This window comes from Silene latifolia, chromosome 7 (genome assembly GCF_048544455.1).
Source record: "Silene latifolia isolate original U9 population chromosome 7, ASM4854445v1, whole genome shotgun sequence".
NCBI classification, from domain to species: domain Eukaryota; kingdom Viridiplantae; phylum Streptophyta; class Magnoliopsida; order Caryophyllales; family Caryophyllaceae; genus Silene; species Silene latifolia.
The window spans coordinates 57582276-57654364 of NC_133532.1; the positions used below are offsets into that span (position 1 = coordinate 57582276).

The 72089-nt window shown below is 40.9% G+C and overlaps 3 protein-coding genes across 4 annotated transcripts; all 3 read left to right on the forward strand.

Annotated features, from left to right (window-relative positions):
- The first annotated feature begins 14090 nt into the window (after positions 1-14090).
- Positions 14091-17501, forward strand: LOC141592187 (aspartic proteinase Asp1-like). 2 transcript variants are annotated; one of them, XM_074412777.1, is made up of 9 exons: positions 14091-14654; positions 15429-15546; positions 15647-15873; positions 16079-16309; positions 16391-16529; positions 16635-16829; positions 16920-16992; positions 17072-17162; positions 17246-17501. In XM_074412777.1, exons 1-9 carry the CDS (start codon positions 14497-14499, stop codon positions 17283-17285), a joined length of 1272 nt encoding a protein of 423 aa, XP_074268878.1. In that variant the 5' UTR covers positions 14091-14496; the 3' UTR covers positions 17286-17501. The 2 variants fall into 2 exon arrangements, with proteins under 2 accessions (XP_074268878.1, XP_074268879.1); XM_074412778.1 differs by having other exon boundaries at positions 14177-14654; positions 17266-17501.
- A 484-nt stretch (positions 17502-17985) lies between these two features.
- Positions 17986-18558, forward strand: LOC141590119 (uncharacterized). Its single transcript, XM_074410730.1, has one exon. The coding sequence runs from the start codon at positions 17986-17988 to the stop codon at positions 18556-18558; it is 573 nt and encodes a 190-aa protein (XP_074266831.1).
- Positions 18559-23281: 4723 nt separating this feature from the next.
- On the forward strand, positions 23282-28548 carry LOC141592188 (uncharacterized). Its single transcript, XM_074412779.1, has 5 exons — positions 23282-23504; positions 23589-23684; positions 23803-23925; positions 24945-25062; positions 28148-28548. Exons 1-5 carry the CDS (start codon positions 23478-23480, stop codon positions 28321-28323), a joined length of 540 nt encoding a protein of 179 aa, XP_074268880.1. The 5' UTR covers positions 23282-23477; the 3' UTR covers positions 28324-28548.
- The last annotated feature ends 43541 nt before the right edge of the window (positions 28549-72089 follow it).

A 72089-nucleotide genomic window follows, 5' to 3' on the forward strand; every position in this document is an offset into this window, starting at 1 on the left:
TTTAATGAGACTTAAACATGTGATCATCATGATCAACAGTCGTGATCGCATTATTGTCGGAGGACACATATTCCAACAATCTCCCACTTGTCCTCGACAAGTGTGCGTCACCAATTCTCTTGTCCTATTACTATCTCCCACTCAATGCAAGGTGTCTTTCGGTCGTACTTGCAAGTGATCATATCGAGAGTGGTTTCCTCGATCGGAGAATAACCGATTGACCGGATTTATCCACTCGGATACCTTCCGAGCGTGGCCACGCATTTCCAGTTCATTACTCCTCGAGTGGCCCTGAGATATTGTTATGACCCTGACTAGGGGTGGACAATTCCTATCGCACTCATTCCCTTCGACTAGCCACAGCCATCATAACCCAAAATATGCCCATTTGACCCCATTTACGAAGGTCGTAGTAACACAAATCAAAGTTAATCTGAAATCGTGCCATCTTAGGTGAATAGTCTTTAGTCAAAAGAATCGACTCATTTTGAATACTATAGTAGCTCTCGCCACGACCAGGCTATATAAATTTGCCAGAACTCTATAAGCGGTCATTAGGCCCGACAAAATGTTCCTAACAATCTGCCTATGTGATCGACTAGTCATCTCTCATGACTGTATGGCACTTGAACTTGCCATCAATCGCCTCACACTCTAGTCACTTCGAGACGTCACCTCATATAAGTAACTATGGGCAAAAACAATGTTAATCCATGTTCACTTTAACGGGGTTCAATTGTCTCTACAACCCGTTTGGATATAACAATGTTCAAGGTGAGTTAATAATAACTCAAACGACAAGTGTCGACATCACACTCGGGTAGTCAATATCATATTACAACCTTGTGATGTTTATCATAAGTGTAAACACTCATTGATTGCAATAGAAGTTTAACATCCCATGTGTCCATGTGTTCAAACTTCTTACACTTGCTTCTTCCTTTACATTCATGTTCTCTCTCATAACATGAATCTTACCAAGCACACATCAAGGTTCCCAACCTTGGTTTCGGTTCTTTAACTTGAAAGAACTTTCTTATCGATCATCTCATAACGAACGAATTTGCTATGAATAATACAACTTGCACCGATCAAGTATTTCATCCACACACATTGCACTAGGTATATGTTTTGTAGAATCTTGTAACAATTGACAAGATTATTTAGCATAGCACTTCTTATAAGTCCTAGCTTTTACTAGGAAAGATTGTTATTGAATAACCTCTTATTCAACCAAGCATCTTTCCAAAAACTTCTCATTTCTCTTTCTAGGCTTGAAAGAATTGGGATTCTCATAAATCCTCATATTGTTCTCGGATTTTCTATAATATGTGCAACTTCTTGAAACATAATAGAACATTCCGTCAAACACCGAAATCGCTCATCGGATTCTACTCGAGAATTCATGACGTTTTATTATGGCTCACCAAGTCAATCATCATGCTCTTATGCATATGATTCATAATTGGACATGTACATGATTATTCTAATGGCGGAAACATTAGTTACTAATAATCATGAGATCAACCGTTCTCGTGTTCAATGTACTACCATGACTGCTAATGGTAATCCCATTTTTCATTCATATGAATAACCTATGTAAATGTTGATACGATGTGTATCTCTTTAATACTAATCCAACATCTCATGATGTAATTGGATTCATCATTGTCCATTTTCATCCAGAATTGAAAACTCAAAAGCTTCTTTATGAAAGAAGGTATTAGCTCGTCATTCTTTAATGAGTAATGAGTTTTATACATTCAAGGATGATAGCTCCCACTAAATTCCATGTCTTCACATGAGAATTTCCTGACTCCCACTCAATTCCACATATTTCAAAATTGACTTCTCAATCGAAATTTGTCAAGAATATAAATATAAATCGCTTTGCCAAGTTACTAGGATAAAACCATATATGTTCCCATCATATCATTTCAAAATGCCTATTTTGAAGTGGTCTCATCTCAACCTTACGGAAAGAGATTTTAAATCTCTAACTCACTCATGTCATAATGATGTGTAGCAATGTCATTATTCAAATACAAATAATATTTAGAATAGGTCCTTTGGAATACCCTTTCGGAAGGAGGTTTAACCATTTCATAGCGAGGTTAAACAATGACATTTGCGTGGTTAAAACGTTGGCTATTGAAGATATCGGAATATCAATCTTTGCAACTTGATCATAACTAGTATGTTACTATGATTCATTTAGGCTCTTAAGTAAAACTCATGATTGAAACTATTGGTCAATTGATTCATAACCTTAGTCAAAAGCTTGTTAAGACTTTACATTAGTCATTTTTCTTCCAAAACTTCTTTTGGTCTCCTCGTGTAGTAATCTTGAGAATAAACTTTTATGATTACTTCACTTGGTCTCTTAAGTCATTTAGAACTAACTCGAGACTATAGATCTCATCTATTTGGTATACTATGTAAATAGATATACCTTCATTCAAATCATTTTCTCTTGCGTAGATCTTCATTTACACAAGTACACAATTCTTGCCTTGTGGGTTGTGTTGTGTCCTCATTTTTCTCCCACTCTATCTTTAGAATGAATACACTAAACATTCAAAGATAGCATATGAGACACAAATTAATGATGTTGAAGTATAAGGAGAACTACCTCATAGGTTGACTAATAAAGAAAAAGGATTTCATATATGTACTTGGTGATTGACATTCCTTAAAGAGAGTTCATAGACTCAAAATCGCTTTATAAATGATCATACACAAGCATTAAGCATGTGGACATATAATGAAACCCGTCATTACATTTGTCTATTAGATCACTTTAAGTGAATAATCTTATGTTTCAAAACGCAAGCAATTTAAAGATGAAATTTAGAACATTAAAAGGATAAATGATAAAACGGGTGACTTGGGTTGCAAACCAAGTCACCATCATCCAAAATACAAACCATTATCCAAAATACCTTTCCATGTCGAACACGGAAACTTAAAGTTCTAAAAATTCAAAACATAACTTAAAATAAGACAATGAAAAACAAAGCTCCATAAAAGCTATCCTTAGCTTCTCCATGGTTTATCATGCTTGTTTTTCTTTTCCCTTGTCTTTGCTTGGTGGAGGCCCTATTTACAATAAAAAGGGAGATACATTATCACAACTTTGCATCATAATACCATAGTTGAATTAGAAACATAAAAGAAGGTTAGTCATTTACCTCTTTGGAGTGATCTTTCCAGCTTTGATATCACCAAGGTATTTGGAACAATTCCTCTTCCAATGTCCCATGCCATTACAATAATGGCATTTGTCAAGAGGACCCTTCTTGACTTTGGAGGTGCTAGCTTCACAAGACTTAGCTTTGGTGAATGTGGGAGCTTGCTTCTTGCCCTTTCTCCCATTCTTCTTGAACTTCCCCTTACTCTTAGTGCTTATGTTAAGCACATCCTTGGGAGGGTTCACATTTAACCCCATGTCCCTCTCGGCTTGCACAAGTAACTTGTGCAACTCCTCAAGAGACACATCCTTGTCTTGCATATTGAAATTCATCCGGAATTGCACATATGCCTTAACCTTAGACAAGGAGTGTAGAATCCTATCTACGATGAGTTCTTTGGGGATTTCAACCTTTTGAATCTTCAAGGTCTCGACAAGCTCCATGAGTTTGAGCACATGAGGGCTAACCTTTTGGCCCTCTTTGAAGTCGAGATCAAAGAATGCCGCGGCCGCCTCATATTGGACGATCCGCGGAGTTTGTGAAAACATGGTCACAAGTTTGGAGTAAATCTCATTAGCATTGCCCATTTTGAAGGCTCTCCTTTGGAGTTCCGCCTCCATCGCAAATATCAATACATTTTTCATTGCGGCGGACTCCTTTTGGTAAGCCTCATAGGCTTCCCTAGTGGCCGCGGTGGACCTAGTGGAGGGCTCGGGTGGAGAGGCCTCGGTAAGGTAACGAAGCTTGTCGTCACCCTCGGCTAATTTGAGTTGGGCATCCCACTCGGAGAAATTTGACCCATTCTTTTCAAGTTTACATCGATCCATAAAGGATCGGAGCCAAGATGAAGTAGCGAGAGGTGTAGCATTAGGAGTTGGTGTTGCCATTTGTTATGAAAAAGAAGTGGTCTACAAAACAAAATATAAGGAGTAAAACAATTGTCGTTTTAATAATACTCGTGAAAATGTATGATTTAAACAAGTTTTAAGCATTTTTCTAGTGACCTCTACCCAACTAGATAAATGATTCCAAGACCCAAATTCATATCGATTTAGGCACGGTAGGGCCGATTCATCCTTTATCAATATAACTCGGTGGATTAACGTTTAATCGATTCTACTCTTAGAACTCTTGGTCGATAATATTACATTAACATATATCTTTAGCCCAAAACACATTCGACAAGGGCACGGTAGGGCCGATACATCCCTTATCAAAAACTTTTGTTGAGGTCAATCCAAATTTCGAATAAATGTGTCCATGATCCAAATCCATATCAACTTGGGCACGGTAGGGCCGATACATCCCTTATCAACATGAATTCGGTGGATTAACATTCATCACCCACTTCCCCTACGTAACAAGGTTTGTACCCCGGTGGGGCCGAGTGCACTCCCTCGCGAAATAGGTTTTCATGGTTTCTACTATTTGGTAAGGCTATATCTCAATTAATTGTTTTAGCGAGAGGTCATGTCAATTTATTATCTATCACGTTTTAAGTGAACTAAAGCGGTGAACTACGATAATTCTAATTGACACGGTCGATAAACTCGATAAATAAGACAATGCATGTTTAGTTATGGCGATTTAGCGATGCATGTGACATAAAATAAAATGCAAGCATAAAATAAATAAATAAATCCTAGTATGGCCTTTCCTAAAATAGAAAAACTATTAATCTATTACATATTCGGAAACCAACTCCTTTGGTCCCTTGAACTTGGGTTGTGGCACACATCTCGAGGTAACACCGTCTTTATGTATCGCCATTCTTGAAGAAATCCGTCTTTTGGAACTCCGGAATGAATAAAATTACATAATAAATTACATAATTTCCTATTATACATTTGTAACTAAAATAAAATAAATCTATTAAATTACAAAACGGTGATACGAGATCACAATAAAAAATACAACCGAATCGATATTCCCATACATTTCGGAAATACCAATTAAAATCTAAGGCCATACTAAGTAAAATTACATAATTCAAAATTACATAAATTAAAATTATGACAATCATAAAGAAAAATGCAGCATTATAATATGTAAGAACATGCTCAATTTTTTATGCTAAATCGCCTTTTAATTAGCCAATATCGTATATTACTCGGTTTTTACGGATTTGCGTGATTTCAACATTTTATAATCACAAAAATGCATAAACTCATATTTATGCATGAGTTAATTACCCTAACCTCTTAGGACTCAAAATATAGTCTCCACTAGTAATTTGACCATAATTAACTTTTATTTACAAAATTGTTCATAAAAGGACCAAAATTACAAAAATAAGCTATTAAACTTCAAATAAATCACAAAATTTCAAATAAATTCAAAATTTGAAATTTAAATTCATGAACATTCTGGAAAAATTCCATGACACTCATAATGTTCAATATCTTAGGTTAAAAATTTCGAAAATTTTCCGGAAAAACAATGTTGCGGTTTATCGATATTTAATAAAATAATCATAAAAACATGGAAAAATTATTTTCACTAACTTTTCAATTTTAGATCTGAAAAAGTGACTAAAATGCAACATTAGACGTTTTTCCTAAGTCATAGATTATATTTTATTAATTTTCATTAATAATGTCACTATTTATGCCATTTTTCTTCAAAAATTCATAAATCATGCTAAAAGACTTCTTTATAGCCAATTATTTTACACACATCTTGTAAAATTGCATGTGACAACATATAAATTTTCTATGACCAGATTCGAAATTTAACTCTTATTAACCTATTTTTCTCTTAAATCCATATTTAATAATGAAAAATTCATTTTTCGAGCATAACAAGTGCAAAAATTATGAAAAAATACAGGTTATCTCAAAATAATATATGTAACAACATATCCAAAAACCAAGTGAAAATTCGAAGTATAGCTAATTTTCGACCAAAAATGACATTTTAACTCATAAAATCACATTTAAATGTCATTATTATTAAATATGAACAATAAAAATCCGAAAAATTAACCAAAATATCCTAAAACATTTTAGGACCAGAAATATTAACATGCATGTAATTATTTCGTGATATATCATAATAACACAAATTTTACAAGTTTTATTTTGTTATTCATATAACTCGGAAAAACTTTTAACCAATTTGCATGCAAACAACCGTGGCTCTGATACCAATTGAAGGAAAAGTAGATTCATATACATATTTAACATACTCATATATGTCTAATTAATTTGTCATAAAATTAAAATGGATCTTATGCATGCAAACAATAATATAAATAGAGGAGAAATCATGTCCTTACAAAATGGATTTCGGCTATTAGGGCACAAGAGAGATCACCTATCTCTTCTTGTTCTTGAGCTATTCCAATGGAAGAACAAAGATCTAAGTGCAAGATCTCTCCCTATGCTTAATACCCAAGGCTTCTCTTAATTTAATTAATATTACAAAACTAGTATAATATTAATCAATGGTGAAAAATGGAACCAAAAATATTTATAAACTCTTATCTTATTTTCGGTTTTTAGAAAGATGATGAGGAGGATTTTATTCTCTCTAAAACTAGTATTTTGGATGAGTTAGTAGAATGAATTAATCTCTAACACATTTTAGAGTAATAGGTAAATTAAATTGAAAAACCAATGATGGTTTTTCACTTAAAAAACCGGGTAGAAGGGAAGGCTTTTAGGGGAGCCAATGCATGAACACTTTTGTCTTCACAAGGAGTAGTAGGGTTGCATGGCTAAAAAGCAAAACAATCATTATGTTTAGCTACTAATTAAACAATTAATTAGCTTAATCCTCTTCCTATATTTCGGTCCATTTGGTAATATGGAATCCATATTATTTTTGTCAATTGTCTATATGTTACATGTCACATGTCACATATATTTGTTATGTAATTTTTAGCTTATTAAAAATCAACGCATTAATAAAAATACGTCACATACAAAAATCGACTTAGTAATATCACAATTACTAGTACCAAAATATTTTACCAATTATAAATTACAACTGATTGTATTTATAACAATTCATTCAATTTTAATTGTTACATTAAACAATTATTTCATCCGAGTAATGATACAATTCAATCACTCAGACCGTATCATTTTTAATCATATTTTAATATGATACGTAAATTTTACTTCCAAAATCGTCCGTCAATTTTCAAATAATTTAATTAACTCGTAACATTATACGATTAATTAAATAATCAATTAAGAGTGTTGCCCTTTAGGTATGACCTAGGGGGTCAACTGATCACCACCGTCACACGACAGTAATGTCAAACTCTAGTCAGCCAATCATTACCGATATATGTTGACCAGTTGACAGTAACAAAATTACTTCCCAATTGTATTCATTTTAATGAGACTTAAACATGTGATCATCATGATCAACAGTCGTGATCGCATTATTGTCGGAGGACACATATTCCAACAGCAGCATTAGCTTGCCTCGCTGAGGTAATATCGAGTCCACCTCAGGATTTAGGCTTTTGAACCGTTTCCCATTTAACCAAATGAATTATTTTCTTTTCATCGCTTCCACCCCATAAGAACTGACGGGCTTTTCTGTCAATATTATCACAAATTGTCCGTGGGAGCTTAGCCGTCTGCATACTGTAGTTGGCTAAGGTGGTGAGAGTAGATTTAACAAGCGTCTCCCTACCCGCAAGTGAGAGCCGCTTAGTAGCCCAACCTGACAATCTTTTATGGATTTTTTCTTCGAGATGAGCAAATGTATGCCGGGTAACTCTACCATTAATAGTAGGCATGCCGAGATAGGTCCCAAGATCATCTGTTTCTTCAAACCCTAGAGCCTGACCGACTGCCCGTCTAGTTAAATGATCCGTGTTTTTCGAAAAGAACACCCTTGATTTAGCAGCACTAACTTTTTCCCCTGAGGCTATACAAAAATTATCAATGACATGCCTGATAACTAAAGCTTGCTCTTCTGTAGCCTCTGCAAAAATGACCATATCGTCTGCGAAGAATAAATTAGTAATAGACGGACCATTTCGACCCAAAATAATCGGTCTCCAATTCTTATTGCATACTTCGACATCTATAGCCTGTTGCAATTTTTCGAGGCACATTACAAAAAGATAAGAGGAAGGCGGATCCCCTTGCCGAACTCCCCTAGACGGGGTAAACTGCTCAGTTGCTTCTCCATCCCAAAGAACTTGTAATCGAGTAGAAGTAACACATTCCATTATGACATCCACAATAAGAATCGGGAATTGCATATCTTGTAAAGTATCTCTAATAAATGACCACCTTAGACGATCATAAGCTTTTTCTAGGTCAATTTTTATAGCCATGAAGCCAGTACGACCCGTTTTTTTACGCATAGAATGGATCGCTTCTTAGAAAACCACTATATTATCGGTAATTTGTCGGCCAGGTACGAATCCACTTTGGGACTCGGAGATTAAGTGAGGTAAGACCTTTTTAACTCGATTGGCTAAAATCTTACTAATGATTTTATAAGAAACATTACAAAGTCCAATAGGCCTGAATTGAGTAATGGTTTCGGGATTAGTTACCTTGGGAATAAGGACTATATGAGTGTCGTTGAGACCTTCGGGGAAACCTTTGCCCTCAAGAGCATTAAGCACCATACCACATAAGGATTGTGAAATTAAACCCCAATTCTTCTGGTAAAAAAGGGCTTGAAAACCATCCGGACCGGGCGCCTTTAACGAGCCCATATTATGTACCATGCTCTCGATTTCCGCTATTGTATACGGCCTGGACAACCAATCCCAATCCTTGTTATTAAAAGGTTGAAATAAATCCCATGGCAGCCGGTCTTCAACGGGTTCATGTTGCTCCTCCGTAAATAAAGTCTTATAAAATCGAACGATAATGTTTTTAATTTCCACAGGATCATCCGTCCAGTTCCCATCATTGTTCTTTAACGAATTAATCTTGTTTTTCCAACGCCTCACAAGGGTACTTACGTGAAAATAAGAAGTGTTACGATCTCCGTCCTTGATAAATTTGATTCTTGATTTTTGATACCACAATAATTCCTCCTGCTCGAATACCTCGTCTAGTTCACGACGTAGTTTCGCTTCCAATTTAATAAGTGACGGTATCCTACGCAAAGATAACTCTCTTTGGCATCCCCCAATTCGCGCCATAAGTTCCTTCTTCTTCCTAAATATATTGCCGAAAATATTATGATTCCAGTCTTTTAGTTTCGAAGCCAGGGTCGACAATTTGTGCGGGAAAATGCCTTCTTCGGGCCAATTTTCCTCGACAAATTCCGTAAAATTTTCATGCTTCATCCAACAAGCTTGGAAGCGGAAGGGCCTATTGATAGTGGATAAAGGGGCGAAGCCGTTAGGGGAGATAAGAAGTGGACAATGATCCGACTGAAACGTGGGTAGATGCTTAACCAAGGCGTCTTCATTTAAGGTACTCCAACTAGCCTTACAAAGGGCGCGGTCTAATCTTGAACTTTGTCGAGTCTCAGCCGAATTCCCTCGAGCCCAAGTATGAGAAGCCCCAGTAAAAGCAAGCTCGATAAGATCACAATTGTCTATCCAGTTGTTAAAATTTTCACATCGTCGAGCCATATTAGCATTCCCTCCGTGTCTTTCATTTAAGTGACGAGTCTCGTTGAAATCCCCTGCTAGTAACCAAGGTCGATTATTCGTCCTAGCAAAGTTTTCTAATTCACTCCAAAGCTCCCTCCTATTAGTCGGGTCCGGGCTCGCATAAACGACCGAGAAAAACCAAGGGACTTCCCCACTGCGTGCGATTTCTATGGTAATATACTGATGGTGCTCTGTCACAGTTGACACCGAAACAATATCGGTATTCCAATAGATTGTAATTTATCGTAATCTCCTCTAACATTAACACAGTTTGAAACCACAAAAGACACTAATGGAAAATGGTAAACATTGTAAAGCATTTACCAGCACATGTCAATAAAATGAATCAAAATGCAAAGTATTAATTTCAGGGGGATAAGGTATTAACACAAAAAGAGTTTTATTGAACAAAAACAGCAATTCAGTATCTCAATCCAATGATTCGGATATAATGATAGACCTATGAAAGAGAGAAATTATCGATCGCGGGAGAGAAAGTGCACCAGTATTGAAGGGCGGCGGAAAAAAAACAGTAAAAACTAAAAACTTCCTCTCCGGTGGACCCGGAAAACGGGTTAATCGGGGCCTGGGTCGGGTAAATATGTTACATTTAGTAAATATAGTTAACGGAATTTAATTATCTTCTTCCGTTGAGGAAGACGATTCCAAATCTTTTCATTGTGCCTCATATACAATTATTTTAAGTTGACTAGCAACATATTCATTATAGACATCCATGATGTTGAGTCTTTGGTTTCTGAGAATTAACACTCTACCAGCATATAAATCAATTTTTTTTGAGTAATTGAGTACGGTGAGTATGCATATAAAGATTTAATATCAACTTGAAGCTTTGTTATATTCCCTTCGCTTTGATTATAATGTTGTTAAGCTTACAGATACATCATCTAATATTGGAAGTGTTGGTACTTTAGTATAGCCTCTTAAATCTCAATCAGATTAAACATATTGTGCCAAGACTTGGATCATCTTGAAACATGTTATAAATAGTGACACTTGGGATGACTAATTTAAATTGACCCATTAACGTTGGTAAATAAAAAACAATTGAGCCATTTTTTTGTTGGTACTCTATATCTCTATGATTTGGCACATGGTTTTGGTGAGCAATCACTACTACAGATACAGGCTATAACAACGGTTAAAAACCGTTGTTATATAAAAAAGCGGACGTTGTTAAAGCGTCCGTTGTAAAAGGTTTTAACAACGGTTGGTTTTCTTAAGGAACCCGTTGTTAAAACTATTAACAACGGTTTTAAGTATAAAAACCCGTTGTGGAAAGTGTGACTTAATTTTGGTGGGAAAGTTATAACAACGGTTAATTTACAAAGAACCGTCGTTATAACTAAAGACAACGGGTTGTTTCTACATAACCGTTGTTGTTTGTTTTTACAAAATAAAAAAAAATTAAATTAAATATTACTAGATGCATGCATAATTACGGGGCTCGTTATAATTCCGATGCATGCATTATTACCGCCATCCCTCTGTCTTCTTGTGCATATGAATGGACAATATATAGAATGAGAAGGGTTTACATTAGATTTGAAGCCGGGAGATATGATGATTATGGCACAACTTCCTAAACATGCATATATTATATTAATTAAAAAACAACTCAAAGGACACATTACTTAGTATAAATACATACATTATCTCAACCACCATTCCATTATCTCACTATCTTCAAACCCTAACTGCTAAAACAATCTCCAACCCCTAATTAATCTTTCAAACTAACAACTCCAAAGTTCATCAACAAAATGAACGATTACATCCTTAAAACTCTTACTATGACCGAGAACAACAACAGCTTCATCCGCCGGTTGCTCCACATCGAGGACAGTTTTAGGAGCTATCTTGTGGATGCTCAAGCCGCACTCAAGGACGCCAAAAGAAATGGCTTGACAGAGCGGCGGTTGTTTGCGACTATATGAGGATATAGCAACTGCTGAACGAAACCTCCAAATAGCTAAGGAGGAGATGAGGGATATCATAGAAGAGAATAAGACTCTCTATGAAAATATAAGAATTGCATTTTTAGAAATGTAATTCTTTTTTTAATTTATGTATATATATATATATATATATATATATATATATATATATATATATATTAATGAATTATTAATTAAGTTTATCATGCATTCCTCTCTATCATCTTGCTTCTTCTTTGTTTTATTTTATTTAATTTGTTTTACGAGCTAATTAAGCGAATAATAACATAATAATGATCGATAAAAACCCATCATATATACATGCAAATTAAATGAAATAATTAAAAAAAGAAAACAATGACGATGAAAGACGATGAAACCAACAGTGACGGCGAGATTTACCTGATAATTAGAGAAAGTAAGAGACGATGAAACCAACAGTGACGGCGAGAAGATAAAGCGGCGATGAGAAAGAGAGAAAGAGAGAAAGAGACGATGAGAAAGTGTGTTTTTTGTGTTTGTGTTTGTCCGTGTTTGTGTTTGTGTTAGGTTATGTATGTGTTTTGTGGTGAAGCTGATCTGTGTTTGTGTGGTTTATAGTATTGAAAGTATTGACAACGGTTGTTCAACAACAACCGTTGTTAAATAAGTTTTAACAACGGTTGTAAAATAACAACCGTTGTTAAATAAGTTTTAACAACGGGTTTAAAAATACCCGTTGTGATTACTTTTCACTAACTTTGCGCCAATTTTGCGCCAAATTATTAACAACGGTTGTGCAAATTTAACCCGTTGTTAAAACGTATAACAACGGTTATATAACCATACCCGTTGTAATTAAGTTTAGTAAAAATCGCGCCATACATTCTACAACGTCTATTGTGATTTTCGTGCATAAACGTTGTTAAAGGGGCGTTGTAGTTGCCTGGATTTGTAGTAGTGAATGGTTTAAATGTGATAGATCTCGACCATATCAATTTCATTCGGATTTAGACGTTCTATCCAATAAATCGTTTATGAGGAGTATAGATAAACATAAGCTTATTTTGCTGGATCTAGGATAATAAAAACAGTAATGGTTCTTTGATTGATTCTAACTAAATTATTCAAAATTAAAACTAACACATCATAATTTTATTTTATTTTTAAAATAAAGCACAATAGTTAGCTAAAATGGTAAGAGTTTTCTTACTACAACCGTGAGGTTGGGGCCTAGGATTTTATTCTTACACATGACACAACTTCTACAAGCGAATAAAACTCAAGTTCAGTGAATTAAAATTGATCGCAGTAGAACAACTGAAGGTTAAATTGATTACCGATCCTAACCCTATTTGTATGACCCAAGATGACCTGGACCCCTAGGTTGCACCAAAATGGACACGGATACGGACACGACACGGACACGTGACACGGCATCCCATGAAATTTAGGACACGGGACACGGCATTTAAATTTAATAAAATATATATTCTATAGTTATATATGTGTGATTTTATTTTTGAAAAAGTATTGAATATTAAATTTAAATAAGTGAAAATAAAACTTACGTTGATTATAACTCATTCTCATTTCCAAAATCAAAACCAACTTATAATCAATCTATTTCGACATCTCATTACTAGTCTAAATAACATCATTTGTCTCCAATTCAACTTATTTCCCCACCAAATTTAACCATATAACAATTCTCGTCATTTAACTTAAATTCAACTTGATTCCGTTTGGAGGCCAGGTGTGTCCAAATACCATGGACACGACTCAAAATACCATGGACACGTGTCGGACACGTGCCGAAATAAAAGATGAAAGTTAGACACGGCTTTACAAGTGTCCGGCACGTTTTGACGTGTGTCCGACGAGTGTCGTGTCCGACACGGGTGTCCGACACGGGAACGCCGATTAGGAGGAGTGTCCGTGCAACCTAGCTGGACCCTGACTTAAAGAATGATTCGATAAGAAGTTAGTATAAACTATTCAATTAAGATCAAATCAATATTATAATGATTCTAGCATAAACTTATTGTTACTTGAAAATACGGAGTAGAAGATAAAATGCCAAATAACCTGATAAGGAGTTTGGGAAAAACTTGATCATATTTAGAAGATAAAATATCAAATATGACCTTTCCCTAAAAGTGACCCGACTCAACCCGAAGTGACCCGCCAACAAGTCACCCAAAATGACCGACCCAATCCAAAATATATAACAAACCCAAAATATTCCGACTCACCCGATCGATCCATTTACCACCTCTAGTAGTATCTACGGCAATACCCAAGCATATTTTTTTATTTTATTTTTCACCATATTTGGTACTCGTATAAGAATGAAAATAGAGAGCAAGATATTTTAGACGCGGGAGGAGAAAGTACCAAGGTGCTTCTTTTCTCCTCTTTCCAGTTTATCTCTTTGACATTTCGTCGAACACGCTGACCTCACCACTGTTATTAAATTAATTTTCATAGACTAACTCACCTCATTTCTTACTTCTTAGATTCTCTGCATATATAAGCTCCTCCAAATCAACCTCCCAAGTACTACCTGTATATCTGCAACTCTGTAACATACAACCAAATTTCATGTGGGTCCCAGCTTCTTTAAAAAATATGACCCAAAAAACTTGATGATATTTTCCAAGAACTGAGTTCATCCCCCAAAATATACTTGTTTCATTGATCAGATCAATACTCTGTATTCTTCTTCACTTTAAATTCACTCCTTTTCAACCCTCAATTACTCAATTACTAATTCAATAAGATGTCTTCTCATGTTATAAGGGTTGTTATTGCATATATGTTTTGTGCTGTGTTTTTAAAAGGTTGTTATTCCGATTCGCGACGATCTCGGATCTCAGTTAGCAGTAATTTGGAGTCAACTGCTGTTTTTCCTGTTAATGGCAATGTTTATCCATCTGGGTATGCTCTACTTTTGCATGATTCATTCGCTTTTGTAATTTTGCTGGTTTTTCCTGTTAATGCCAATTTGGAGCCACCAGGGTAAATGTAATTGTTATGTTGTTGTTGTTCCTGTTAATCCCAATGTTTACCCATCTGGGTATGTTTAATTTTCCAGTAATTCAGTTGCATTCATTAATTTGATGTCATGTTGGATAAAACTTTTCATTTGAATGTGTTTTACTAGTAATTGGGTAATTGAGTGACTCGGGCTTCTCGAATTCATTGATTATAATTTTAGTTAGTACTCCGTATTAGTTTTGATGTTGTTGATTGCCTAAATTAATTTGATCACAATTCTATGATTAGGTTGTGTGGGTTGTTGGCTAATTCAGAGGAGTAGAGGACAAGCTTATTTTATGTAGTCATTTAGGAATGATACAATGTAGCTTTTCAATTTCTGTACTGATGATATGTTCAGCATGCTGGTTTTCCTGATAATGCTCAGATTTGAGAGGCTTGAAACAACCTACCGGAGGTCTATATTGCGGTTGGGAGATTTTTTGAAATAGAACGTTGCAGAAACATCTGATGTGATTTGTGAACGATTGCTTCATGTAGTTTATTATACAGTAGCACTCAATTAAGTTATGTGAAACATTGATGTTAATAGCATTGATCTTTCTCATTCTTTTACCTTTTGTTTTCCAACACTTGTAGAATTTGAGCTCTATTGAATTGAAAGCATTGTGGAAATGAAATATTTATATTTTGTTTGTTTTCGCATACTTGTAGGTATTTCTACACAACCCTAAAACTAGGCGAACCTGCTAAACCTTATGATTTCGATATAGATACCGGTAGTGACCTCACTTGGGTAAATTGTGATGCTCCTTGTGTAAATTGTCCAAAGGTACTTACTTACTCATTACTTGTATTCATTCCAGTTAATTCGAGAAAACCTATTGCTGTATTTTTAATACCTATTGTATTTTAATTACCTATTATTGCAGAGTCCTCACCAACCATACAAACCCCGAAATAATGCTCTCACTTGTGGGGAATCCTTGTGTGGCTTTTTGCAACGTCCTCTCAATGACCCCTGCCTGAACCCTAGTGACCAGTGTGACTATGAAATAGAGTATGCTGATCATGGTTCATCCTATGGTGTAGTGGTGAAAGATAGGTTTTTCCTCGAGTTCTTAAATGGTTCCACCGGGAGTCCTCCTATAGCATTTGGGTAAGTACTTCTAGCTTTTTTCCTCCTTCATGCTATTATTAATTTTATTTCGGTAACAATTTTAAAGTGAAACAACTATTCTTTGTTTACGATTTAGTAGACCATTTAGGCTATGCCGCTATGTCAATTCCTTAATTGTGCATGTTGTAATGTGTTCATTGATCTAGTTAAATTTAAACATAATGAATTCTTGTTGTTCTCACAGTTGTGGCTATGATCAAGACTTGTCCGCTGCAACTAACCCACCTTTCGTGGATGGGGTTCTTGGGCTTGCAAGTAAAAAATCTAGTATTTTGTCGCAACTTTATGACTTGAAGATGGTGAGAAATGTTTTTGGGCACTGCTTTAGCAGTAAAGGAGGAGGGTACCTTTTCTTTGGAGACAAAATAGTTCCTTCTGAAACTATTTGGGTGCCAATGTCAAAAATCCGCATTGGGTAATCATCCTTTGTTTGTCGTGCAACTTTCGTTTGATCATTCTGCAAATTTTTTATTCTCACAATGAGAATATTTTGTAGGAACTATTACTCCATAGGACCTGCCGAGTTGCTTTTCAATGGGAAAAATGTCTTGAAAACCGGTTTGTCCTTTGTCCTTGATAGTGGGAGTACCTACACTTACCTTAATCGTCAAGTTTACGAAGCTACGATATCTATGGTAGGAAACCGACAATGAGTTTTCTGATTTGTTGTGAATTTAATTTAATTTTTCTGGAACTTCTACTTATTTTTCGTATTTCTCCTCTTTTTTTTTTTCTCGTAGATAAAGAAAAATATTGATGGCAAAAGTTTGAAAATGGCTCCAGAAGATAAAACTCTTCCCTTGTGTTGGAAAGGGAGTAAACCCTATAAATCCATTGCTGATGTACAAAAGTCTTTCCAGCCATTATCATTGCGTTTTTCAAAGGCGAAAAATGCGATGATGGAAATGCCTCCAGAAACTTATCTTATTATAAGTGTAAGTATTAATCTTATCTTTTACAGTTTCTTTGATGTGCAAACACATAAGAAAAAACATAATCTCATATCTGATCTTTGTGTTGGATAGAAAAATGGCAATGTATGCTTGGGAATTCTGGATGGTTCAGAGGCTGAGCTTGGGAACCTCAATGTTCTTGGAGGTTCGGCTTTGTATAACTACAACTTAAATTAGTGAAACTCTTGTTTGTTATTTTTAACCCTGATTCATGTTATTCACAGATGTTTCAATGTTGAACAAGATGGTGATTTATGACAATGAGAAAAATCAGATCGGGTGGACTACAACAAACTGCAATAGCCGTCCAAAGCTGTGATAGTTTCTTTTCTTTTCTCTGAATTTGGGAAAAGCATTCTCATATGAGAATTCTCATTTTTTTTCCTGTTCATTAACAGAGATTTTTCTGTCTGGAAAGGTCACTACAATGAGCTATAGACAAGTGAGCTAGTGACGGAAAAAAAGCGTGGACAAATACGTTGCTGCTGATTTTGCTGGCCAGTTGAAACGATGTTATATTAGTATTGTTTTATTGTTCACTCAATAAGTTTAAGGAGGAACGGTGTAGATTGTAAATAATTATGGCTACAACTATATGTATAAATTATTAATTATTGAATTTAAAGGTGGTTCCTTGTGAGAAGGCCTTTTTCTTTTCGATGTTTCCCAACTGCAAGTGCTTCCCATAATGAACTCAACTGGAAAGGCTTTGTCCCAAAATTCATGCTCTGTATTATATGGGATATATGTACATACAGCAATTTGATTTTTTTTTTTTTAAAAAAAAAAAAAAAAAAAACCAATTAATCTCTCCACCAACAAACCCATTCTCGCCGGCGGCCTTCTCATAAACCATCAGGTCGTCGGCGGGAGCCTCTTGCTTCCCTAGATCGCCTTTTTATCGTCCTATCTATTATTTCCCTTCAGTTTGGAAGTTTTTTGGTGGTTGTTTGATTACGTTTTGCTGGGTTTTTGTCGGCGTTTGCTGTATTTTCCGACTCCGTCTGACTTTTCAGATTCGGTTTATGGTGCGCTACTTTTACTCTTAATTCTCTCTGTAAGTTGTGTTTGATTGATTTGGTTTTCAGTTTGTTTCTTTAGCTATTTGTTTCCTGCTTTTTCGTCCTACTTTTCTACTATGGATTTCCATCATCTTCTAGTCAATCTTGGCTTTCTGTTGCTCTCGGATGATAGTGGTGAGGATGAAGAAGTTCTTAAATTTATTTTCGAATTAAGAGATCCTGCCTTGACCAGTGTTTTTAAGTTGAAGGAAAGGGGTAACTGTATTTTCAAGGAGAGTAACCATCTTCTGGCCTTTTCCTATTACAAACAAGCCATCAAGTTTCTCTGCCTTATTGACATTCCATCAACCTCTGAGCAACAGTCTTGTGCTACTTCCCCTACCATCTCACTCATCCTCAATTTAGCCGCATGTGAAATAAAATTATCCCATTTTGCTGAAGCTTGGTTTTACTGTAATCTTGTCTTGATTTGTGATCATTGCAACGTTAAGGCCCGGTACCGTATGGGATTATCATCTAAAAACCTGAATCTCTTCAACGAGGCTCTTGAAGATTTTGAAGCTGCTTTAAAACTTGACCCGAAAAATAAAGATATTACACGAGAGCTACACTCTATGGTTGACTGCATAGCGCAAAATCTAAGTTGCAAACAGGTTGGTTACCAATTTGACCCACTGGGCTGGACATGAAAGGTAAGAAACCTCTTCTTAACAATGACGATGTTGATAAATCTGTTCTTTGTGAAACGGGTGAAGCATCTTGTAGTTTTGTGCTGGCAGTCAATAATGCAAGTAGTGATCACGGGAGAGCTGATAATAACTCTGATGTGATTATGGATTTTCTTAACACTGATGACGCTTGCTCACCTCTGTCAGTTCAATGTTTTGCCACCCCCTCCTCTACCTTTACATCATCTTTAGATCGTTTGGATGTTAGTAATAAATTAAATTTCGATACCGCCGTGAATGTCAGCTCTACTCCTTGCTCCAATCATAATCAAGGAGCTCATATTCTCAAGTTCAACAAGAAAGGCAGACACCATTCCCATCTAAGAATTGATGCCGACTCATATAAAGACCTCCTTCAAGATAAAGAAATTCATGTACACCAGCAAAAAAATTTAACTACAATGAAAATTCGTGTTCACAGCCTTCCACAAAATAAAACTCTGATGGGAACTCCCCATGAAGAAATTTCAAGGGAAGCAGCAGTTCCCCCTTCTAATCCTTTGTTTGAGATGCGCAATGAGATTTCGAGTTCTGACTCGTCTGAGAATGTTAAGTTGGTTGAGGAGGAAGTTATTCTTCAAGTTGATAAGAAGAAACGTCTATCGTTGGACTCTTCTATTATTAGCAAAAATTCGATGGAACAGTTTCATTTTGCAGCACGTAGGGAGCATTCGAGCAAGATATGTCGCCACAAGAGGGATCACTTCAAGGGTCGAGATCAAATGGTCAGGGCTGATGGTAAGTTGAAGAACAAATCTTTGGTTTCTGTCGAGCATTTAAATGTTGTTTGCAGGTACACTAAGAGGACGTCTACAGATAAGAAGACTAAAAGAAAGGATGCCAATTTGATCCTTTTCGACAACCATTATCATCCACCTTTCAAGAAACGCCGGCTTTGTCTTTGAAATCCAACGATGTCACTACTACAGATACAGGCTATAACAACGGTCAAAAACCGTTGTTATATAAAAAAGCGGACGTTGTTAAAGCGTCCGTTGTAGAAGGTTTTAACAACGGTTGGTTTACTTAACGAAACCGTTGTTAAAACTATTAACAACGGTTTTATGTATAAAAACCCGTTGTGGAAAGTGTGACTCAATTTTGGGGGGAAAGTTATAACAACGGGTTGTAATATACAAAACCGTTGTTATAACTAAAGACAACGGGTTGTTTCGCAATAACCGTTGTTGTTTGTTCTTAAAAAATAAAAAAAATTAAATTAAATATTACTAGATGCATGCATAATTACGGCCTGTTAGAATTCCGATGCATGCATTATTACTGACATCACTGTACATATGAACGGATAATATGGAATGAGAAGGGTTAGTAATAGGATTTGAAGCAGCATTATTGAGAGATATGATGATGATTATTATGGCACAACTTCCTAACATATATATTAATTAAAAAGCAATTAACTCAACCCACACATTGCTTAGTATAAATACATTGCATATCTCAACTAACATTTCCATTATCTCATATATTCATCTCCAAACTCTAACTATTAAAACAAACTCTACTTAATCTTTCAAATCAAACTCAAAAAACTCTAACAAAATGAATGATTTCATCCTAAAGACTCTTACCATGATCGAGAACAACAACAACTTCATCCGCCGGTTCCTCCATATTGAGGAAAGTTTGAGAGCTACCTTGCGGAAGCTCGATCCGCACCAAGCACGCCAAAGAAAATGGCTTGACGGAGCGAAGCGATTGCGATTGCGCTATATGACGATATATAGCAATCACCGAACGGAACCTCCAAATAGCCAAGGAGGAGAGGACGGATACGATAGAGCACAATAAGATCCTCCATGAAAATATAAGAATTGCATTTTTACATATGTAATTTTTTTTTAATTTATGTATTTATAAATATATATATATATATATATATATATATATATATATATATATATATATATTAATTATGTTTATCTTACTTCTTCATCTTGCTTCTTCATTGTTTTAGTAACTAATTATGCGAACAATACTTAAACAAATAACATAATGGTCGATAAAAACACATACATGCAAAAGAAATAAATAGAAAAAGAAAATAATGACGATGAAACTAACGGGACGGCGAGATTTACCCGATAAATACAGAACGTAATAGACGATGAAATCACAGTGACGGCGAGAAGATAAAGCGACGATGAGAAAGAGAGAAATAGAGAAAGAGAGAAAGAGAGTGTGTATGTGTTTTGTGTTTGTTTGTCTGCTGTGTTTGTGTTTATGTTTGTGTATTAAGGGTTGTGTTTTGTGGCTGGAAGACTTACATTTGTGTGGTTTATAGTATGGAAGGTATTGACAACGGTTATTAAACAACAACCGTTGTGAAATATGTTTTAACAACGGTTGTAAAAAACACCCGTTGTTAAATAAGTTTTAACAACGGGTTTCAAAAATAACCGTTGTGATTACTTTTCACTAACTTTGCGCCAATTTTGCGCCAAATTATTAACAACGGTTGTGCATGTGTGACCCGTTGTTAAAACTAATAACAACGGTTTTTATAACCATACCCGTTGTAATTGATTTTAGTAAAATTCGCGCCATACATTCTACAACGTCTATTGTGATTTTCGTGAATAATCGTTGTTAAAGGGGCGTTGTAGTTGCCTGGATTTGTAGTAGTGTGTAGCTAGTTTTTGGTGTGTAATCGTATACTATGTACTCTCTTTTTAAGTTCTATAAAATAGTACACGTTTGTCTAAAAAAAGAAAAGCAATTTGATTACTTGATTACTAATTATTTTTAGGTTCACTTCAGTATTTCTTGTTCATTTGACAAAATGGTATGCAAGCAAAAATGGAAACCCTTTGTATACTGCTAAAACTTGTAGCCCTCTAGCTCACAGATTCAACACACTAATAGGAGGCTTTACCTTCATGTTCATGTGATATTTTTGGTAATTAGTCTTTGCTGTACTACGAGAGTTGATGTATAGTCATTTGATTTTGCATGTTAGAGTTGTCTTTCTAGACTCGAACAAAGTTCGGTGACGGTGGCGACTCCAAAAGTTTTAATCTAATCTGAAAACCTTACCTTGAGTCGAAAGCATCTCATATGGGCATAATACGGCTATATGGGTTAAGTATGCCCATATAAGATGATTAAGACAAAGGCATAATGGATAATTGGATAGGGAAAAACAAACTATTTGTCCCATCCATACAAGTAAAGGTGGCCAAATGAACGGGTTGGCCTGACCAGGCCCACCCATCGGCCAGCCAGACACGCTCCATACACAAACCGCGTTTGGGCTCCATGTTTCCCGCCCGGCCTACCATTTTAGTAAAAAAAAAATAAAACTACATAGGCCCGCCCATGGGCCGGGTCCGGGTAACACCACTCTCCGGCCTCAGCCCGACCCAGCCAAACCCGCATATCCCCCAAGGCTAGTTTAGGGCCTAGCCAGGAGAGTTGGGCCCGAGTACACCAATACATACAAGTGATATATTAGTTGAACCGTTTTATTTTTAAGACGGAGATTTACACTTTTTTTTTGGTACAAGTTTTAGGCGAATGGGATTTGGGATAGATGGATAGTGCTAGAGACTAGAGTAGTCGTAGTTAGAGGTGGCAATCGGGTCACTCGGGTCGGTTATGGGTCGGGTCAAGGCGGGTCGAGTCATTTCGGGTTCGGGTTATGTCGGGTCAGTGGCGGGTTCGGGTCGGTTTGGTTCATGTCGGGTCATCTTCGGGTTGGGTCATCAATGGGTCGCAAGTCGGGTCGGGTCATTAGTGGGTCAGTGTCGAGTCAGGTTATCAGCATATATTTTATCTTATATACTTAGTTTTAGATGATTATTTTATGTTTAAATAATGGGTAGGTGTATTAATTGTAGTTTTAAGTGAAAATAATTAAGATAAATGTTAATTTGGTGTTATTTAAACCATTATTAAGCTATTTCAATATCGGGTCATCTATCGGGTTGAGAAAATATCGGGTCACATGTCGGGTCGGGTCGGTTCAGGTCGGGTTCAGGTTGGGAAAAATAAGGCTACTATCGGTTTTCGGGTCGGTTCGGTTCGGATCAGTTCAGTTTCGGGTCACCCAATTTTCGGGTTGTATCGGGTCGGGTTTCGGACGGATCGGGTCAGGTCAGCTTTTGCCAACTCTAGTCGTAATACCCAAATGACAGAATTGACGGCTAACGTCCAAAAGTAAAACCCAAACTACCAGTCAATTACACGATTCCACCATTTAGACCATCCCCAGCAGTGGTCACGCTAACTAGGTCACGACCCGATTGTACTCTTAATCCCACCTTATTAACCTTGACCCATTTTTACCCTCCCAAGCAGAAGGTCGCGACCTAAGTCATCAACCATATCATTTACCACTTCACAACATTCCCAATCATACCCCACTATCATATTATATACTTTTATTTATTATTTTTTTATTATTCAACCAATAAAAAGTATCCACCTTGAAGGTCACCAAGGTGGTCAATTTGCTCAACAAAGGTCACAAATTGACCTTTTAATGTAAAAGGTCACCAATTAACCATCAAAAGTCACCAATTATACTCGCTTAATTACGCTCATTAAGATGATCAGCCAGTCGCCACGACCTACCAATTGACTTCGCTTTATGGCCTTACGAATATTTTTGACTCAGTTGGACGCACTACTCTCTATATATATATAAACACAATTTACACAAATGGGTCTCTCTCTAAACTCAGAAATTGTGCGAATGAATAGACAAACTCCTTCATTTGCATTTTGTTGAAATATCTCAAATTTCAGTCCTTTTTTTTACAGCAAATTCCCCACACTATTTCCTTCATTAATCTTCCGTCTTTCACTACAAATAAACCCTTTTTGTTCTTCTAACCAACATTGCTGCAATATCAACAATGGCGCCTAGAAGACGACCTAGAAAGGTTTGTTCTTGCTTATCTTATCTTTTTTCTTTTTCTTTTTTTGGTAAATGGGTTTTTTGTGTAATCTTTGTGTGATTTTGGTAGGTGGGTCTTATGCGTATGGATGCTGCAATTGATGCTTTGAAACCAATGGGTTATTCTCCTGATTTTGTTCGTCGCAAAGTCAAGGAATTGTTGGCTGTATGTGATATTTGCTTCTTCAAGTTTATGTCTTTTAATATTTTTTCTTGCGAAAACCCGGAAATGCACTTGTTTTAGTTAATTTGGTGGGTTGTTCTGATAGATAAGTGAAATGTAGGTGTATGGTGGTGATGAAGGTTGGCCTTTTATTGAGGGCGCCGGTTACAAATCCCTAATTGAGTACATCCTTGATGACGGAAATGAGGACGGCCAATGTGAACAAGGAGAGCCTTCTGCCAAGGTTGTACCCAAATTTTGTGCTCTTCATTTCTGTTGCTTTAGTTGTTTAGTACTCCACACTTTGTATGAGTAGAACTCAGTTACTACCATTTCAGCTTGTTTTATGTCATCTTTATCTGTTTTAGGCCTTTGTTTGGATAGGTGGATTTGACGGAAAAGGGGGGAGAGGGATTTGGAGGGAGCCAATATCTTTTGTTTCGATAGCAAAGTAGAGGTTGATGGATAGGGACGGGAGGGAAATGGATCCCTCCGCATTCTTCCTCCAAGTCGAATCATTTCTCCTCCAACAATGATGGCTAAAAGTGGCTGTTTTATGTTGCTTTAGCTTTATGTAATTAGGTGACGATGACTCTAACCATAAAGAGATGTCACATGTGAGTGTCGCAAATTGACAAAAGACGAGAGACTGAACACTTTGGCCTTGTTTGATGTCAAAATGGGAGGGAAAGGGAGGGAAGGGGGAAGGAGAGAAGGGAAAGGGAGGGAAGGGATGGGGAGGTGGAATAGATGGTGAAATGGTGATGGTTTTCTCTCCAAATCTTTCCTTTTTTGGACGGGAAATAATTTGCCTTGGAGGAGGAAAATGGACGGAACCATTTTTCCTCCCCTCCAAATCCCTTCAACCCAAATTTGCTAAACAAACAAGGAAAATTGTCTCCCTCCTAATCCCCCACCCTCCTCCCTTTCTCGCCAATTCCCTCTATCCAAACAAAGGGTGTATAAAATGAGGTGCTACTCCTCCTATTGCCAATTGGCTTTATGATGGAACCTACTTGGGTTTGTGAAGTGGATTCTCTCCTCCCGATGTAACCATGCCCATGCATGTGTCTAACAAGTCCTGTGGTCTATGGTGTTAGGTATTAAAACTCATGTAAAATGCAATGGTTAATTCGTTTAACTGTACTAAGGTTTCATGCATTTGATGTCATTTCTTTTGGGAGATTATTGGTTTTTTTAATTTATTTATGATTTTCTCTATCTTTTGTTGTTAAGTGTTTGTGACATCTGAATCATGTTTAGAATGATGATAAAGACCAGGACACCGCAGAAGAAGAGCCCTCACAAGCTGAACCATCAAGTGAAACTTTTGAACCTTTGTACTCTAGTCAAGATACTCTATTGTTGAGTCCTGACACGGGTAAGTGCAGTGCTTTAAGATTTTCCTTCAACAAGTTTAGTTTCTTATTTGCAACGTGGCTTTGAATCTATTGACAATGGTGTAGTCCAGAATTCTAGTGCATCATAATTTATTGTGCTGGTGTGATCATTGTCTAGATAAATCTTTCATGCTTCTGTGATCCGTCTTTAATTGCTAAATTTATGACTATAATCAGTCTGAAGTAGATGGTTTTTGTTCATTTCCTGAAATGATACTCCGTAAGTACATATGTAGAGGTCGTCATCTGTGGAGTATTCCACGTGTGTTCAAGTAACCCGTCATTACTGCATTATATGGAAAGTGTAAGTTTGAAGATTGGGCACCTATTGCAGATATGTATTTACATGCATTTCTTCCGCTTGTTCTGGACTCTTGTAAGACCGTGACTAGGATACTAGAAAATTAAGTTTAAGTGAACTGATTTCTCTGCAACCCGTGATAGACAATGGTCATTTATGCACAAGACGAGAACATGGAGACTTTATGGAAATGAGAAACTACCTTGGGCAGTGCATAGAAAATCAACCATTGGCTATTGACGATTATTATTCTAGCCTTTAACGGACTGTTTAAAAGACTTTTTTTTTTTATCCCAACGTGCCTTGTGACTAAAGCTAGGTGATGATTGAATACTGTGTTGGGAGTCTTCCAGAAGCTTGCTGCCTTTTATAATTCGAAGGACCTTCTGAATATATAAAGCAAATTGAGATTGACAACAACAACAACAACAACATAACCCCAGTGCCTCAATGGCTCCCGCAAATTGCGGGGTAAGGGGGGGTCGGATGTACGCAGCCTTACCCTTGTGTTAGCAACACAAAGAGGCTGTTTTCGAATGACCCAAGATGAAAATTGCGTCGAGAACTGCATCGAAGGACCACTACTTCACAAGAGAAAGAAGCGCAGCCACTTTAGTGAGCCATTTTGCTTTATTCCATCATAATCCAGAACCAAAGAGTAATGAATCTTTGGCTCCATTGGAAATATGGAATACAAATTGAGATTGACATTTGGACTTTTTCCTTTTTTGGTGAAGAAACGTTGAATACAACTGAAATATATCTGCTGATTGATTAGGAGGCACTTGGAGTGATTTGGGGTTGGTGTTGATTTACCATGAGTATGTTAACGCAAAATATCAGGAACACTGTAGCAGCTCTTCTAGTAGCGTAAAATCAGTGCTCAATATTTATGGTACCCCATACAAATCTAATGAAATATCACTGATTGATTGGTTGATAGGGCCGAGTTATTAGAAGTTATTGTCAGCACCCTTGATTCTCTTTATAATGATATTAAAGATGTTACTGCCCTGCTGACAAAGCTTAGAACTGGTTGATGGCTGAACCCGTCATGGTGGTGAAGTGGATGAAGTACAAAGTATGTGGGAGTCTGTCATAGTAATTCTAGTATCCTACGGAGTACTATTTTCTTAAGCTTGATGTCTTCTACGTTTGTGTGTCTGAACCCTAAAGTTGCTTGCAATGAACCCCAGGACGTAGGGATGGCTCTAGTGGGAACTCAATTTATCCTAAGTTTATCAGATTAAAATTTTAAAATTTTATTATCACTTAATATATTTGATGTAGTGGTAGGATACAGGAACTAATCATTGAGTCAATGAGAGAGCAGGGCTTCGAACTTGGGTAGAGCTAGATTTTGATTTTTTGTACAATTTTCTATTGTTCTCCACTTTCTCGTCCCTCTGAACTAAATTAGCAAGTCCCTTTCCCTCCAGGTTAAAAAATATGCCGGCTTCGCCGTTGTTAGAACCTTTCTCTGACTAGCCGTAGACTCATAGTTCCTAATGATGTGTTTCATACTCTCATCCTCTCCGTTTGTGTTTGCCTTTGCAAAATCGCTTGTTTTACTAAAGCTTTTTGAGTGTAAAGATGCGCCCTTTATCATATTCGTCTTAGTTGCAAAATCAGAAGCCTTTTTGTTAGCTTTTAGTCCTCGGTAATTCCTATCTTGGTTCTTCTCGTTCCATTTACAAGAGAGGAAAATGGTAGAAATTAATCTCCAACCATCATAGAAGTTTAAGTCTGAACGTATTTAACCATTAATCGGTTACTCTTAATTTATTTTAGCTTGAGGTTTCATTCAACACACTGTTGATAGCATTTACAATTTTTGATTTGTGAGACCTAGAAAGCTATGTTACTTACACTTGCCTACATGTATGAGTCAATCATGCGGGAGCATGTCAATGCAGGACACGGTTGTTCTGTGAAATTTCATGTTTTCTGCTAAAATGAAGTGTCGAAGTGTCATGTCAGGAGGAATATATGAATATATCAACACACCAACACAATTACACAACCAAATTGAATGGTTGACCATTCAAAGTGGTAAACCACTTATTTCTATGATTTCCCGGAGGAGTTTGACCATTCAAAGTGGTAATTCATCTCTGCCATTGTGCATTAGTCATCCACTCATCCAAGCATCTTGCTCATCTCATTCTTTGCTTAATACGAGTAATGTTAGTACAGAAATGGAATGGCCAGCATTGATTTTCTGGATTGGATTACTTTTCTGTAAAATAGTGTACTTTCTATAACTTCGTCGTCATTTGATCGTTCATTATTTTATATCGTTATCATTGCGCTCCTTTTCTGATTTCAATGAACTCAATAAAATAATGATAATTGTACAATTGGTAATTGAAAATTGAGAATTCCCGTTTGCAACGAGAGTTCTCTATGTTTTCTGGCACATTTTTTCAGCTGCATGTTTGTAGACTGTACGGAATGATAGCTTATTTTAGTTCTATTTTCTTTTGTACGTCTCGCCTCTATTAAACTTCATGCTTATAAGATATGCTTTAGCCTCTCCAGTAAAATGTCTGATAGAATAATTATTTCAGATTTGGCTCTTAAAAAATTATGTGTTCAGCAAATTGCTTAACCATTTTATGTTTATGTATGGCGTTTTATAATTCTATGCATCATGTAGTGTATTTTGTTGCGTAACGTGTATGTATTACGTATTCATGTTAGATGCAAAGACAACCTTAGAAATTATTTTGTTCTTAGCCTCTGTTGTTTACTTTAATTTTCAGTGCTTACTCCCCTTACTCCTCTCAAAGTCCGCAAACCATGTTTTGGGTGGATTGGCCCCAAGGACGAGGATGATTACGTTCTTTTGAAGCCAGCACCGGTTCAAGGATGGAAGAGCGGTGAGTGGCGAAAGAAGCGCAAGTCTAGATGGGATGTGGGTCCAAATGATGTTGTATGAGAAGGTCTTACATTTGCTGTAGATAACACACAGTGTAGTAGCTAATTTGATCATCAATCTGTAATACTTGTGGCTGTTGTAGTTTAAGAGATGAGGGTTCTTTTGATGATGTGTTGTATCGTATGCACTGATAAGTGATAAGTGTGTCTCTAAGCTGATTTAGATGCTTAATTTTGCCCATTTTAGAGTAGATTGACAAGTGAAATGTTTCGGAAACTTGAAAAATGGCATGCCAATTGTTATATGCTTCTTTACGAAGTACAATCGAGCAATATAAAAATCTACACAGTTTTCATGATTGGATTATTGTTAATAATTAAAAAAAAAAAAAGGGACTTGCTAAATCCCGCACACAATTTTACTAATTCCCGCACATTTTTCCGTTATATTCCGAGTTTACCCCTCCCATTTCTAACCCCAATTCTTCACTCTCACCAAGTGAGAAATCCAAAACTCCAAAAAAACCTCCTACACCCAACACCTAACCACTCCTCCCTTACCCTACCCCCTACCCCCTACCACTGCCGACCACCCCTCACCGCCCTATCCCCGCGCCGATCTCCGCTCCCCGCCCCCATACCCACACCTACCACCCTCCACCCTCCACGCCGCACCATGTTCGTTGCCTTGAATCAACCGCAATCATCATTCGATCCACCTTCAGCCGCGACGAAGGTGTTTGATCGACGACGGGGCTGGGATGGAGTTGACGGCGAGGGGGGCAGGAGGTCAGCGGCAAGGGCAGACAGCCGGTGCTGGTGGAAGCTGATTGTGGCTGTGGGAAGGGTTGTTGACTGTCGGGGTTGGGTTGTGATTTATTTTTATTTTTCTGATTTTTTGATTTTTTTTTAAATAAAGGGTAATGATGGAAATATATGGTAAAATGTGTTGGATTGAGTAAAATAGCGTGTTGGATTTAGCAATTACGAAAAAAATTGTAACAGCAGCAAACACTGCAATATTCTCTCACATTTCTCAAAATATATGCTGATTGCTGTATAGATGCCTTGGTTTGACCATGTTGATGCCTAAAGCATATTAAAGTATAGTTTGAAAGTCCATACTTTGTATGGGTTAATGACCTTGATTATTTTAAAACTAAGTTATAGAACATTATCGAATAGGTGTTTTGAAGTTCAGATCCGCGTGTCACAAAATTTTAAAAAAAAAATGAAATATCCTAATCACTTATGGTCTCTTGATACGTACTTGATTCTAAGCATTAAGTAGCCTCTAAAACTTTGTTATCTCGAATTCTAGCAAAATTTATTAAGTACTAATCATTCATCATAAGTGTAAGGGAATCAGGGCGCTTTGATAGCCCCTTATGATTCAGATAAAGACTGGTGTGAAATTAATGAATAGTTTACATTTGCTGTATTTTGTGAGAGAGAATAAAGCAAATGTAAATTATTGACTGGGACGGAGTGAGTATACCTACCCTTCAAATATGGACAATTTACTTACACATGTAATCCTTTAAATTAGTCATTTCAATTTTTTTTGTTTAATTTGATGGGGCATATTCTGCACCGCTGACCAAGTCAACATATTGAGCAAGGTCAAAGATATCCACAGCAAGTCAACGACTTAGATAGCCTAGCCGATCACCCATCGGCGGTCACTGGTCTCGGCATGACAACTCCGCCAAGGGACACATACCCGCGTACTCACATCCAAGACCCCTCGGCGGTGGGTCAACAAGGCCCGCCGGCCTGCCATAGGTCCCTCGACCGAGGGGTAGATCAGTCTTTCCACCTGCTAGCCACTTGGCCACTTGGCCACTACGTGACAAAAGGTGAAAGCCTATAAATACTCCTCAAACTTCATTGAGGAAAGGATCCATGAAATACACAAAAACCTAAATACACTATTCATCTGGTAATATCTTCCTTACCTCTCTACAATATACATTCAGCCAAGCAACAACTTATCCTTTAAGTTTACTGACTTGAGCGTCGGAGTGAGTACGCTTGGCACAAAGCCAAGCCCTCGCCTGCGTTCATTGTTGCAGGAGAGGCCGAGAGGAACGATTAAGACCAAAGGAGAATCCAACTCAAGACATCATTCAACAAGCCACGGGTGGTAACTATACTTGCTCTGGAATTACACCCGGAACAATTGGCGCCGTCTGTGGGAAACAGATACTAGAAGCTAGTCACATTCATTCCCAAACAACAAAAAAAAAAAACAACAAAAACCCACCCAAAAAGCTAAGATGTCGAAACAACAAGACGCAGTCGTGACCGACGAAACCGCATTCTACCACGATGATACTTTCAACAATTCTGGAGTCGTGCAGCCCTCCACCGGCGGAGTAATCCAACCGGAGTTCGGGATGCCAATAATGCCGGACACGCGCCGCCACCAACCAGGTCACCATCATGGGACACGTGGTTGACATAGCAAACCGAAAATGGTCCCGGACCTAATTAGTAATACGTCCGCTCACACCGTCACGCCGACAAGAGCGGCGGAAACCGCCAGAGACCAGGGCCCAAAACGTGACTCCGAGAAATTTGAACGGAGCACTGGGAGAAGCCGACCCGCCAAGTCGCCGGGGGAGCCCAAAGTGGGCGTGGTAGACCTAAGTCCTTCCCGCACTCATGGGAGGACAGCGTCCCCGCAACACGAACGAGGCTTACCCCAAAGGAACCAGAGGAGTCCGACTCAGCAGAGTTGGAGAAGAAGTCCGAGTCGAAGAAGAAGTCCTTCCCGCTACGAGGAGAGGAGCCGGATTAGGCATGCGAGGAGCCGATCGCCGCGTGTGGTTCGACATGTGGTCGACAAACCTCAACGCCTACGTCCTAGAGGTCCAGGTGCCAACTAAACTCAAGTTGCCACCCCTATCATACAAAGGAGATAGTGATCCAGCCGACCACGCTGAGGCTTTCGAGTCTTACATGTCGGTATGGGAGCAGCCCGATGAGGTCTGGTGCCGAGTCTTCCCAACAACTTTGCATGGGATGGCTCAAAGTTGGTACAAAGGGCTTCCCGACGGCTCGGTATACTACTACGCCGACCTAAGAGACGCCTTTCTAGCCCAGTACTCTTGCAACAAGAGAAGGGCCGTGGAGACATCGGACCTCCTAACTATCAAACAGGAGGGGGGCGAGTCTCTACGAAGCTATGTGAAGAGGTTCGATGGAAAGGTCCAGCAGATTCGAGAAATTAATCCCGAACTGGCGGCCTTCGCGCTGATGAAGGGCCTCCCGAGGGGAGACTTAAAAAATGAGCTCATCAAGTGCGGAGGCCTGAGCTTGGATGCCGCCAGGAGGATGGCCGACCAGGCCATCAAGGTAGAAGACTATCACAAGACATGGGTAGGCCCCAGCGAGGCCGAGCCCTCCGAAAAGAAGAGCCACCGGGAGGACAACCCGGATGAAAGACGCCGTGGCAACAACGGGTCACGGTCCGACGAAAGACGCCGTGAGAATAATAGGTCACGGTCGGACAAATCGCCAGAAATGTAACTCGGGGATGCCGGGGAGCTCGAACGTATTACAAAAAAACGGTACGATGATCACACCCCCTAGTCGTATCGGCCGCCGAGGTCTTCGCGTTGAGCAAGAACGAGGGCCAGAAGTGGGAAAGACCCCCTAGGCCGAGGAGTGACGGTGACACGAGCCAGTACTGTGAGTACCACGGCCACACCGGTCACTTAACCAACGACTGCCGACATCTGAAGAATGCCATTGAGGAACTGATCCGAAAGGGGAGCCTCGGCAAATATGTTGCCGGTGGCCAAAAAAACCGATGCCGGCGGGTCGCATAGCAAGTCCGTCTTTGAACGGATAGGAGTAATCCATGCTATCATCAAGGGCAACGAGAATGGTGGGTCCGCTCATGGGCACAAACGGCACCTGAATGAACCGTGTCAGACCATCAACTTTGTGCCCAACACAGCCACCCCCGCTTCCAATATCCCCGATATGACCATTGGGAAGAAGGACTACGAGGGAGTCGTCGCTCTTCACAGCGACCCACTTACGGTCCACCTAGACATAGCCAACCACTTGGTGAAGAGGTGCCTGATTGACACAGCGCCTACACAAACATTATGTACAGAGAATGCTTTCTCGGCCTCGGCCCGAGAGTCGAAGATTTGAGCCGCCGCACCAACCCGCTGTCTGACTTTTCTGGGTCGGCCGGTACCCACGGGTCGGTCCGAGATCACGGTGAGGTTCGGCGAGGGAACTGCACCAGAATGTTATGTCTGAATTTATAGTTATCGACGGCACATCTGCCCACAACGTGCTCATAGGCCGGGTCACTTTGAGTGAAACCGACGCCGTAATTTCCATCCGGGCCTTGACATTGATATACGTCTCGGACCGGGGGGAAGCACATAAGCTCGCCTCGAAGAACGAGAAGGAACCCGGCGTATGGGAGATACACACCAACGGCCCTTCCACGACGGATAGCTCGAAGGCCAAAGATCGTTATTCTTAGCCCAAACGGAGACGTGTTCGAGCACGCCTTGGAGCTTACCTCCTTGGCCTCAAACAACGAATCCAAGTACGAGGCGGTGATAACCGAGTCGGGCTAGCCAGAGACCGCCGGGGGCGGATCATGTCGTGGTGAAAACAGATTCGCTCTTATTGACCAATCAGATCAAAGGAGAGCACAAGGCTCGGGACCATAGGACGACAAGGTATCTAGAGAGGGTGAGAGCCGTCGCTTCAAAATTAAAATCCTTCCAGATACAGCACACTCCCAGGTCCGAGAACGACCGAACCATCAGCATGGTTGAGGGAGCAGAGACAGAGGAGGTGGAGATTGACCCAGGCCGCACCGTGACCGTCGGTGTCAACCTGGAACCAAAATTCAGAGCCGAACTCCTGGACCTGCTAAGGAAGAATAAGGACGTCTTCGCCTACTCAGCGGCCGAGATGCCAGGCGTGAGCCGGGAGGTAATTATTCACAAGCTGAACGTACTCCCCACCGCTCGCCCTGTCAAGCAAAGGATGAGGAACTCCTCAGTCGAGAAAGATGAGGCCATCAAAGCCGAGGTAGATAAACTACTTACGGCGGGCTTTATTATGCCTTGCACTTACCCTGAGTGGTTAGCCAATGTTGTGATGGTAAAGAAATCATCGGGGGCATGGAGAATGTGTGTAGACTTTACCCAACTTAACAAAGCATGCCCCAAAGATTGTTACCCTTTGCCTCGAATAGATAGCTTGATCGACGCCACTACAGATACACCATGCTAAGCCTCGCTAGACGCCTTCTCAGGGTATCACCAGGTATTCATGGCCGAGGAAGACATGCCTAAATGCGCATTCATCACCGCTAACGGCACATACATGTACAAAATGATGCCGTTTGGTTTGAAAAAACGCCGCGCAACGTATACAAGGCTGGTGGACAAAGTGTTTCAAAATCAAAAAGGGCGAAACATTGAGGCCTACGTCGACGATGCTATTGTGAAAAGCAAGTCCGACAAATGAGCACCGACCGATTTACACGAAACATTTTGTTCACTAAGGAAATACAAGATGAAGCTCAACCCAATGAAATGCAACTTCGTGTCCGGGCAGGTAAATTCCTCGGTGTACTTGTCGGTGCCAGGGGCATTGATGCAAATCCGACAAAATCCAAGCAATCCTAGACTGCGGAACCAAGGAATCGAAAAGAGGTTATGATGCTAACCGGGAGAATGGCGGCTCTCGCCCGTTTCATCTCTCGGTCAACCGACAAGAGCACCCCATTCTTCAAAGTGTTGAAGGGGAATAAAGACTTCACTGGGAGGAACAGAGCACGCCTTTCGTGCAACTCGAAAGCTCACCTTCGTACCCTCCCAACTCTGTCTGTGCCGATATCGGGGAGACGCTATACCTATACATAGCAAGCTTACCTCGGCCACGGTCGGCAGATGATCGTCAGAGAAGAGGACAAGCAACAACACCCAATCTACTTTGTCAGCCATACGCTGTTACCCGCCGAGAGAAATTACCCACTAATTGAAAAAGCAGCCTTCGCCGTCGTCGTTGCCACGAGGAAGTTAAAACCCTACTTCGACGCACACCCCGTGACGGTCCTAACCGATCAGCCATTAGAGAAAGCTTTGGAAAAATTCGAACAATCCGGCAGGCTCATCAAATGGGCAGTAGAACTCTCTGGCTTCGGCATTCAGTACAAACCAAGGCCTTCGATAAAGGGGCAAGCACTTGCAGATTTCCTGGCCGAATGCACATATCAAGAAAAGCCAAACCCAGGCGTATGGGAGGTTTACACCGACGGCTCCTCCACGACGAACAAATGTCTCAGAGCCGGCATCCTTATCATCAGCCCAAACGGGGACGAGTTTGAGTACGCCTTGAAATTCACCTTCTCGGCCTCGAACAACGAATCCGAATACGAGGCGGTGATAACCGGAGTCGAGCTAGCTAGGGCTGCCGGAGCAGAACACATTGTGTTGAAGACAGACTCACTGTTGGTTACTAACCAAATCAGAGGGGAGTTTGAGGCTCGGGACGACGGAATGGTAAGGTACCTAGAGAGGGTAAAGGCCGACATAGCGAAATTGAAATCTTTCCAAATCCAATGCGTTCCCAGATCCGAGAACAACCGGGCCGACGCTCTCTCCAAACTTGCCAGCTCAACCATCAAGAATGTCAGCCGAACCGTGCTGGTAGATATCAGGAATGCGAAGAGCATCACTGAGACCGTCGGCATGGTGGGAAACATAGAGGCCGAGACAACGTGGATGACTCCGATAATGAAATACAAACTTACAGGTGAATTGCCAGAGGGCCGCAATCCCTCGGCCAAAATAAAAAGGATCGCCGCCAGATACTTGGTGTTCGAAGGGGAACTGTACAGAAGATCCATAATAAGACCACTCTTGAAGTGTGTCGGTCCAGCCGACGCAAAGCTGATACTGACAGAGATTCACGAAGGCATCTGTGGACACCACATGGGGGCAAGAACACTAGCCCACAAAGCTCTCCGCGCTGGCTACTTCTGGCCCACCATGCTTCAAGATTCCAACAAAGACCAAGAAGTGCACGAACTGTCAGATTCATGCCCCGGTGATACACGCACCCTCCAGAGACCTACAACCGGTGCTTAGTCCCCTTCCTTTCGCACAGTGGGGGATGGACATGCTAGGGCCGTTCCCAACGGCCTCCGGAGGAAGGAAGTTCTTGATCGTCGCCGTTGATTACTTCACCAAATGGGTTGAAGCTGTAGCAGTACCAGCGAAGACCACAGCGGCCGTCAGAAAGGTAATCTGGGAAAATGTTATAACCCGCTTCGGATTACCCCAAGTTATGGTATTTGACCACGGCCGGGAGTTTTGGAGCGACCTGATAATGAACTGGTTAGAAGAGCTTGGCATCAAGTTTGCGTACTCCTCCGTCTGCCACCCACAGAGCAACGGGCAGGCGGAGGCAGCCAACAAAACAATCCTAAACGGTTTGAAGAAGACAACGAAGACCTCAAGGGAAGGTGGGCGATGAACTACCCGGTGTCTCCGTGGTCCCTTCGGACCACGGAGAAAGAAGCAACGGGGTACACCCCCTTCCACTTAGTCTACGGTTCCGGCGCCCCTACCAATTGAAGCGACGGTTCCAACATTCAGAACGGCTACCTTTAACCCAGTTGAAAACGAGGAAGGCCTGAGAGCTTCCTTAGACCTGGTCGAAGAAAGCCGAGATACAGCACGCCTCAACTTGGCAGTATATCAAAACCGGATGAAAAGAGCCTGATACGTGCATTTTATATAGTCTTTTTAGCCTATTTTACGCACGTATTTCTATGCTTTTATCGTAGTTTTATGCTACGAAATGCCCCGAATATGCTACTTTGGTGTATTTTGTCTTATTTGCAGGAATAGACCGGGAAGTAGTGAAATCAAGTCATTTACCGTCCGTTTTGCATGCATTTGGAGAAAGAGTAGATTTGGAGCGGGAAATATTGCTGTCTTGGGATGCGTGAATGCGTTTCGGGAGCTAAAAGGACAAGTCAAGTCAAATTGACGAGAGTGATGAGCTGCTGAAGTCAAGTTTCACTTGATCGAGTGATTTATTACTCGATCGAGTGGTTTAGGAGTCAATAATCAGTCGATCGAGCACTATTCTAAGTCGATCGACCAGTTCCTTATATGCCCTTACTCGATCGAGCACTTTCCTTGGTCGATCGAGCTGTTTTCTGGCTGAGTTTGCTCGATCGAGTGATTTCTTTACTCGATCGAGTGGGTTCGCTGACGGGTTGGGCTTTTAAGCTTTAATTCGTTAATTAGGTTTAATCCTACTCCTATTTTCTTATAAATAGGAGTTAGGGATGTCATTTGTAATCATCCAATAATCGAAGGATCATATACTCTCCCTTTCTCTCACACTTTTGCTACATTGCTGATTACTGTTACTCTGTTCTTATTTCCGGATCCTTAATTTCAGTAATTTCTTCTCTCTTTTCTCCCTTTTTATTTAATGGTTATTATTCCCTCTCCCTCTTTATTTATTGTTCTTATTAATTTTATGTCTAGCTAAATTCCCCGTAGTATGTTAGGATTAGGGAAGCCGTGGTAGCGATGCTTTAATTGTATTAAATAGATTAGTCTTGCGATAAGAATTGTATTAGGCAATTTAACTGTTATCCGGTCGAATGAATGCATGCAGGAGACCATAAATCTAGTTAACCCCAACCTAGATCGAAAGATTGGAAGGGAAGGCTTGCTTAATTACAATAGGGTATAGCAGTGAGGGCGAAAGTTAAGCTGTTTACGCTCTAGGGCGGTTTAAGGACCGAAAGGTGACGACCATAGCTCTTCTTATCAATAGTCTAATCGCCTTAGTATTCTCGATAATATAAGATCTGATAGCTGCCACGGTGGACCGACTCCTAGCATACTTCCTTTCTCTTATTGTTAATTTCTCTCATCTTTTTCCCTCGCTTTAGTCTTTAGTTTAGTCAACACAATCAATTCAACCCCCAATTGTGACATCAGACGGATAGAATAGACAAATAGATAGTACACCGCCTCCCTGTGGAGATCGACCCTACTTACCGCCGACTTCATTAGCGACTTAGGTATTTTATTTTTGGTACGAAACGACAGTATCAAATTTTGGCGCCGTTGCCGGGGAGGCAATCTATTTATTTATTTGTTTTATTTTATCTGTTTTTAGCCTCAAGGGATTTATCCCTTGAGGCCGTTCTAATCTTTTTCTTAGTGCTGTTTTGATAGGCCTTACAGGTACTACCTAGACAGTTCTAGGTGAAAGACAGTCAAAGGGAAGGCTTGAGTACCTTTGACCCATCACCGATGTCCCATTATATGGAATGTAGGTGATCCGCTACGGAGATGTGGTTCTGCTGAGCACAATGCAGCTGTAGTTGTGCCGCCACATCCACCCTATCAATGGCCGCCGCAACAAGATCCCCCTGATATACAAGAAGAAGACATTGCGGAGCTGAAATTATTGATGGAGACACTTGCATTCCAAGCACAAGAATATGTCTCGCGAGTTGATAAGCTCGAGTCTGTAGTTGCTCAGCTAGCAGCTGAGATGGAAGAAGAAGAGATCGCGGAGCTGACATATTCAATGGTAACGCTTGTATCACAAATGCAAGAGAGTAATAAAAATATGGACGCTCGATTCCATGAGCTTGAATCTGTAGTTGCTCAGATAGCAGCTGAGATGCAAGAAGAAGAAGTATACCTTGCTGAGAGCGGTTCTTCCCCTGAGGATACCGTGTTACCCAATGCTGAGGAAGACTTCTATGACTCGGATGACGAGTTCCTATCATATTTCACTGTCCCACGCGAAGATTTCAGCGCTGTACAGGAGGAATCACTCGATCGAGTGACAATTATTGGTCGATCGAGTGATTTTCCAGGAGAAGGTGCTCGATCGAGTGAAATTTCTACTCGATCGAGTGGCACGCAGGAGGAAACTGCTCAATCGAATGACAATTCTTCTCGATCGAGTAGTCTGGCCATTGGGAGCTTTGGTTCGTCATTTGGGCTTGATTTTGATGACGATTTTGACGATGATAACGGTTATGGTGAATCCCCCTTATTCAAAGCCGAGTTAGATGCACTTGAGGCTGAGATCTACGGGACGGGTTCCACTGAGGGCGACAAAAGGACAGCTGAGTCGGTAATTACTCCTAGCACGGAAGAGGTAATGAATTCTTTTATCTATGATTCCGTCATTAAGAGTGATCAACCTGAGGTAGTAAACGGTAATTTCATTATTGTTTGTAATTTGCCTCGTCTTATTCATGCTTCCTTTTTCAAAGCTATACCCCCTCATATGTGGACATGTAAATTAGCAATTTCTCACCATCCTTGTCATTTTAAAATTGTTAATCTAATTTGGAGCCCTAAATTATTGACGATTGCTCCCGCGCTCCTAGATTTTGTGGATAAATTTAGGAGCGCCCATAGGAAATTTGTTAGACTTAAATGTTTACATATCTTTATTTCCTACTTTGCTATTCCACTTTGGTGCTACTTGCTCTTCTGTGTAGCACATGCGCAGCTATTTGACAGGTTGTTGCGCGCTTTGAGCTGTTTTGATTGTATTTGATTAGATAGGCTTGAAGAAAAAGAAGGTCGAGCTGGGACCTGACTGAAGCTAGCGCTACCCGGGAGGCAACCCGGCGATTTTATTCCGCTTTTTATTCAATTTCAGTTGTAATAAATGGTTCTTATACCATAGACGGTCTCAGTTAAGCTTGTTTGGTTAGTTGCGGGCTATTTTTATTGCGTTTTGCAGGAATTACACCGAGGACCACTCGATCGAGTAGTTTTTCTACTCGATCGAGCACTTTTGCTGATGAATTCACTCGATCGAGTGGCAATTGTACTCGATCGACCACCTGCAGATTAGAGAACCACTCGATCGACCACTATTCCAGTCGATCGAGCAGTTTTGAGCGCCCATGTTACTCGATTAGCCACTATACGACTGCTATCGAGTGCTATTGACTTGGATTAGCTTCCTGAGACGGTTTTCCGGACCTTAGCAACCTCCCATTTCATGGTCGGTTTGGGGAGGTCCCCTTATTCGCGCTATCTTGTGAGTTTTCCGCATTTACTCTTTTTCTCCTTCAGTTTGCATTTCCTTTCCATGTTTTGGTACAATGGGGGCATTGTACGGTTTGGTTTGGGGAGGTTATGCATCCATATCTGTGTCTGCATATTGTTTTTATTTGCATTTCAGTTATCACGTTTAATTTTCTGTTTGCATTGTTTTTTATTTCAAAAAAATCAAATTCCATAAAAAATTAAAAAAAAAATTGTTAAAATTCAAAAAAAAATTTCACGTTTATTTTAGCATATAGGTTGAGTCGGAACGGTAGATTTCCATGATGATATTGCACTACAACTGTCTTTTTGCTTAAGCCTTGCAATAAACTGTTATCTTATTAGCTCTGTCTCTTTGCATATCTACGAGTTAATGTTTAATTTAGCTGAACGAATAGACTTGACCTGAAATTTTGGCAACCTACTTATAATTTCTAAGGAATTAGAGCCTTATAAACTGGTGTCATTTATGACCAGTTTCATGTAGGATTGTGAGTAGTTACTCCTTGCATAACATGTTCATCAATTTGCACATATATGAAATTCAATTGCTTTTTGCCGTCATACATTCGGGTTAGTGGTTGGTGTCACATGCGGGGAGGTGCTTACATTTTCCCTTTCTTTCATTTTTACCCATAAACTCCACATTAGCCAAATTTGCCAGTTGACCCTTAGCTACATCCAAATTTAGCCTGCCTTGTCAAGCTAGTCTAGATTGTTGTTTTGCGGTATATATTTCATTGTATCAAGTTTGGCTTGTATCTATTGTTTTGGAGTTGGTATTTATGAAGAAAAGGAGTTGAAAAAAAACGTGAAAAAGAAAGAAAAAAGAATCGAAAAAAAAAAGAAAAAGAAAAAGGAAAAAAAAAGGGAATGAAAAAGAAGAAACCGAAAGAAATAGAAAGAAAAGTAAAGAAAAAAAAAGATGTTGTTTGGTTGACGGTTTCTACTCCTATGTTCTATCTTATTTCATATGAGGAGTATGTTTGGTTCGGTTTGGTGAGTTTTATGCCAAGTGAAGGGCATGTGCTTATTCCATAATTGAGTTGAGAATCGGATGTTGATATATGGTTTTGTTTAGGTACTAGCTTGATCACCTATACCTCCACATTCCCATAAATGTTTCGCCTTTTCTTACCCATTGCCTCACTTTACCATATTTTTGTAAGCCCTCGGCTGTGACAGGACCTCGTTTGGTTGGAATGTATGAACGGTAGCTAGAATTGTCTATCATATTAGTTGCATGCATGTTTATGTGGGTCGTAGTCTAGGTGAGCGACTATTTTTCTTTCTCTCTTACATTCATTTGCTTACCTTTTGCTTCATGAGAGAAGAGTGACCCGTGAGAGTCCACTATTAAAGGTCTTGCAAGGTCGACGGTTCAGCTTTATTATAAACATCTTATAACTCGTTTACATTTGACTGTTTTGCTATAAGTGTTGGTTTGCTTGCATTAAATTGGCTTAAGTGGGCATTTGTAGCTAGCTCTGAGTTATCTTTTTCCGTTCCTTTAGTTGCATTTTAGTTTACTCGGGGACGAGTAAAGGTTTGGTTTGGGGAGATTTGATACGTGCATTTTATATAGTCTTTTTAGCCTATTTTACGCACGTATTTCTATGCTTTTATCGTAGTTTTATGCTACGAAATGCCCCGAATATGCTACTTTGGTGTATTTTGTCTTATTTGCAGGAATAGACCGGGAAGTAGTGAAATCAAGTCATTTACCGTCCGTTTTGCATGCATTTGGAGAAAGAGTAGATTTGGAGCGGAAATATTGCTTTGTCTTGGGATGCGTGAATGCGTTTCGGGAGCTAAAAGGACAAGTCAAGTCAAATTGACGAGAGTGATGAGTCTTGAAGTCAAGTTTCACTTGATCGAGTGATTTATTACTCGATCGAGTGGTTTAGGAGTCAATAATCAATCGATCGAGCACTATTCTAAGTCGATCGACCAGTTCCTTATATGCCCTTACTCGATCGAGCACTTTCCTTGGTCGATCGAGCTGTTTTTTCAGCTTGAGTTTGCTCGATCGAGTGATTTCTTTACTCGATCGAGTGGGTTCGCTGACGGGTTGGGCTTTTAAGCTTTAATTCGTTAATTAGGTTTAATCCTACTCCTATTTTCTTATAAATAGGAGTTAGGGATGTCATTTGTAATCATCCAATAATCGAAGGATCATATACTCTCCCTTTCTCTCACACTTTTGCTACATTGCTGATTACTGTTACTCTGTTCTTATTTCCGGATCCTTAATTTCAGTAATTTCTTCTCTCTTTTCTCCCTTTTTATTTAATGGTTATTATTCCCTCTCCCTCTTTATTTATTGTTCTTATTAATTCTATGTCTAGCTAAATTCCCCGTAGTATGTTAGGATTAGGGAAGCCGTGGTAGCGATGCTTTAATTGTATTAAATAGATTAGTCTTGCGATAAGAATTGTATTAGGCAATTTAACTGTTATCCGGTCGAATGAATGCATGCAGGAGACCATAAATCTAGTTAACCCCGACCTAGATCGAAAGATTGGAAGGGAAGGCTTGCTTAATTACAATAGGGTATAGCAGTGAGGGCGAAAGTTAAGCTGTTTACGCTCTAGGGCGGTTTAAGGACCGAAAGGTGACGACCATAGCTCTTCTTATCAATAGTCTAATCGCCTTAGTATTCTCGATAATATAAGATCTGATAGCTGCCACGGTGGACCGACTCCTAGCATACTTCCTTTCTCTTATTGTTAATTTCTCTCATCTTTTTCCCTCGCTTTAGTCTTTAGTTTAGTCAACACAATCAATTCAACCCCCAATTGTGACATCAGACGGATAGAATAGACAAATAGATAGTACACCGCCTCCCTGTGGAGATCGACCCTACTTACCGCTGACTTCTGTTAGCAGTACTTAGGTATTTTATTTTTGGTACGAAACGACAGTATCAGAGCCTACAACCGAAGAGTCCACAAAAGGGACCTGAAAGTGGGAGACCTAGTCCTAAGAAAGTCGGCTGCCACCAACAAAGGAAATATTCATGGTAAGCTGACGGCCAACTGGGAGGGTCCCTACAAAGTGGTGGAAGAAATAAGGCCGGGCACATACCGGCTGACAGACATGGAAGGTGTGCCTTTGATGAGCCATTGGAACACCGATAACTTAAGGAAATACTTTGTATAGCGGCGGAGGTGTCCAACCTCTTGTGGACACCCCAACGCACGATCATGACAAGCAAATGAATCACCCAAGTTTTCCATCGAAGTGTTTGTCCTCTCCATAATTGCCACCAGGCGGTCACTAGAAGAATTGCTATCGAGCCATAACCCCGATTACCTCGGCCTTAGCCGAGAGCGACGGGGATACAATGACCGGTACGCTAGAAGAATTGCTATCGAGCCATAACCCCGATTACCTCGGCCTTAGCCGAGAGCGACGGGGATACAATGACCGGTACGCTAGAAGAATTGCTATCGAGCCATAACCCCGATTACCTCGGCCTTAGCCAAGAGCGACGGGGATACAATGACCGGTACGCTAGAAGAATTGCTATCGAGCCATAACCCCGATTACCTCGGCCTTAGCCGAGAGCGACGGGGATACAATGACCGATGCGCTAGAAGAATTGCTATCGAGCCATAACCCCGATTACCTCGGCCTTAGCCGAGAGCGACGGGGATACAATGACCGGTACGCTAGAAGAATTGCTATCGAGCCATAACCCCGATTACCTCGGCCTTAGCCGAGAGCGACGGGGACACAATGACCGATACGCTAAAGAATTGCTATCGAGCCATAACCCCGATTACCTCGGCCTTAGCCGAGAGCGACGGGGATACAATGACCCGTACGCTAGAAGAATTGCTATCGAGCCATAACCCCGATTACCTCGGCCTTAGCCGAGAGCGACGGGATACAATGACCGTACGCTAGAAGAATTGCTATCGAGCCATAACCCCGATTACCTCGGCCTTAGCCGAGAGCGACGGGGATACAATGACCGGTACGCTAGAAGAAATGCTAAAGACGTTACACAGTTGAGATATGTATTCTAACTGCCTCGGCCATGCTGATGATAAAAACGAAGGCACTCAATTAATAACGCAAGAAAAGCAAAGGGTCGTGATCAAAGTCCCGGCCAAGCCGAGGACCGAACAGATAAAACTTTACTGAAAATAATTGCAAGGAGAGTACAGACGACGGCCGTCCCCACAAGGATAGCCTAAACTCTACCTACCAAAGCTTTACAAAAAGCAAGGAAACAAAAAAACAAACGGTTACAGACTTGGGATTTGAAGCGCCAAAAGATGGCAGGGAGAGAAGGCTCAATAATTGGCCCCCGAACAGCTAAAGCTATCCGAGACGCCAGGTGAGTCTGGGGACGACCGCCCGTCTCCCTATGCCTGTTGCTGTCCTCCATCAGCAGCAGCAGCAGCCTCGGTGGCTGGCTCGGAAGAGGGCTCGACATGCTCAAGTGCCTTTAGCCTGTCACCCTCCTTCACCTTTGCATCATAGGCCGCCTTGTCCTCGAACCCGAGCCGCCTTCGCCGCCTCCGTCTTCTCCGCAGCCGCTGCCTCCGCAGCCTCAGCCATCTCGTCCAAAAGCTGCTCAAATTTATCCCACGGGAAAGAGCCCTCGGGGACGAGCTTTCTTATTGCCTCCCTGGTCGCCTCCTCGGCCTGGTCCCGGAATTGGGCGCACATTTTAGGGAGAAGATCATCTTGAAGCATTGCAATGTCCTTCTCCTTTTGAGCAAGGGCAGCCTGCGCGTCCCTGAGCCCCTCCGCCTGGTTGTGGAACAAATCCTTCCACTTTTCCCCCTTGGCAACCACGGCGTCGTAACCATCCTTGTACCTGTCCCGCTCCCCCATCATTTTGGTGGTGGCGGCGTCGCCTTCCTCAACCTTGGCCCTCTCGGCCGCTAGCAACCTCTCAATTTCCTCCACGCGCTTCTTGGCGGCGAAGAGATCCACTTAACCTTCGCGGCTTCCCCCTTGCGGCGAGAGGTCAAGTTTAAGCTTCGCGATCGCTGGCGCACTTGGGCCATGGTTTTCTCCTGCTCCGTGATATAGGAGCCGGCTTGTTGGGTCCACCTCGCCAACCTCTTATACAATTTCACACCCTCTGCCACAAGCTCGGAGGCGTAAATTTGTCAAGGCCGAGGAGTCAACGATGACATTTCCGCCACCCGCCTTCTCAATAGCCTTCTCAGGCTGCTTCCCTATTTGCCGTTCGGTGAGAGCGGCAGCTGCCGAAGGAGGATCTACAAAAAATTTACACAGAGCATCCATGTCACCTTGCATTGACACATCAGAAAGCCGGTCATCTGGGATGTCCAGCGAACCAGCTAAATCCGAACCACAAGTTAGATCCGTACCAGTTTGAACCCTCTTCGTTCGAGGGCCGGTGAGTCGGGCTTTCTCCCGAACGGGTGGAAGCAGACGGTGGCTCTTTCCTCTTCTCCCCGGCAACGGTGGAAGCAAGCGGTGGCTCCTTAGCGACGGTCACCGACCCCCCAGTAATATCAATGACCTCCACAGGCTCCTGAACCACTGGGGTCGAAGAGGTAGCTGGCCCAGACGCCGCCGCCAACCTGGACGCTGCTTTCTTTGTTCTCTTTGGCACGCCCCCGAGAACCCTTGCCTGGGCCGCCGCCGGATCCAGCGACTTCATCTCCTTATCCATGAGTTCGTTGGGAGACGGTCTACGATCACTTTTTTCAGCCGTGGGATGCTGCTCAACGACCTTCCCGTCCTTATCAAGGCCTATCCTCTTCAAGGTACTCTCGGGCGGATCCCGCCAAACCGATCCGCAAGAAACCAAACAAGAATTACATGAAAGAAATAAAACATAGCTCTAAAAATGTAGCATAACGTGCAAAGATGGGCCTCACACCGACCCCACTCACCCCGGCCGAGGGCCGATGAGGCCGACGTGGGCTGCTGCAGCTCATCCTGAAGAATAATCTGAGTCGGGGGCAGCCATCCCTTCTCAGCGTCAAATAGCTGCATCGCCCGCTTCTCATCCTCAGTAAGAGGGACCATCGAAGCATCCACCTTAACCTTACCCCGGGAGATACATTTATCGTATTCTTCCCGGCTCTCACACCGAAAGTAAACAGGGCTCTGGAAAGACCGAGGCAAAGGGTAGTCCTCCGGCACTTGGACGTACACCCATCGCCGTTGCCAGTCTTTGCAAGAAGTAAGCTTGTTCACGGAGGCATAGCCTCGGCTCGTCTCGCACGCTGTACCATCCCACTTTACCGGCGATCGACGGCCGAAGACTATGAAGTCGGCGGAACAAGTTGACTGAAGGAGTCTCCCCCTTAAAGAGACAGAGCCACACAAAGCCGACTACCGTCCTCAGGGCCAACGGATGCAGTTGGGCCAAGGCAACGTTCATAGCTTTGATAATGGCCGCGACGTGTTCATTCAAAGGAAACCGGAGCCCATATTCCAGGTGCCTGATGTACACGCCGGTGTGACCCGGTGGAGGGTAACTGACCGCCTGACCCTTCTTAGGGGTAACAATCTTGTACCCCTCACCGAAGGAGAAATGGCCTCCGAAAAATGTTTCGCCGGAACAACTGGCGAACTTATGGGACCAAGCACGGTCAAGACCAGTCGTGCAGGGCTCGCCATGATCCGGGATAGGCAGCCTCCTACCGTCAGAAGGAATCCCCTCATCCTCATCAGCGTCGTCATCCTCATCCTCCCGTCCCTCCAAAATTGGTGGATCGACTACGGGAGAAGGAGACCTAGGGCCCCCAAACCTTATCGGGATGGCGTCTAGTATCCCCTCCCCATCAAGACGCGGCGGGGAACCCCCCGCCGCAGAAGTGCTAGTCCCGGCCTCAACAGAAGACATAATAGCAATAATTATTTAAAATAAGAAATGGGAAAGTTTGTTTGTTACCTTGAAGAAAAACACTCGCCGGAGTAACAACTCTGAGAATTAGAAGACCAAGAAAACCCTTGAAAATTTAGAGAGAAGAAAATTTTGGGGAGAATGAAATTGGTGGCCAATTTCACGGGATGACTGCCCTATTTATAGGGAAAAGCCCATAAAGAAGGACCAATCAACGAACAGCCCATGAAGCGTCAACCAATCAGCGTGCAGACACGTGTCGGACATGCAACTACGGAATGTCAATCGTTGCAACAGTTAGACGTCAATCAATGCAACAGTAACCAAGCGTCTTCAACACGCCTATTCATATCTCCTTGCCTATTCACCTTCCTCAACAAATTCCCAAGCATCTGTTCTCCGCCGGCCACATGGTCAACCAAGCTAAGTAGCGCCGGCCGGGGGCAATCAAAAACAACCGGCACACTCAATCCTGGTCTCGGCCAGCGTCACTTTCTTTTCCACATCGGATGCCCTTTACACATCCATGTGGAGGGGGGATATGGTACGGCCTAAGAAAGACCAGGCCGAGGTAAAAGAAGCCGCCGCAGAAGAGGCCGATGCAGAAATTTTCCGCAAATTACTTACGCAGAATATACGCTCAAACGTACATCGGAGCCCATACCACGGCATAGACTACGCTGGGGGCAAATTGATGGGGCATATTCTGCACCGCTGACCAAGTCAACATATTGAGCAAGGTCAAAGATATCCACAGCAAGTCAACGACTTATATAGCCTAGCCGATGCAGCCCATCGGTTCGGTCGGCCGGTCTCGGCATGACAACCTCGCCACCGGGACACATACCCGCGTACTCACATCCAAGACCCCTCGGCGGTGGGTCAACAAGGCCCGCCGGCCTGCCATAGGTCCCTCGGCCGAGGGGTAGATCAGTCTTTCCACCTGCTAGCCACTTGGCCACTTGGCCACTACGTGACAAAAGGTGAAAGCCTATAAATACTCCTCAAACTTCATTGAGGAAAGGATCCATGAAATACACAAAAACCTAAATACACTATTCATCTGGTAATATCTTCCTTACCTCTCTACAATATACATTCAGCCAAGCAACAACTTATCCTTTAAGTTTACTGACTTGAGCGTCGGAGTGAGTACGCTTGGCACAAAGCCAAGCCCTCAGTTCGTTCATTGTTGCAGGAGAGGCCGAGAGGAACGATTAAGACCAAAGGAGAATCCAACTCAAGACATCATTCAACAAGCCACGGGTGCTAACTATACTTGCTCTGGAATTACACCCGGAACATAATTAATAAGACCGTCTTGCATAATAATAATAATAATTAATCTTCTAACTACTGATACACAAAGTTCATTTTTAAGTTCTTTCTTTCACAAATCACATGTAATGTATACTCCTATGATCATCTATTGCTATGATTTCGCCGTAAAGGCGTAAAAGATAAACTCATCTATGTTTTTGGCCACTATAAGCAAACAAACAATTTAGTGACAACAAAATTATAGTTTGTTAAATTTTAATTTTAACCATTAATAATAGAAACTCTTAAGAGCTCTCTTTCACAATAGTTAAGTGACTCAAAAGATTTTTGGTTGATTCCGAAGTTTCAAGGATGACTTCTATTTATAATCATACGATCACCCTATCTTATGTTAATCTTTCTTTGTGAGACAATTCTACTATTTATACGTTGTATATTCACAACACCTCCATTATTTTTCAATGTGGGACAAATAACATACTAAGAAATACACCATCTTTTTCATACCTAGCTTGACATCCAACCCGAATCCCGAAATACGGACAATTGCTACTCATTATATCTAATAGTAGTTATATTTAATAATATGAACAAATATGATATGTTAATATTCGTACGTTCAACATTCAATTCGATTAATAATGAACAAATACTAACAAACTAATCTTATCTAGAGTCTAAAGTTTTTCGCACGTATATAGGTACAATTTGTGCAATTTTATCATATTGCTAACATACTAATCTTATCTACAGTCTAAAGTTTTTCTTACTTATAAAATTAACATTTTTTTTCTTATAAATCTTATGTTGGGTTGGACTCTCTAGATGAAAAAAATGTTAAAAGTTGAAAAATTAACATATGTAACGTTACTTTTAAAGTCTCTTATATAATAAATATACTACTGATGTATGTTCGTTATTTAAAAATTTAGCTTAAAAATTAAAAAATAAATAACTTATTGCTAAACTACTAAATTTGAGTAGAAAAGGAGATGATATAACTATATATAATTATACTAGTTTTAATCCCGTGCAAAAAATGCACGCGATACTTTAAATGATACAATATATAATGATAACGTATAATGTCATAATTTAAATCGGTGCGGATATAACTGATAGTCGAATATTCAATGACTTGACTAAATGAATAAGTATTGAAAAATGAAAATAGTCTACATAATTGCATGGGATTGAATATTAAATTACTTGACCAAATTATTTAATTTCTACTCCGCATCTTATTATTATAATTAAGTCGGGTAAAAGTGTACCTATTCAATGCATATAATGATAACAAAATATACTGAAACTTAAATAAATAAATTTAAACAATAAAAATTTAATTATAATAACAATAACAATAACAATAACAATAACAATAACAATAACAAAACAAAAAAATACTCGTAATCGTAAAATTTGCATTAACAATGACTTATGACTCATATACCCTAAAGAAATCAATGGAATAATTAACTAAGATACAATATAAATTAATTTGATATCCCATTTTTTTTTATAAATATTGATTAGTGAGTTGGGCCTAAACCAACCAAAAGTTGGACGAACCATATAACTCATGTCCAACATAATTCATACCCTAAATTAAGAATCCGCTGCATTCAATCATTTATCCCTCCACACAATATTCAATTATTTTTACTCTTACCCTTTTTGCTCTCATCGCCCCCACATCCAGTCTACTCTCATCTTCACCTCATTAGTCATTCCTACTTTACAAACCTAAAGTTATGGCACTAAAATGAATGCATGGTGGAAAAAAGTACTCATTTCAGTTGGTAATTTTAATTTTTCTTGTCAAAAATTGAAATAAATAGATCAGTTATTTTATGTGTTCGATTTTTTTATAATAAAAGATGAAGACTCGGTATACTATTTTGTCATACCTTGTATAGTCCATTGATTATTAGTTTTCATTTATTTTTTGTTATGCATCATCAACATCAAATTATTGAAATACGTTTTCGTTTATATCTCTTGTAAATAGTTAGTCATCCCTTAATTGATTTAAGAAAAGAAGAAATTTTGTAAGTAATAGAGCTTTAATTTGTGTGTTGAATTATATAGAATATATGTTTATGTTTTGATGATGTCAAGAGTGCTTTACTTTTTATATACTCGTTGCGTGTAACTGTTTGTTTAGTTTCTTCAGATTAGATTTACTATTTGTCAAGCTTAGGAAATTGTGATGAAAGTATACAAGACTATATTATGATCAAGCTCTCAATTACGGATCAAAATTATAAAAGGATTATTCAAGCATTATGAGAAGACGAAACTCGTCTAAAGATTAATCAAGCTTGGATGATGAAGTAGCCTATGCTCGAAGATCTCCTAAGAAGATTAGAATAGTATAGGTGATTATCTCATAAATATAACATAAGAATGAATTTCTTATACTAGTAAAGTTATAGCTTGACAGCTATAACATTACTTGTGAAAGAGCTCAATGTTATAGCTCTTCTACTATAACATTGAGATGTTGAGTTTATACTACACGACTTAGAATGTTTTCAAAATTGTTTTTGAAAATTGTTTTTGTTTCTTTTAAATGTTCTAGCAAAAGTATTTATTAAAGAAGCCTTTATTTATATGGAGTGTGGTTTTATTTTAAACTTATAATTAGTAATCATGTTGGATCAATTTATGAGTTGAGCTATATTACTAATTAGGGTTTTAACATGGCATACTCTTAAACCCTAAAATCTAACCTAATATCAAGCTAGGGTTTCCAAAGATAACGAGGCATATGTGCTGTGTTATCTCGTGTTGCCTTAAGGAATAAAAGATTGTTATTGTAAAGATTTTATTCTCTAAGAATTATCTTAACATATCTTTTACATTTGACTTGATATGGTTATTTATGATAAGGATATTTTTGTTATGGAAAATCTTATGATATCTTAAGGTTTATGAAAAAGATAATAGAGAATAATTTATATTTTATCTTTTGAAATATTCTCTATTATCTCTTAGGGTTTTAAAGGAAGAAATAATAAAAGATATGATTTGTTTACATATCCATATTTCGGCTATTAGGGTTTCGGGCAAACCGTGAGCCATGCTCTTTCCTTCCCTATAAATACTTTGCTTTTGCAACATTTGAAAGTAAGACCTTTAAGCATAAAATTGGTTTTATTTTTGAGAGCAAAAACCGTGTGTTTCAAAACAAGAAAACCGTTTTGCTATTTTCAAAAGGTCGTGTGTTTTTAAACTTGTGCATTCATTCTTTAGTTATCATTATAAGATAATAGTGCTCAATTGATTTCTTACTTGTTCATTAACGTGAACATTTGCGAGAATCATTAGTGCTTTCTTATTAGCGTAAGTTAGTCACTCGAATATTTAAAGGTACTCACTTGAGTTACAACTAGGGTTAGTTGTACGAGTTGGGTTAGTAAATTTGTAATCCGTAGAAAGGTACTAAATTTATTAATCGAGAATAGTGGACGTAGGTTTCAACTTGTAAAACTGAACCACTTCAAAAACCATGCGTCTCTCTCTCTCTCTTTCGTTCGTTTGTTTATTTCGTTTTTTGTTCTTTAATTATTTAATTAGTTGAAGTTTAGTCAATAAATTTTAAATAATTAATTATACATATACAATCGAAAATGTAGGTAAAAGTTTTAATCCTCAATTCACCCCCCCTCTTGAGTATTTTGGATCGATAGACTCTTCAATTGGTATCAGATCCTCGTGCTCTTAATTGCCTAACCGCAAAAAGGCTGATCTGTCTATCTTTATTTTATTTTATCGTTTTATATTCCGCTGCCTATCACGTGATATGGATTCCAAATACCTCAAGTGTCCCGTCTTTGATGGGAAAAATTATGAGTTGTGGAAAAACATGATGACTCGCTATGTGAAAGGTCATGATTGAGGGTGTTGGAAAATCATTCAAAATGGACCAGTTAAAATCTTGGTTGCTTCCACTCAAGGCACTACTTACGAGAAAAAGGAAAAGGACTATATCGAGGCCGATTACAAAAAGGCCGAAAAGAATTCTAAGGCCATAAGTTTATTGCAGAATGGCATGACTACTAATGAATTCGATTGGTTCTCTTCATGCACAACGGCCAAGGAGATATGGGATGGCCTTGAATTAGCTTATGAAGGTACTTCCATTGTTAGGAAACACCGCATAGATCTGTTAATGCAGAAATATGAGCTATTCAGTATGGAGCCAAATGAGTCCTTGGTTAGCATGTCCGCACGTTTTTCAAATATCATAAACTTATTGAAAAACCTAAGAAGGAAGTTCAATACCGAGGACATTGCAAGGAAGGTTCTTAGGAGCCTGACTAAAAAGTGGCGTGCCAAAGTCACAAAGAATGGAGGAAACACGAGACCTTGAAAACCTATCCTACCAAGAACTCATTGGTGCTCTCATGGCCCATGAAATTACTCGAATGCCGATGACGCCGAACCAAGCGAGAGGTAAAAGTATGGCCTTAAAAATTGAAGATGTCAACTCCGACATAGAAGATGAAACCGTCTTGTTTGCACGCCGTTTTAAAAATAGAATCTTTCGAAACAAACAAGCAAAATCTTGTTATAACAATAACAAGTCGTTTAACAAGAAAGCAACAGAATCAAAGTCATCCTTTGCTAACAGAGGTTGCTTCAAGTGTGGAGAATCCGACCATATGATCAAGGATTGTCCGACATGGGAGAAAATCAAGGACAAGGCAAAACGCCAGAAGACAAAGAAGGAGTTCAAACAAGTAATGGTGGCTTCGTGTTGGGATGATCTTGACTCAGAAGATGAGGAAGGATCCAAAGATGACGAAGTACCCAACCTTTGCCTCAGCAGCGTCAGTCTTAACCTAATTTCTGACAGCGACGATGATAGCACAAATTCTCAATCAAACTATTGCTTTCTAGGAGAATCAGATGAAGACGATGATAATGAGGTTAGTTATCTTGACCTAAAGAAACGTGTTAAAAAATTGTCTAAAAGTGCTTTAATTGAATTCTTTGAACAATTCCTCGATAAATGTCATGAACAGGATATGGAACTAAAGGATCTAAAGGAACAGATTCTTGATATTGCCGAGGAGAATCATACTCTAAAGGCTAAAGCTAAGAAGTTGAAATCTAAAGTTACAGCTGATAAAGCTACAACATTAGATACTGCTAATGCTGAAAAGAAGGAATTAGTATCCAAAGTTATAGCTAATGAAGCTATAACTTCAGATCTAAAGCTTAATATTAAGCACCTTCAAGCCAAAGTTATAGCTAATGAAGCTATAACTTTAGAACTTAGAAAAGTCAAGGAACTTCTTGTAACTAAAATCACATCTGATGAAGCAGTGATTTTAGAACAAAAGAAAGAAATTGATTCTCTTACAAAGCAATTGAAATAATCTAAAATTGAGATGAACAATGTTAAGAAACAACATTCAGATGTTGTGCTTATTCTTAACAAAAGGTTCCAAGACTTTTGTGACAATTATAAGAAGGAGAATGACATAGATCACACGAAATGTCTCGAAGAAATTAGAAACCTAAAGGACTTACTTCTACACGCAAGAAAAGTCCATGATAAGTGGGAAGGTAGCACAAAAGTCTTAAACTTCCTAACCGAACAATCTGACAACAATATGAAGATAGGGTTAGGATATGATTGCTACAGCCGTAGAGATCACTCTAAATGCAAATCAACACCTTCTGATTATGATTTCAGAAAAAGAAAATATGTTGATCTTCCTGAATATTTGATTTGCAATTACTGTGGTCATACGAGTCACATCCAAGACAATTATATCAAACGTATACATGATATACGAAAAAATACCGAATTTGTTAAAACGGTTGACAAAACAGTCGAGGACGAAAAATCCCCCACAAAAGAACCTAACGAAGAAAGGAACAATAACTTTCGTTGGTTCTATGATATGGCCTTCGATCGCACCAAAAGGCCTAAGCCCTCACAAGGCCCTTCTCAATCCAAACAAAGCAAACCAAAATACAAGGAGAATGGCAATGTGAGACCTAGAGATCTTCCTAAACCTAGAACCCCTCCTAGACAAAATTACTCAAGGTTTAGAAATACGACCATTAGACAAGTTTGGGCACGAAAGGATTTAATATATAGAGTAACTAATCATAAGGGACCCAACTTAGCTTGGGTACCTAAAAACTGTATCTAATCCTTTTGCAAGTATTGGTGAAAGAAAACAATCAATGGTATCTTGATAGTGGATGCTCAAGACACATGACTGGAGATAAGAATTTGTTTCTTTCACTCAAACTTTTCAACGGAGGAAAGGTAACGTTTGGGGACAACAAGAAGGGTAAAGTTATTAGTGTGGGCAAAGTTGGAATTTCTAAGTCACACGCAATTAGTGACGTTTATTTAGTGGATGGTCTCAAACATAATCTGCTTAGCATATCATAACTATGCGATAAATGTAACAAAGTTGTTTTCCATACTGATGGATGTCGCTATATCATTGAAGGAACTAGTAATGTTATTCTTGAGGGCCATAGGAAAAGAAACGTGTATATGGTAGATTTAAATGTTGTGCCTGCTAACTCTTTTACATGCATGAAAGTTACACTTGATGAACCCTGTCTATGGCACAAACGCTTTGGTCACGATGGTTCACTCACCCCGAACAAACTCAAGAAATGGGACTTGGTTGAAGGATTACCTAAAATCAAGTTTGACCAAGAAAAGATGTGCGACACGTGTGCTAGGTGCAAACATGTGAGATCATCGTTCAAACCTAAAAGAATGGTAAGCACGAATCAAGCATTAGAATTAGTACATATGGACTTATGTGGTCCTATGAAGGTAAGAAGTCGAGGAGGATCTAGGTATGTCTTTGTCCTCGTAGATGACTACTCAAGATATGTATCGCCTATCATTCTTCATTCAAAAGATGAGACTTTTGATGAATTTGATTGTCTTATGAAACTTGTTCAAAATAAATATAAGACTAACCTTGTGTCTATTCTTACGGATCGTGACACTGAATTTGATAATCAAGCCTTTATAGAATATTATAGAGTTAATGGTGTAGGACATAACTTCTCTGTACCACGAACTCCTCAACAAAATGGTTTCGTTGAACGTATGAATAGAACACTAGAAGAGATGACACGTACAATGTTTTTATGTAGTGGTTTACCTCGTAACTTTTGGGCTGAAGCTATTAGTACTTCTTGTTATATCCATAATCGTGCTATGATAAGACCTATCCTTAAGAAAACCCCTTATGAACTTCTAAGAGGTCGTAAACCTAATATATCCCATCTTCCTTGCTTTAGGAGTAAGTGCTTTGTTCACAACAATGGTAAGAATAGGTTAAGTAAGTTCGACCCTAGAAGTGATGAGGCTATTTTTATAGGGTATTCGGATCATAGCAAGGCTTACAAAGTCTTCAATAAAAGAACACTTTGTATTGAAGAAAGTATTCACGTTATTTTTGATGAAGATAACGTGTTTGATAAGCCCTTACAGGATGAGGAAGAAGACTTGGACGAACCTGACTTTCGTCTCTCAAGGGATGATCCCCCAGAACTGGAAACGGAGGATAATAAGATTGAAGGAATCAATGATGAACTTGATCATTCTTCTAAAGATAAAAAGAAGAAATCTAAAGTTATAGTTGATGATACTATAACATTAGCTCAAAATAAGGATTCCCAATCTAATGTTATAGGTGATGTTACTATAACATTGAATCCAAATCAAGGTAGTGAGTCCCACGTTATACCCGGCTCTACTATAACACCAGGATTAGATTCAGAGGGAACTTCCTCAAATTCTGTGCCAAATGAAGATGAGTCAAGTTCAAATAATTATGAAGAGCCGAGTACCTCAACTAAATGGAAATACAAGAGTTCACATCCTATGGATAATATTCTTGGCAATATTAAGAAGGGAGTTCAAACAAGACGATCTTTGAACAACTTCTATTCATTCTATTCATTCTTATCTATGATCGAACTAACAAATATCAAAAAAGCTCTTGCAGAATCAGATTGGGTTATAGCTATGCAAGAAGAGCTTCAACAGTTCGAACGGAACAAAGTTTGGCACTTAGTTCCTAGACCCAAGGATCAATCTGTTATTGGAACAAGATGGGTATTTAGAAATAAACTAGATGATGCCGGAATCATTGTTCGAAATAAAGCAAGATTGGTGGTCCAAGGTTATAATCAACAAGAAGGAATAGATTATGACGAGACTTTTGCACCTATTGCTCATCTTGAAGCTATCAGACTTCTTATAGCGTTTGCAGCTCATAAAGGAATGAAGATCTTCCAAATGGATGTCAAGACAGCATTTCTAAATGGGTATCTACAGGAAAAAGTCTTCGTAGAACAACCCTGATAGCAAATTTGAAGACCATGTCTTTAAATTAGACAAAGCACTGTACGGATTAAAGTAAGCACCCAGGGCTTGGTATGACATATTATTTAAATTTCTACTTGACAGTAGATTTAATAGAGGATCTGTTGATAAAATCCTATTCCTAAAATCCGAGGGTACTGACCTTTTGGTTGTTCAAATCTACGTTGATGATATCATCTTTGGATCAACCAACCGCAGCTTGTGCAAATATTTTTCGGAGTTGATGACTTCTGAATTTGAGATGACCATGATGGGAGAATTGAAATTCTTTCTAGGTCTGCAAATTCAACAAACTGAGGAAGGCATTAAAATTCATCAACAAAAATATATTAAGGAATGAATTCGAAAATTCGGAATGGAAAATTCCCATTCTATGCTTACTCCGATGGTCGCAGAGAAGAAGTTAACCCTAGATGAAGACGGTAAGTTGTAGATACCCGGTATCTGCTGAGACTCCAACAAACACCCGATGATTATCGGACTACAACATGCTTTGGAATCGCGGCGTTTGATCGACAGTTTGTTTACAACTTTACGTCGGAAAACTTAAAACGATTTCGAAAATAAAATATTTCAAAACTTTTCAAAAGTTCCTGGAGTGTTTATGCATGACGACGAGGTCACAATGACACTAACTAGAGTCAAAACCGACACCGGACCAAAAACCGTCTCAAAAATTCAAATCCCGACTCCAACAACGAGTCAAACCGAGTCAAACACAAAAAACAAACCATTCAAATGCTTCCATGTAAAGATTTCCCGGATTCATGTATGGTCAAGTACCAAACATGTGCATACAAATCCTAGGATAGAACAAATCCTGATTGCATTTGTGTGAAACCGACAAGACACCTCGAAGACGTGCTACATGGCTCGCGCCTCTTTGAGCAGCCCAGGTGGCCACGTCGCTCAAAACTCACACAACCACTCATTCTCCAATAAATACCCCTCAAATGCCACCATTTGAGAACTTACGCGAGTGTCCGCCCCCTCTTTTCTCCCTTAAAATTCTCGACTCGACTTCCTAAGTCACAATCAAACACGTGTTTACGACCTACCGATCGTAAACACAAGCCTTACACATTGTTTGGTACCGTCATCGTGCATTAAATCACTTGACCGACCATCTTGACCACTACACCATCACTAAACTTACTAAAACACTCTTTTTACTTATTAAAACGGTTTTAAACCGAGTCTTTTCCGACCAAACGAGTTGATACACTTACGTCGGTTTCTCGCAATAAGCCAAGCATGTAAGTATGAGGGTGTAAAAATCCTTCTTTTATCATGTCTTTACTTGTTTCATGACTATAACATGCTAAATCATGCATAACATGGTCCAAAACATGGGAAGAATGAGCTAAAACCGGACTTTTTGGTTGAGGCAGAGGCTACTTACGTAGCACATAGGCTCGCGCCTAAAGCAGCCTGCCCAACCTCAAGTCCAATCCGTGTTTGGTCTCTTCTTTTCCTCTATTTTCATTTTCATATTTGTAATCGGTTTTTACCATTTCAAGTATTTTCAAACCCTTTTTATTTTCTTTTTACAAGTTTTAACCATAAAACATTTTTCACCCTTGGTTCTTAATACCATGACAGTTTAATCCGTGTTTCGGTGATAATATTTGATTAATTACAATTAAAAGGTATTTTAAAACCTTTTATTTTATTTCTTTACATTTTGGAAGGTATTTTAAAGCCTTTCATCATTTCTTTACATTTTCAAAATAAATGTATTAGTCACCAACACAAAGTCATCCTTGGCTCTACATACCATGTCGGATTTTAACCCGAGTACAATGATGAGTATTGACTAATTATATTCAAATGAACTTAAAACAATTAGTTCATATTTATTTCCAAAACTATTCATGTCAATCTCACAAAGTCGAACCCGACATCGAATACTGTCAAAACAATGACGATTATTCAAGTCTCGTTCTTCAAATCAACACAAATACGGTCTAAACGGTCCTTTCAAACCAAAACGGGTTCAAATACCCATTTTTCAACACGTTTTATAAACGTTTTTCAACGGTCAGAATGCGTCATATACAGTTGACTGACTCGTGCCTAAGCAGGCCATTTCTTTTCCTATTTTCAAACCAGGGGAGACCCCCTTATATCGCCAATAGGATCGCGCCTCATCTGGCTGCCTGGTGCAGAGTCTGTTCCCTTTCCAGCATTAGTCTAGGACGATCCTTACTCCGGCTAACCCGGATATAGGATGGATCAGACGACTAATTTGCTCATTCAAAAATCGTATTTGCAAAATGCCTTACTAGGACAAATGGATCACGTTATGCACCATAAACCTAATTCGGTAAATGGATGTTTAATCTCCGTCTTGCATGCAAATCAACCATAAATCTAACTTAACATCTTATACTTGATACTTGGATTAAATCAACCGACTTAGAAAGCTCTCACATGTTAGGTTTAAATTATTGGATGCGCATTCATGCATTTAAACCGTTTTATCAACTTTTGCATTCAACCAACCAAGATCGATCAGTAGAGGCGCTACATCGGGCGGGATTGGGTGTCTGATTAAAGGGCTTCCCAATACGTACCTTCACCTCTTACTCATAAACTTTGGATAGTGGACGACCTTATCCAGGGCGTACGAGAGTCATTCTAGAGATAGGATGCTAAAGAGGGACGATTCCTTATCTTTAGTACCTATGTCAAACACTGCTTTGTGCTTCGTTTGACTGAGGTATAAAGTGGATTCGAACGGGTTCCAAGCATCCCACAAATGCTTGGTGGCGACTCCGACCATCTCTAATCGTTTCGAGACCCTTGCCGAGGCGAAACCGACCGATCTAAAACGATCCGGTCGAAAGCATTTTTACGCCGCCGAGCGTGGCTTTCAAAAGACCACTGCCATTGTCCACAGATCGGCTGGGCATACGCAGGTGGGCCCCATGTCCACAGATTGGCGACTCCGCTGGGGATAACTAGGACACTTGTGTCTTTGTGATCTCTAGATGGTGAGACTCGAACGAGGTCTTGGTTGCAATGCATTAATTGATATTACGGTCACGGTCGGGTTCCTTGTCCGGGCCCATAACCTAACCCTTTTCGACCAATTGGCTCGTCTCGTCGGCGTGAGTTTTCTCATCCCCGCGTTTCGAATCCCGATTTAGTCAAGCATACCATTGACGATACACATTTATGTTTCGTCAAAGTGCTTCTATCACCTTCGAGCACGAGGCTAGGACACCCTCCTTACACATTTTTTTTGGATTGGTATCCCTCTCGCAAATCGGAGTTTGATCGCTTGGTGTGTAACCCACCCTTTTAAGCCAAAACCCGTGTCGGCATTATGCATAATATAATGAAACTCTGAGTGCTGATGTGCTATATGATCATAAGTCCTTCCGTGTCATTTTCAAACTTTCAAAAACACTTTTTTGCGCCGTTATAATGGCCATTTCAAACCTTGGTCATTCGCCAACCGTTGCTTTTTAACACGCCTTTCTAGGCCGTCGTAATAACGATTTTCAAACCCGGTTTTTATAACCATTTCAACACGCCTTTCTAGGCCGTCGTAATGATAATTTTCAAACTCGGTTTTCTACAACCATTTCAAAAACACCTTTTTACGCCGTTATAATCGCCGCGTCTAGACACGGATTTTAAACCGTTTCGCGCCGACAATGGCTCTTTCAAAACCCGAGGAAAGCACACACCCTTTTCTCGAGACACTTTCGAGATCTCGAGGACCATACACCATCCCCGAGACCTCTTCAAACATTTCAAACCCGATTTTCAAAACATACAATTTTGAATTTCAAAAACCGTCTTGGGAAACAGTACATTGTTTTCCGAGCCGACTCAAACTCAAAACCAACTTTTGCAAACAAACTTAAGACAAACCTTTCAACTGACCGACTTGCAGAGATCCCTATCTTCGGAAGCCATCCATAAAGCGACAAATGAATCTTTTTGAAAATTTCTATTTTCGAAAACTTCAGTCCACTACTCCAATTCCGCCTCGTGTCTATTGAGTCGAAGCAAACGTTCTTATGGGTCTTTACTTATGAGTCGTCTCACCATGAGACTCGTCCAATGGTGTCACGCCACTAAATTGGACGCGTGTCAAAAGGTCGGTCAACACCATCACGTCATAAATCGAGTCAGCACCGAGGTACCACACACGGTCACCCTCGTCTTGTTGAGTCTGATCTTTGTCCCGTCCTTTGCGTTGTCTGCGTTCAGTCTTTGAACCGTGTGGGATTGAGTTGTAATGTGAGCCATCTTTCTGCCTCAGAACCATGGCCCCGTCTTCAACTTCATCCATCAACGACAACAACAATAACAACAGAGATGCCACAACTGCTCAGCTAGCCAACCTACTCACTGCTCTTAAGGTCACTCTGGATCATGTCAAGACCCGTATCAACACCCTAGAAAGCAAGAAAATTGGAGAGCACAACACTCCGCCTTTGACTGAAACTGAGAAAAGGCTCAAGCTCTTGGAAGAACAACTTCTAGCCCGGGGTAACAATATCCATCTTGAGAACAACCGAAGGTTTGAACCTGTTGGGGATCAACTACCCGACAACTTTACCCTGACTGATGTACCCAAATTCAAGGGAGTGGAGGACCCACTCAATCATATTCGAGCCTTCAAAGACTACATGGCCATAAAAGGGGTTAAACATGAACTTTTCACCCGGATCTTTCCGTCGTCTTTGGAACCGATCCCTCGTCAATGGTACTACTCCCTTAACCCGAATAATGTCACTACCTGGGATGAGGTCGCAGTCGAATTTGCTAAGCAATATGCCGAAAATGTCGAAATCCAAGCCAATACCCGTACCCTTGAGGTCCTAACCCAGAATGACAAGGAGGGATTCACCGAGTTCCTAACCCGTTGGAGGAGGGTAAGCACCCAGTTGGTCAGCAAGCCGAGTGAGTCAACCTTGGTGGAAAAGTTTGTCAACAATCTCCGCTCGGTGTACGCCAACTTACTGAGGTACCAAAACATCAAGACGTTCTAGGATCTGCAAATCCTTGTGACATGCATTGAAGACGACCTCCACAAGGGTGTCCTAGCCAAAACCACCGGTAGAGGCTACCAGGGATCCACATCAACCGGATCTCGCCCTTATGGTCAGACGAACAAGATTGATGAGGTCAACCTCCTTGAACCAACCGCCAAGAGAGCTGAGTGCCCCCAAAGAGTGTTCACTAATATAGGGTCAACTTATGCAAGCGCCCTGAAAAGGCTTATGGACCAAGGGAAGTTACAACCGATCAGACCCACCCCAGATCCATCTGATGCTAAGAAATCCCGCTTCTGGAACCCTAATGCCTACTGTCAGTACCACCAAGGGAAAGGTCATGACACGAAAACCTGCTTCAAGCTCAAACACATCATCCAAGACATGATCGAGAAAGGAGAATTGCCTTTGCCTCCACCAACTAAACCAAACAACAAAACGATCCCTTTGGGAATCCATGCTATCTCCGATGATGAGCCAACCTTGGACTGCTTACACATCATCCTACCAATTGATGACGAGGTGAATGCCCTGGAGAAGGATGCCTCGGATGGGGTATTTGTGTTCAGTGCCGCAAATATGCTTGCCATGTTCCAACAAGTTGAGGAAGCTATAGCCAGTCTCTCCGAAAGGATTACCTGACTTGACGACGCTTACCACCGTCTGATTTTCAGTCCTCCAACACCACGCCCAAGGGAGGGTCCCCCAAACACCCAAAACTACCCTCACCAGGATGGATTGCTCCCGCGACCATTCTGGCATGCACCTCACAATAACCGACCTCACCATATTCACCCCCACAATAATCAACCTCACAATAACTACCCCCACAATAATCAACCTCACAAAAACTACCCTCACAAAAACTACCCTCACAAAAATGTCCCTCACAAAATTTACCCACCGAGGAATACCCCTCCGAGGTACCCTCGGGATCCCGAAATCAATGGCATCTGGAGAGATGATGTTGAAGATGTCTATATCGTCCCATGGAAAGTGAAGCAGGCGAAAGAGATCGGTCATCTTACCCGGTCCGGACGCCCCTATCAAAACCCGAACAATTCGACGGTCACTCCAACAACGAATGACCAAGTTGTCCCGGACATGGATACTCAACCCAAGGCTCCCGAGAATTCGATCCTCAAACAACTACAGAAAGCAAAAGCCGAAATCTCAATTTGGAAACCGAAAGCTACATCCTTTGAACATCGGCAAGCTCTACTACAAGCCTTGGGAAAACTAATTGTGCCGTCTACCTCCTCCCCGGAAAAAGTGGTGGCACACATGACAAGAGATGTCCCTGATTTGAGTAACCCGGTCATCTTCTCTGACGAAGATATCCCTCCCTTCGGAGCCAACCATAACCTGGCCCTGTACATCACCGTACAGTGCCTCAAAAAGAATGTGCCTATGGTTCTTGTGGATGACGGATCCGCGGTGTATGTCATTCCCCTCAAAACGGCTCATAAACTGGGTATCAAAGAAGCTGATTTCGTCCCAACCAATCAAGGAGTACGCGCTTATGACGACACTCATCGTAAGGTCGCAGGGCTTATCACTCTGACCGTCGCGACCAGACCACTGGAAAGGCAAACCAGTTTTCAGGTAGTCGACATCGACGCCTCCTTCAATATGCTGCTTGGAAGTCGCTGGATTCACGCTGTCAAGGCAGTTACTTCTACTCTCCACCAGAAAATCAGGGTCCCCTTCAACGGGAAAACGATCACAATTCCTGCTTCCCCGATTAATGCTGTCTTGAGAAAGGGAATAGCCTCCCAAGCCATTGAAGAGGACGACAATGAAATGTGGGGATTCCAAGCCGTGAATGCCATAACTGATGAATCAACACCCTTTGATTGTGACCCATTTGCCAACCTCACAGTCAACCGCATTCTGATGCGCCAGGGTTATTTCCCGGGTTTGCCCCTCAATCCGCTGAAGAACATCTTACCTCTCTTGAAACAGGCTAAGGTCCCCAACATCCCCTTCGGACTGGGATATGAACCTACCGATGAAGATATCCAGGAGATGAACCTCCTTGTTTGGAAGTGCAAGAAGCACGGGGTTATCCTCCGTCCCTATCATCTGACCCTCAATGGATAATTTGCCCCGAGGGAGAGTTCGAACTCTACCATGGCTTTCCGGAGCCGATCTATGATTCTGTGGCCAAGGTCAGGTACCCGGGTGTAGAAGTCTTCCAGGACTGCTACTTCATCCCCGACAACACCGAGGCTGCATCAACTGAGTCTAGGCCGTCCGCATGCCTCGACGGACAAGCTATCACCCTCCTCTTTGGAGAGGATAAGATCAAGCACCTCGACTATGAGGACATCATCAACATCGCTCTGAGGGACAACCAGTTTGACCCGACCGCCTTGATCTCTGATACTGACCCAGAGAAAGCTACACAGGGCTGGAGGAAGACCGTCAAGTGGACCGATCGCCAAGGCCGCATTCTCAAGATCACAACTTGAGAAGGCCCTATGTTTAAAGAGGGAAGTGAAGAAGAATCTGAGTCGGAGTCGGAGTCAGAATCTATCAAAGCTCCTAACACTCCTGATGTCCCAGTCAAGGTCCCTTTCTCGCTGTTTTATCACAAGCTTGTGGCTGATTCAGAGGCTGAGTCAACTTGGGTTATCCCCACTCCCATGGAAGGTGACAACCTGGAGCCTGTTCCAGGGGCCACCTCCTCTGCTGTGTCACCTCTGACTGACCATGAGATGCCTGTCCTTTCCGAGCTTTTTGCTCGTGTCAACTTAATGAACGTTAAGTTTGCTTATGACTCGTCTCAATTTAACTGCAATGCAATTCTGAATGAATATGAGGAATTTGACTTGAGTGACTACCCACCTCACTTAGCCAAAGAACTTGACAAACGGGAAATCATAACCCCCATCATTGAGGAGACCGAACCTATTAACGTAGGAACCGACAACACACCTCTAGAACTTAGGATAGGGACAACCCTTGACCCCTCGGAAAGACAACAGTTCATGGACCTCCTCCACGAATACAAGGACGTTTTCGCCTGGTCCTACAGAGATATGCCAGGGATTGATAGGGAAATTGCTGAACACCGGATACCCATTAAACCCGGAGCTAAACCCGTAAAGCAAAATCTGCGCCGGATGCGCCCTGAAAATCAAGGAAGAAATGGATAAACAGTTCAAGGCCAGTTTCATCAAAGTGTCAGAATACTCTGACTGGGTGGCCGACATTGTTCATGTACCAAAGAAAGACGGGCGAATTCGGGTTTGCGTCGACTTCTGGGATCTGAATATGGCGAGTCCAAAGGACGACTTCCCTTTGCCACATGTTGACATTCTAGTGGACAATACCGCCGAGCATGCCCTCCTATCATTCATGGACGGGTATGCTGGGTACAACCAGATCAAAATGGTTGAGGAAGACATGAACAAGACTGCATTCACTACACAGTGGGGTACATACTGCTACACGGTCATGCTCTTCTGCCTTATCAATGCCGGAGCAACCTATCAAAGAACCGCTACCACTCTCCTATATGATATGATGCACAAGGAGGTAGAGGTATATGTCGATGACATGATTGGCAAATCAAGAGAACGGGACGGCCACATCAGTGCCCTTCGGAAATTCTTCGCTCGTCTGGGTAAGTATAACATGAGACTAAATCCTCAGAAATGTGCATTCGGGGTTACCTCCGGAAAACTCTTGGGACATGTCGTCAGCAAAAGAGGCATTGAGATTGACCCAACCAAAATCAAAGCCCTTCAACAAATGCCACGACCTAAGAACGAGAAGGAGATTCGGGGATATCTCGGTCAGGTTCAATACATCAGCCGCTTCATAGCCAAGCTCACCATGATTTGTGAACCAATATTCAAGAAACTTCGCGCCTACGATCACACCGACTGGGACGACGATTGTCAAAGAGCCTTCGACAGGATCAAGGAAATCCTATCCAAACCTCCTGTCCTCATGCCACCTCAACCAGGGAATCCTTTATCCCTATACCTAACTGTCACCGACACAGCCATGGGAGCAATGTTAGCACAAACAGTCGACGGTGAAGAACGAGCCATCTACTACATCAGCAAAAAGTTCATTGGGTACGAGACAAGGTACACCCAACTGGAAAAGACATGCCTTGCCCTAGTATGGTCAACAAAGAAGCTGCGACATTACATGCTCAGCTACACGGTCCACATCTACTCCAAGATGGACCCGGTCAAATACATCTTCGAGAAACTCGTACTAAACGGAAGGTTGTCTAGGTGGACACTCATGCTGTCCGAGTTTGATCCCAAGTTTGTACCCCTCAAGGTTATCAAGGGAAGAGCAGTCGCCGATTTCCTAGCAGAAAATCCCGTCAACGAGGATCCAACGACCGACACATGGTCACTTCCTGACGAAGACATCCTTTGTGCCGACTCCGACGCATGGGACCTATACTTCGATGGTGCATCTAATCTGAGAAGCTTCGGAGTAGGAATCCTTCTAATATCGCTAGAAGGAGAACATGTTCCAATCTCGGTCAAGCTAGACTTCGCCGTCACCAACAATGCCACTGAATATGAAGCATGCCTCATCGGCCTACAAGCAGCCATAACACTTGGCATCAAGAGACTGAGGGTCCATGGCGACTCCTCGCTCATCATCAATCAGGTGTCCGGATCGTGGAAAATCCAAAGTGACAGCTTAGCCCCCTACCGAGCGAAAATCAATCAAGAGGCTGAGTTCTTCGACCAAGTCGACTACATCCACTTGCCACGAGAGGAAAATCAATTTGGTGATGCCCTGGCAAAACTTGCCGCGCTCGTCAATGTACCTAACGACATGACATCAATGCCCCTATGTGTCGAGAGAAGGAGTGAGCCAGCTCACATTTGCGCCATCAACAACGACGAGGAAAACCATATCGAACCCTGGTACCAAGCCATCCTCAACTACAAAACCAAAAACGAATTCCCTCCCAACTCTGACCCAAGAGGACAAAGAGCCATCCGTTTACTTGCATCACAATTCGTGATAAACCAAGATCAACTATACAAAAGAACACCCCAAGGGATTCTCCTCCTTTGCATCGACCATCACAAAGCCAAAAAGGTTGTCGTGGCCCTCACATGAGCGCAATGATGCTTACCCGAAAGATCATGCGGCTAGGTTACTACTGGACCACCATGGAAGCCGATTGCCGTAACTACGTCAAACATTGCCACAATTGCCAAATCTTCGCCAAAATACAACACATACCACCATCCATTTTATACACCATGACATCAACCTAGCCTTTCTCAACCTGGGGCATCGACATCATCGGGAAAGTTAACCTGATAGACACTAAGGGGCATTGCTTCGTCCTCGTCGCCATTGACTACTTCATAAAATGGGTGGAAGCGCAGTTATATACAGTCTTGACCGCCAAACAAGTGGCCAAGTTCATCCAAAACAACATCATCTGCCGATATGGGGTACCCCATGAAATCATCAGCGATCAAGGCTCTCACTTTCGGGCGGAAACACAGACCTTGCTGGACAAATACAAGATCAAACGACATCGATCATCCCCCTACCATCCCCAAACCAACGGAGCGGTGGAGGCAGCTAACAAAAATCTTGTCACCATTATCAAGAAAATGCAAGACAACTACCGCAATTGGCCGAGCAAACTCCCATTCGCACTTTGGGGATACCGAGCCTCCATTCGAACACCGACAAGCGCCACACCCTTCTACCTAGCGTACGGTATGGAGGCGGTTCTACCGGTAGAGTTAGAGGTCCCATCTCTACGCATCCTGCTGGAGAGTCAAGTCCCTGAGGCGGAATGGACCCGTCGAAGGTATGAACAACTCGCTCTTCTAGACGAGCGACGGCTCAACGCCTTTCACAACGTCCAGCTATACCAACGACATATACAACGAGCATTCAACAAGAAGGTTAAACCCTGGAACATCAAGGAGGGCGACTTGGTCCTCAAATCGGTTCAAGCACCGTTACTCGTCGATCCGAGGGGAAAATTCAAACCCAACTGGGGCGGGCCATACCTGGTCAAGAAAATACTTTCGGGGGGTGCAGTGAGACTGAGTGACCTAGACGGGGAGGATTTTACAAACCCGACCAACCTAGACTAAATCAAGAAATACTACCCTTGAACCGTAGCAACCAACGACCTAACCCTAGTTTTACAACTAGCGACCACCTTAACCCTTTTCAAGTCAAGTTCCTCAGCGCGTTCTGATTTGAAGTTGCATGTTTTATCGAGTCTAAGTTGCGGCACCTTGCCCGTTTCGAATGCCCTTTGATCTGTCAAAGGCAACATCCATTTGCACTAAAACAAAAAAAACCCCTGAACTACGAGCATGGTTTGATTTCACCTCTTCAGGTGGATACTTAGGCAGTCCTTCTTATACATGAGGGATACAACCACAAAACCCAAATAAATTTACAAAACATTTCGAACTACGATCATGGTTTGATTTCACCTTTTCAGGTGGATACGTAGGCAGTCCTTTCTTATACAAGAAGGATACAACCATCCCCATAATAAAAAAAAACCTCACATACAAAAAAAAAACATCCCCATCAAAAAAGGGAAAGAAGATTCCCTTTCCCACAAAATACAAAAAAGAAGCCTTTCTCCCTTCCCACAAAAATCCCATTTCCTAAGTGCAAGTGTTTAGGACGATTCAAACCGAATTGCCTTTACAAAATGGATGGAAGAAACAAGCATTCACATTTTGACACGAGCAATCCTCTTATTTAATTAATAATGGGAGGGATTACAGATTCAACAACAAATAAAGCTCGACGAGTCTACAACTTGCCAAAGCTAAGGTGTCAACTAAAACACCTCATATAGTAAAACTAGCACAAAACACACAAAACATAGCTAGTACAACATAATAAGAAACTCACAACAATAATACAACATAATAATAAAGTGGGTAATGGAGGTCTTCACTCTTCCATTCTACCCTTGCCTTTTCCCTCGGGGTACATCTTCCCTTGTTCTTCTTGTTGGCCCGTCTAGCATGGATTTCCTCCTCGGAACGGATCCTCAACGGATCTACAATGGCAACGGCCTCCGGTCTATTGCAAGACCCCATGTTCGGCCCAAAACGAGCCCATGCACGGCCCACTACATTTTTGGGACTCGAGCTTCTCCTCTTTAGTGGCCTTATCACATCCGGGCTAACTGCATCAACATAGTCCTCAAAGAAGGCACGGTTGGCCTTGCCAACCTCTCGATACTTCAAGTCGACAACCTCGTCCTTACGGTATTTGGACCTCTCTTCCAAGGACGAAGCTCTTGACCACTTGACATAAGCGGGAGTCACCCATGTCGTAACAACGGGGTTTGGTACCTCCCAAAGCGGCCGGGTGGCCCACCATCTTTCGAAGACCTCCACAAGCTCGGAGTTCCGGAAAACATTCTCTTGAAAAAGGGTATCTTGAGCGGGCACCTTTTGTTGACGCCCCATTTGCCTCATGAGCCTCTCGGAAAAGATGAAGGAAGCAACCTTCAAACCCACAACCATCAAAGAACGAGGACTAGAACCCGAAGCGGGCAACCCCGTAAAGGACCTCAAGTGCCACCATGGCACCACCCAACGGATGTGAGGGCCACCCTCCTCCGCCAAACTCTCCGCCCAATAAGCCTCGGTGGAAGCAAAGCTATCCGAGTACAACTTCTTCCTCATGGTAAGGTGACGGAAGGAATAAGAAGAGGAATCAACCGGAGTCTCTACATACCTTAGCCTCTAAAATAGCCGCACTTGGAGGACCCTTGGGGATCCAAATGAGGGAACTTCTCCACAAGAGCCTTCCTTGTCCAAAGCTTGGATGATCTCGCCAAGCACCAACCATGATGGATCCCTACCATGCTCCATTTTCTCAACCACATGCACAAGGGTCATGCTACCATAGCATTTTGGCCCCTCCTTCTTCAAAACATCAACAAGAGGTATACATGGACAAGGCAAAAGGCAAGAGCCCTTCTCCTAGCCACCTCCGAAACATTGGCATCCAATCGGTTTGAAAAGATGTTGATAAGAGCCCACATATCCACACCATGAGGAGCAAGGAGGAAATTGACTTGGCTTGTCGACAAGCCCAACATTGAACGAAATTTCTCCTTGTAGCACAACCGAGTCGAAGGAAGCACCGGAACACAACCCGGCCACCCACCAGTGGCTCCAACTTCTTCGGCAAGAGGACAAATTTCACCTTTCGGGAAAACGAAAACTTGGTGTTTCGAATCCCAAAACCGAGAACATGCTTCGATAAATGAGGGTTACACCTTGACTTGACGGAGCACCAACAATTGACCAACTCCCATGCAAATGAGTTGATACTTTTCGGGAGGCAACAAATCCCGGCACCATTGTCGCAACGCATTCTCAAAGGCATCCATGAAATATTTTTGTGGAGGAAGAAGAGGTTTTGTAGAGATGTTTTTTTGTTTCGGATGATGAAACAATGAAGCACAAACATCCCTATTTATACAAAACAATCAACGCGTTTTTTGAGAAAAAAGAAGAGTGGCTTATCGCCAAGTTGCTCGCGCCTCTTTGGGCTTGTTCTCGGGATTCCCACCTTGAATTGTCCCTTTCAAGTTGTGTTTTCTCCTGACACCTCAAACCTCCCGCCGGAATGCTCGCTCCTCTTCGGGATGGTCCATGACATTTTGTGTTTCCTCACACTCACATTTCCTTGTTTTCGCGTTTTACGAAATCCGACACGGTTTCCATGACGCAGCTTTAAACACACGGATTTTTCTTTCTTTTTTAAAAGGGGGAAGGGCTAGTCGCCCCGATCCGCGACGGATCGTTTCCATGTCGATCGAAATTCGAAAATTAAAAAAAATTCGCTTTTTGCAATTTTCCCAAAAAAATAAAAATCGAAAATTGATAGCACGACATCAGTTTTCCTCAAAAATTCAAGCACTCACAAATCCGAGTCTTGATCTCACAAAAAATCAAATCAAATACACTCGCAAAAAATCTTTTCTAAAATTCACCCCTGGCGGTTTGAATTTGAATTTTTAGATGCAATTTAATTCACAACACTCGCAAATCAATTCCTCTTGAAATCCAAACGTGACGCCTTGTCGCGGAATTTTCAAAATATATTTCAAATTTCAATTTTAACTTCGTGTCATCGTGGTTAAATTTTGTTTTCAATCAAGTGCTTTTTACGTGTTTGCATTTATGCATACGTGCTGCCTGTTGCCTGATTTCTACACTAACGATGCAGGAACTAGTGCAAAGCAAAAAGGGGAATTGACAGCCGATAGCGCTTCTCCGAACCACAACACAAAAAAGCCAAAAATCACAAAATGAACCACAATCCAAAAACACATATATACAAGCCGCCTCACGCAAAATACATCGACACACGTTCGATACAAACGACTGACCATACAAATGGAATCCGGTACAGACATTTATCATACAGACACTGGCCTAAGACAACAAACTAGGGGCTACCTGCCACCTACCAGACTAAGCACTCCCTATCTTTCCCGTCAAAAAAGAAAGCGAGCAACACGGGAAACGAAGGAGTAGCAACGGAAGCAGAGGTGGTTACCATGACGGTAATACCTCGTTCCTACTCGACGACAAAAAAGAAGACAGTGTCTGACAGACTTTGGATGACATGACACCTGAGGATCGTAACTCACCACGTTATCCCGACGTTGACCCCCAATCATCAGAATTCAAAGACTAAAGGGAACCATGACACCGGGCGCTACCCCGATGTTGAACCCCAATCACCAGAATTCAACAACGATTGAAGACAGCAACGTGGAATAACACGCCCGTATTGAACCCTACTCATCAGACATCCGAACCTCTGCAGACAACGACCAACGATCGATACCCGATCATTGGCCGGGAAAAGGCCGCCAGGGAGAAACACAACCAAGCCTGTAACAAAAAACAGTCGTTGCTCCTCCTCCGGGATCATCCTCGTCCTCTGAAGTCTCAGCAAGGGACCCAGTAGGTCCCGAGCACCCCCTGCAATCAAAAGAACAAACAAAGAACGTCAGCCGAAATTTCGGCATTATGATGGCGTAAAATGGACAAATCCAAAAAAAACCTGCAAAGCAGAACAAGGGCAATCCCGCCCAAACCCAACCAAACAAAAAGAGTTTACAAAAACGCACAAAAAACGACTCGCCCTTCTTTTCAAGCAAAAGATGAGTCAAAACAACCACAACAAAAACGGCACCCCAAGACCCCCACAAGGTCCGCCAACAAACCAAAATACATTCCCGATGCAATGGGGTATTTTCCTACAACTCAAAGAGGCAATTTCTACGCCAATTTGAGCGCAAACCGGTCAAAATTTCAAAATACGACCACAAAAAGGAAACGTGATTTAATCACGCCTCAAGGCGACCTAAACTACCAATAAGGTCCATTTCAAGGCAAACTGACTCAATTCAAGCCCAAACAGGCGCTTATTTTGTCAGACATAAGACCGTCACAAAAGGCAAAAATTTCAATTTTGCCCACAATACCCAACAAAGGTGCACAATGGCAAACACAGTCTTTCCCGACAACAATGCAACCTAGTGGGACCCATTACCCAAGCAAATAAACTTGGCATTGTGAAATGAGACGGTTTCTTCGCCTCACTCACTTTTTCGAACATAGGGGACGCAAACGGGGACCAAAATGCAAACTAAAAGCACCCCTATACTCCTAAACAGGTTTCTAACCTAATGCAATCATCAATTTCACTCGAAATGGGCTCAATAAAAAACGCCCAAATCGAATATCAAGGGCAAACATTTCGCCCTAATTCAATCTATCAAAAAGACCAACAAATTCAAATGGATTCAAGAGGAAATAAATACCTTGAGATGACATGTTGATGATGGCACGAACTACAGCAAGCAAGAAGACCCACGATGGCGGTTTTTGTTTGTTGTGTCGAGAGGATGAAGAAGACGAAGTGAGAATGGTATGCAAACCAATCTCGCGTCTTTTACATAGAAATAGGGAAGCCTTCTTACCTCGCCAAGTAGCTCGCGCCTCAATGGAGTGCCCCCCTGCTCTATTCAGCGGAATTTTGGGCTTTGGCCCAATTTCCCATCAAACTCAAATCTTCAATGACGACATTAGGGACCGTCATTTTGCAAATACAAAAACAAATGGTGAAATCAAAATTCGCTGTTTCCCTTCAAAAATTCAAACAAAC

Excerpts from the sequence above, each read along its gene's own strand:
- LOC141592187 (XM_074412777.1), top strand. The coding sequence starts at position 14,497 with ATGTCTTCTCATGTTATAAGGGTTGTTATTGCATATATGTTTTGTGCT. Across the intron at positions 16,830-16,919 it reads AAACTTATCTTATTATAAGT|AAAAATGGCAATGTATGCTT; the intron begins GTAAGTATTAAT and ends TGTGTTGGATAG. Across the intron at positions 17,163-17,245 it reads TGCAATAGCCGTCCAAAGCT|AGATTTTTCTGTCTGGAAAG; the intron begins GTGATAGTTTCT and ends GTTCATTAACAG.
- LOC141590119 (XM_074410730.1), top strand. The coding sequence starts at position 17,986 with ATGGATTTCCATCATCTTCTAGTCAATCTTGGCTTTCTGTTGCTCTCG.
- LOC141592188 (XM_074412779.1), top strand. The coding sequence starts at position 23,478 with ATGGCGCCTAGAAGACGACCTAGAAAG. Across the intron at positions 23,926-24,944 it reads AAGGAGAGCCTTCTGCCAAG|AATGATGATAAAGACCAGGA; the intron begins GTTGTACCCAAA and ends AATCATGTTTAG. Across the intron at positions 25,063-28,147 it reads ATTGTTGAGTCCTGACACGG|TGCTTACTCCCCTTACTCCT; the intron begins GTAAGTGCAGTG and ends TTTAATTTTCAG.